This window comes from Lactuca sativa, chromosome 2, assembly GCF_002870075.4.
Source record: "Lactuca sativa cultivar Salinas chromosome 2, Lsat_Salinas_v11, whole genome shotgun sequence".
Classification (NCBI taxonomy): domain Eukaryota; kingdom Viridiplantae; phylum Streptophyta; class Magnoliopsida; order Asterales; family Asteraceae; genus Lactuca; species Lactuca sativa.
Genome location: NC_056624.2, coordinates 26,346,730 through 26,418,818, shown reverse-complemented (window position 1 = coordinate 26,418,818; position 72,089 = coordinate 26,346,730). Strand labels below are relative to the sequence as shown.

The 72,089-nt window shown below is 35.9% G+C and overlaps 1 protein-coding gene across 1 annotated transcript; it reads right to left on the bottom strand.

Moving 5' to 3' along the window:
• Positions 1–21,298: 21,298 nt before the first annotated feature.
• LOC111888739 (uncharacterized) lies at positions 21,299–36,803 on the bottom strand. Its single transcript, XM_042899023.2, has 7 exons — positions 36,669–36,803; positions 32,015–34,739; positions 31,315–31,854; positions 29,916–30,572; positions 27,759–28,457; positions 21,674–22,480; positions 21,299–21,574 (listed from the first exon to the last, which is right to left on the bottom strand). The coding sequence occupies exons 2-7, from the start codon at positions 34,709–34,711 to the stop codon at positions 21,560–21,562; spliced, it is 5,415 nt and encodes a 1,804-aa protein (XP_042754957.1). The 5' UTR covers positions 34,712–34,739; positions 36,669–36,803; the 3' UTR covers positions 21,299–21,559.
• Positions 36,804–72,089: the final 35,286 nt, after the last annotated feature.

Below are 72,089 nucleotides of genomic sequence, written 5' to 3'. Positions count from 1 at the left end.
TGAAAAACTCCCAGTCTAAATTCTCTCATTCTGATTCCTCTCATTCTCAATCCTTTTCTAAACCCAATTCTATTCCTGCACGAAATTCAAAATCATCAACGAACTTGAAAGGAAAATCGAAGATTTCCTCAGTCAAGGATGACCGAAAGCAGTCTAATGCCCAAACACCAAAATTCGAAACCAAAATGACTGTTGTTAACCCTAACAAGATCAAAGTGTTAACTATTAAGAGGAAAGATGAAACAACATTAATAAAAAGAACATATCTTGTTGATGTTTCTCTTACTATTACTGTTCCTGTGAAAGGCTCACGTGGACCCAAGAAACTTTGGGTTCCTAAATCTGCTTAATTTTTGCAGGTTATTAGTGACGAGCAGTTCGATGGAGAATGGTACATTGACAGTGGCTACTCACGTCACATGACAGGAAGGAAGGAAGAGCTAAGGGAGTTTCAATCTCTTCAAAATGGTGGTAATGTCAAGTTTGGTAACAACTCCTATGGAACGATAAAGGGTTATGGATGATAACCAATGGAGACTTCACAATAATAAAGGTGGCATACGTTAAAGGGCTACAGCATAATCTCATCAGTGTGTCTTAACTGGTAGGAGGTACAGGTCTCAAAGTTTCATTTGACGATGAAGGTTCAGCAATCATAGAGAAGAAATCAAAAAGGGTTATTCTCAAATCAGACCGCAAAGGCGAAATGTTTCCTCTAAATCTCAAACCAATCAAAGGAAATCCAACTATATGTCTTTTGTCCAAATCTCATTCTGACGAAAGCTGGTTGTGGCACCAAAGGCTCTCACATCTCAACTTCAAAGATATCAACAAGCTTGTTACTGGAGGTCATGTCGGGGCCTTCCATTGCTCAAGTTTGATCGAGAACACTTGTGCGCTGCATGTGAAATGGGGAAACAAAGTCGTCAAAGTCACCCATCCATTATAAACACAAAAGTTGTTGAACCACTTGAGTTGCTTCACATTGACTTGTGTGGTCCATCATCAATCGAAAGCATTGGCGGTAGCAAGTATATTCTTGTTATTGTTGATGATTTCTCACGTTTTACATGGGTGTTCTTTCTGAAGCACAAATCTGAGGCTACTCTTAAGCTAAAGATGTTTATCAAGCAGGTTGAAGTGCAACTGAGAAAAGTCGTTCGCAACATTAGGAGCGACAATGGACTGGAGTTCAAGAACAAAGAATTTGAAGGCTTTTTGGCAGAAAAAGGAACCAGTCACAACTTCTTAGCCCCCTACACGCATCAACAGAACGGAATTGTCGAAAGGCGAAACCGATCCTTGTGTGAGGCGGCCCGAACAATGCTAAGTTTCGCTTCTCTTCCTTTATATTTCTGGGCTGATGCTATTGCTGCAGCATGTTTTACGCAGAACAGGTCTTATCTCAACAAGCGTTTCTCTCTTACTCCTTATGAGATCATCAATAACAGGAAGCTGAACGTAAAATTCTTCCATGTGTTCGGCTCATGATGTTTCATCTTCAACTCCAAAGAACATCGTAACAAGTTTTACGTTAAAGCTGATGAAGGAATTTTTCTGGGATACTCTCTTACTTCAAAAGCATACCGGTTTTTAAATAAGTGTTCTAGAAAGATTGAAGAAACATATTATGTGACTTTCGATGACAGCTACGTCAAGAAGCTAAAGACTACTGAAGAAGCAATTGGAGAGATTTTCTCTCAAACAGGTCAAGTCACGGCCACGATTGCTAATTTGTTCGATCAGTTTTTGGAATTATTCGATGAACCTAAGAAAGCTACTCTCTCTGAAGCCAATGCAGCAGACAACAAATTCGATCATCTGAAGCAAATTGTCGAAGACGCAACCAAACGAATAGGTGAAGGAGAACAAGTTCCAAACAAACCTCCTCAGCAAGGCGTTTCAGTTGAGGGGGAGAATCCACTTTCTTCAAATCAACCGAACTCACAATTTAAGGGGGAGAATTCTATTCCTGTAGCACCTGAACGCTCTGCTACACCCGAAAGTCCTGTAGCACCCGAAATCTCAACTGCACCCGAAAGCTCAATTACACCCGAAAGTCCTGTAGCACCAGAAAGTCTAGCTACACCTGAGAGTTCGGCTACACCTGAAAGCTCATCAGTCGAGGGGGAGAATTCCAATATGTTCTACGATGACGATAGTCAATCTAAATTGGAAGAAATGGTCAACGCCAAATTGGATCCATCTTATGATCCAAATTATCCTCCTCTTATTAAATGGACCAGAGATCATCCTGTATCTCATATAGTGGGTAATGTCTCTGAAAAGGTCCTGACTCGATCCCAACTGAAGGCAAAGCAATCATCTCTATTCTCCAAAGTAGAGTTCTGCATGTATAATTCTTTCGTATCAAAAGTTGAACCGAAGACAGTAAATACTGCTCTTGATCATTCTAACTGGGTTCAAGCTATGCAAGATGAACTCAACGAGTTCGAAAGAAACAAGGTATGGCGCCTTATTCCAACTCCTAAAGATGCCTCAGTCGTTGGTCTCAAATGGGTATTCAGAAACAAAATGGACAAGGAAGGTAATGTGATTCGAAACAAAGCTCGTCTCGTGGTGAAAGGATACTGTCAGGAAGAAGGAATTGATTACGAGGAAACTTTTGCTCCGGTAGCGAGGCTGGAATCTGTTCGAATATTTCTTGCCTACGCTGCACACAAGAACTTCGAGGTCTACCAAATGGATGTAAAATGCGCCTTTCTGAATGGAGAACTTGAAGAAACGGTTTACGTGCAGCAACCTCCGGGTTTTGTGAATGAAAAGCACCCTAATCACTGCTATATTCTGGACAAGGCAGTTTACGGTCTGAAACAAGCGCCTAGGGCATGGTATGAAACGCTAACTAAGTTCTTAAAGATGTCAAAATTCAAACAAGGTTTGGTTGACCCAACCTTCTTTCGTAAGAAGGAAGGTAACCACCTTATGATTGTTCAAATCTATGTCGATGATATCATCTTTGGCTCAACGAATCCTAGCTTAATAGCTGAATTCAGAAAGCTGATGGAGACTAAATTTGAAATGAGCTCAATGGGTCTGATTAACTTTTTCCTTGGTTTAAATATTAGACAGGGACCCGAAGGCATCTTTATCAACCAGGAAGCATACACCAAGACTCTTCTTACTAAATTCGGCATGATGGGAGACTCAAAGGTGAAAGTTCCAATGGCGTTCGGCACCAAGCTCACACCATCCTTGGAAAAACCGGTAGTCGATATAACGTTATACCGTCAGATGATTGGTTCTTTGATGTATCTCACAGCCAGCAGGCCCAATATAATGTTTTCTGTATGTTATTGTGCTAGGTTTTAGGCGAATCCTCGTGAACCACATATGCTAGCAGTGAAAAACATACTCCGGTATCTGAAACGAACCACCTCTCTCGGTCTATGGTATCCATCAAACTCAGGTTTCTTCGTTCAAGCCTACTCAGATGCAGACCTTGGAGGATGTGGTTTAGACAGGAAAAGCACCACTGGAGGCTGCCAATTCCTAGACGGGAAGTTGGTTAGCTGGCAATCAAAGAAACAGACATGTGTTTCTCTGTCTACAGCCGAAGCAGAGTACATTGCAGCTGCCTCCTGTACCTCTTAAGTGATTTGGATCCAAAGCCAGCTCCGTGATTATGGACTCAATATGAAAAAGATCCCATTATATTGCGATTCAGAAAGTGCAATTAGGATCTGTCATAACCCAGTGCAACATTCCAAGACCAAGCATATCGCACTGAGGTATCACTTTATAAAGGATCATGTGGAAGATGGAAACTTCGAATTCACTTTGTTCAAACCACTGATCAACTGGCTAACATCTTCACCAAAGCTCTTCCTGAAGCGAGTTTCAATAAAATTCTACAAGGGCTAGGAATGATGAAATCGGAGTCAGTACCAAAAACTACTTCTAAAAATTAAAAGTCGAAAGCGAAATGAACCGAACGTTCGGGTTCGGTTCACGTGTGTGCCAAAATGAACCGAACGCTCGGGTTCGGTCCTATTCTCTTATCTCCGCTTATCACTCAAAGGTAGTTTCTTTGGTTGTAAACCTTTTGTATCTTTTTCAAATTTCATCTCTCTTATTTTAAAAGTTCCTTTCTTTTTCAAATTTAATTTTTTTTGCAACCGAAATAGACCGAACGCTCGGGTTCGGTTCCAAATTTTTATTGTGTCTTATTTTTTATTTTTTTTCTCTTTCTTTTAATCAAAAATTCCAAAATCTTTTTCTTATTTTTTTAAAAATCAAAAACTCCAAAAACATTTTTTATTATTATTTGTTCGATAATTTTTGTGTGGCTATTTATGGAAAAATTCTTTCATTAGTTAAGTGTCCCTAGAAGCATGCTGTTGTATGTGTCCAAAGTCTCACCTGATTCTGAATAATAGCCTTACTGACTTGGTATATACAAACCTTGTCTTCCCAATTAGGCTTTCATATTTATTCTAATCATGAGCTACCTAACTCTCTTCTCACATGATATAAGAGTTTTCTGCTTGGTCCTTATTTTAACAGCAGAGGTACTTTGGTTTCTTTACACCATCTACACTACTTTTCTCCATCTCATTCGCTTAATAAACGTAACCCTTGAGACTCTCAGAAATTACCACTGAGGTTTGTGGTTACACAATTTATGTGTTCATGATCTTAGCTTCGTGCCACTACGTGCTAAGTGTAACCCACAATTCAATACCTACTATGCATTGACGGTGAACAATCAACTTTGTTCTAGCTTTCACTAACGAATTGGCAAACTTATCCATGGGGATGTAACGTGAAATCTCTAATTTCTTTTTGTGTGATTCCTATGAAATTGTTAAATCCCATAACATTTCTTCCCTTGGAATCCAGTTTTTGTTTTTTTAGATTTCACATAAAGTATTTTACACTGCCACTTAAATTCTATTCCCACCTGCTTGTTCAACAGACTACATTGGTCTCACAAGCACTTCAGTCGATTTCTGTCTTATGTCAAGATCAGAGATTTTGAACTGAAGCGAAAGCCACCCAAATTAGCCTAATTAAAAGATGCCTTTCAACACTTCTCAATAAGTGTCTGATCGTAATTCAACGGGAAACCAAACAAACACTTTAAGGTCTCTCTTGACTTTGAAGGAAGAGATTCGTGCCCGGGATCCACTGTTTCGTGTCTTTACTGACATCACAAATTCCCAAATATGTGTTGCTTTATTTCTTTTTCTTTTACACACTAAGCACGAAAATCTTTTTGATTTTCCAAAATTCCGGTTTCGTTACTTACAAGCTATTTTTTTTGCGATGGAATTTGAAGTTATAAAAGAGTTGTGGCACATACTGGTACACGTGGTCATTTTGCTTTAAGATGTCGTTTACTCTTAAGGGATTAGATGCTGACTCAGCCGGGAGTTCAATCGCTTTGATTTTCAAACGGCGCTTAAAGGACAAGCGTGCGAAGTGGAACCGTTTTTTTAAAACGGCGCCTGATGGGAGGGCGTGTGAATCGGGACAGTTCTTCTCTCTCCTGCGTAATCATCGGGGCTACCAACTATCACGCATCAATCACCTCCGAAAAACCCTTCGTATTTCCCTTGAATATTTGGGGACATATTTTTCTCTCTCTTCTCACCACGGTATAAAATGTGACCTCGACCATTATTTACCTCTTTACTGCACCCAAAATTCAAAAGCAAGAAAAGCTTAGAGTATTCTACTGTTCATCATCTCTCCCAACTTCTTCACTTCAATGGCGGACTCATCATCTATTCATGCCAGTTCCCACATCCTGCCGATTCGTCCTCAACAGAGTCTGATCATCGATCTCACTCCACATGTTTACGATGCCTTCATGTTCCCGATCATCGAATGCCTCAAATATTCGCCGCTTGCTCCTGCTCTCACCAAAGTTGAAGCTGTTCCAATGGAATGTTTATCCCAAATCTTCGCCACTGCTCATTATGATAAGTCTGTCGATAGAATCTTCTTCGACATTCTTGATCACAAGGCATCCATCTCCAAGCAGCGATTCTGTTCGCTTTTAGGGTTTGAACCCGATTCTTCTAGGGTTAACCCTGACTCCATTCCAGTGGGTCAATTGTTTTCCATGTTTTACAACATGGGATACACTGAGTTGCTGACGACGGTCACCAAGTTCAAGAAATCATGCTTGCCTCCTCAGTGGAACAGGTTCTTCACCGTGTTATTCAAGGGGTTATCGAAACGCAGTGTCGGTTCTGACAGAGCGAGTCGTCTCTTCCTAACGATTCTTTATGGGGTATATCACGGTATCAACCTTGACTATGGGCCGGTGTTATGGCAGCAACTGATCCAGAGCCTTGCATCCACATCTCGACACTCAGAGATCTCCTATGCTCGATTCTGGACATTGATCACCAAATGGGTGATGGACAAGTATCTCGCTCCCATCGTTGCTGGTTCTCCACTCTCTTCGATAGGTACTTTTCATACTACAAAGATTATTATTTCTGATGCATCAAAGTTCCAGTTTGTTGGCTCAATCCCTGAGTCGATGTTTGGAGACGTCCCAAGTGACAGCCGTATCATCCGAACCTACAAGGAGTTTCGTCGCTCTGGCCCTAGAAAGCTCACTCCTGATATGATCAAATCCATCCACGATGCTGATAGGCCCGCTCCGAGGGGAAAGAAAAATGAAAAGGGGAAAGAAAAGAAGGTTGCCAAGGGAGCAAAAGGCCCTTCTCCGAAGAAACGCAAACCCACCAAGGCTGCTCAATCCCTTCCTCTGAAGAAGAGGAAAACCCAACCCAGGCGAAAGCTGATACTCGCTTCCTCCTCAAGCGAATCTGAGGAAGAAAGTTCTGACTCTGAAGAGTCCCTCCGTGGTAACACTCCACCACGATCGCCTACCCCAGAGGTACATGTTTCTAGTTCACTGTCTCCTCTCCACCAATATCCATTTCTATTTCCATTCCCCCCATAACCTCCACCACTCAAATACTACCCACTTCTATCCCAGTACCCCCTCCCATTTTTACAGAAGCTACCACAACAACCGCAGAAGTAAGAACCAACGTATCTGACACGGGGGCTCCTACTGACGCACCCGAACCCACTCCCACTACCGAACATACCTCAGCTACCGAACCTACTTCCACTACCGAGCCTCCACCCTCACCTCCACCCTCATCTCCTACTCAGTCCGCAGAGGATGAAGAACCATTTCTTGGTGGGGAAAATATGACATTTGATTCGGTCTACTACAGTCCGTATCAGGTGCAAAGTGACGATGACGATGATGCTCCCGTCACCAAAAAGCATCTCAAGGAGCTTCACGAGAAGATTGATTCTCTCATTGCTTCCTCCTCTTCTTCATCCCAATCTACCATCTCCGATGTTGCTATTTAGAGGATAGTTGATGCTTTTACTCAGGCGCATGACGACTCCATTAGCTCAGCCACTACCGCTATTGATGCCTCCACCAAGGCATGTGCTGCTGCGACCGAAAAAGTCGAAAAACTATTTACTGATGCTTCTTCTCTTTTGCAGTCTTTACAGGAAACTGCCGATGCCAATAAAACGAAGCTTGACCCCATTGTCAACAAGCTGGCTACCTCAGTTGCCTCAGAACTGCAGTCCATTGCCACTCTTTGTCAAACTCTCACCGACGACAACTCATCGTTTAATGCAACAATTGAGGAGCGCCTCACTAAGCTCCATGAAGATCTAGCTGCCGAAAACTCTCTCATGGACGCTCTTGCTCGAAAGACCACTGCTCTCAAGGTCAAGAATCTTCAACTCTCCAATTCTCAAAAGGAGATTGAGTCTCTTCGATCTGAAAGAGAAGTGATTTCATCATGTGTTTCAGATGTCCATGCAGCCCTTTCCAATATCCTTGAAGCACATGATCCAATATTAAATTACTCAGTGAGGCGTGATCTCGCAGAAAAGCTTGCTCCTGCCCTTTCTCTCCTAAGCAAAATTGAAGGGCTCCTTGATTTTGTGTCCATTCCAAAACTAGGGGGAGAGGATGTATCTCAACCGCCTCCCACTTCTACAGCAACAAAAACAACCGAACCTCCTTCAACAGGTCAAGCCTCAGGTTCGGGTGTTAAAGACAAAGAGAAGCAAATTGCTGAAGATAGTGACGACGATAAAGAGACGATTGCTGATCTCTTAAAGAAGCAAGGTCGAGATAAGGATGCTGATATGAGCGCTCGAGTTGCCAGAGAGGCTGAGGCAGCTGAAAGAAAACTGAAAGAGGCTCACGACCTTCTTGAGAGTAGGAAAACCCTTTTTTCTCCTTGGACTCTTGAGAAGATTTTAAAGGAAGCGATTGAAACCCCAAGCATCTTGTGGCTCGAACCGGTGATTTCACTAGATCGCATCAACTCTGTCGATTCTCAGTTCGACATGCCACTGACCCGAAAGGCCTTCATCTTCCATGCCTTTGACAACGTTGCAGATATCCCTCATCCTCATCCAAAGGTTGACAGGGATCTGGTCGAGTTCTATCTAAGGGCTGCCCAACCACGGTATCAAACTTGGAGCACTCAGAAGATTGTCAACGTTCGGGTCCTCAAGCCGTTTCGAGAAGGGAACTTCACGAATGTTCGGTTCAAGGTGCTGAGGGGTTCTGCCAAGACCGAACATGCTATTTCGCTTGCAGATCTTCCCAATTTGAATCCACATGATTGGATTATTTTTCCCAACATCCTTCTCACAAATGAAGCGGAGTATGGTCCGATAATTGATCACTTCAAGAGGATGCTTGTTTGCTACATCATGGAAGTTGCCAAGATGGATCAGGAGATCGCTAGCATATTCAAGAAAAATCCCACTATTTCTCCTGTTGGCTCAGCAAGTGACCTGAACATGATGCAGATGGGTAAGATTGACCCGAAGAGAAATTTTGTCATGTTTACCAGAAACGAAGGCCAAAAATGCCTATTCGCTTTGGCAGACAAACATCTCTACACCACTGCATGCCTGGAACATGTTTTAGGAATCATTCATCGTTGCAAGCAAAACACAGCAGACGACAAGAAGTACTTCGATGACATGATTCAGTGTTACATTCGCTTCAGACAAACAATCCTCACTCTCATCCCTCGTCTGTTTGAAACCACTAAGAAGGTTCCTGCAGCTGGACCCGACAAGAGGAAGTGATAGTCTCGCTCCAAATGACGTAAATGGGGAGATTGTTAGGTCTAGAAGGTGTTGCGTCTTGGGCTCGCTAGTTAGTCCAGTTTAGTCTCTGGTATGGGCCTGTCCATCCGTGCGTTGTTTTGTAGGGTTTAATATTTATAGATGCTTGCATGCATCCTAGAACGTAAGATTTGATAGAGAATTTAATAGCGTTCATCGTTCTTATCTTTTGTAACCCTAAAATCCTCTACAGCGGAAGTTCTTCATCGAGCTCTGCTGAGGATTGAATCAACTGAATCATTCGACACATTCATATTCATTCTTGTGCTTTATCTTATTGTTTTTCGTTTTCTCGATTTGCCTGTTATAAGATCTAATCGATCAAAGAGTTTTATAAACTCATCAAACATTTTAATCCTTTTGTATATGCTGAGCAAAGGGGTATTCCCTTAATTATTTTCAGTACAGATAGAACAATTTGTAAACTATAAGACGTATAGTTTATGGAATAATTCACACTATTTTCTAGTTTAAAGGATACATCACATGAATAATTAGTTAAGTATAATTACTTTCCACTACGAGTACACTATTCTTGTAACGCCCCGATTCTCAGGTATTATTTTAAATAACTATTTCTTGGTTTTGGCCCTACTCAACAAGTTGGTTGCCCTACTCGTCGAGTAGCAGCGGGCGGGATCGCGAATTAAGTGATCTACTCGGCGAGTCCTTTGTGGGACTCGATAAGTAGGAGCTGGAAGGAGAAGCCCTAATTTCTGGGGTTTGCACCCCTATTTAAAGAAGCTGAAGCCTCTTTCAGTCCCTTTGCAGCCCCCTTTACATCTCTAACTCGTATGTGTGTGTGCCCATTTTGTGTTGAAACTTTGAGAGAAGATTTTGGTGTGCGAGTTTGGGGAAGCAAGTGATTGAGGCAAGAAGCTAGGAGAAATTCGAATCTACTTCTGTGGACATCTCTTGGGAAGGTATTAAGCTATTACCCTCGTTTATTTCAGTCTAGACCCACCTTTTGAGTGAGCTTTAGGGTTTTTATAAGGATATCAAGTTGGTATGACAAGCTATGGGCTAGATCTGAAGTTGTAACTTTCAGATCTGGACCCTCTTTGGATTATAGAAGCATAAAGTTCTAGCTTTTGTCGAGATTAAGGTTCCCTTGGTCCATGAAGACCCAATAAGAGCTTGGTTTTGGCATTAAGAGCTTTTAAAGAAATGCATGTACGTAAATTTTGCAACTTTACGTGATAAGTATGCTCTAGGAACCTGGATCTGTAAATTTGAGCCGCTGCATGGCTCAAAATAGGCCTGTATGGAAAAAGGACTGGATGAACTCGAAGAGTTAGATGAGCAACTCGGTGAGTCATATGAAGATGGCCATGAACTCGACGAGTTGGATGAACAACTCGGCGAGTCCGATGAAGATTACCATAAACTCGACGAGTTGAAGAACAACTCGGCGATTCGGATGAGTTTTAACCAAGAACATGTTCGCGTGTGTATATGTCGAGCTGCAAGGAGGGAACTCGACGGATGGCCTTAAGGTTTGATCCGGATTCGAAGGAACTCGACGAGTCACATCGATGACTTGGCGAGTTGGATTGCGCTTTAAGGGACTCGGCGAGTAGCTGGGTGTACTCGGCGAGTCGAGGTCAACATGGACTGGTTGACCTTGACTGAGGACTTTAACCTTGATCAAGGGTTGACTATTGGGTTATGGAGTACCTTATAAGGTTAAGGACTTATGAGTATGTAGACCTATGATTATAGGTGGTGGAGCCTGTCTCGAGTGATCCAAGAGTTGGAGTTTACCTTCCGAATCGACATCTACGAGGTGAGTTATCCTCACTATATCAATAGGGTCTACAGCACCAAGGACGACCCTTTAGTTCTTATAGTTATGGTATGCTACATGTGATTATGATCTGCTTGATTGGAATCAGGATAGATAGTTTGATATGTTTTTATGATCCATAGGGATTGGTATGTTAGTGACCTGCTAGGTCGGTGTTCTAGAGAAACTGCATGATTGATGATCAGTAAGATTGATATGCTTGATGTTTGTATATGTCGTATATGATAGTTATGCACTTGGGTTAAGGCGGTCCTGCTCCGTGCTGAAGGCCAACATACCCTATGAGCAGTCCGTGGAGACTGTAGGCCCACGTGGCGGACCAGACATGCCAAAGGCTCGGGATGGATCTAGATAGACTGTAGGCCCAGTAGGGCGGACCAGTCAGGCCGATGGCCCAGTGTGCATGTTGATTGATTGATTGATTGTTATTGATATGGTTTCTGTCAGTATGGTATTGGTATTTTGGGGGTAGCTCACTAAGCCCTCGGGCTTACAGTTTTCAGTTTATTGTTTCAGGTACTTCAGGAGATCATGGGAAGGCGAAGGCGTGACCGTACCGCTCCTCATCCTTATGTTATGATTTTTGGGTCACTCTGATGGAAATTTGATTTGGAAACATTTTGTAAACAATGCTATTTGGTTTCTATTTATGATTGAAAAAGTTTAAATTTGGCGTAAATTTATGGATGTTACAATTCATATACAAGAACAAGAAAACATATACACACTATACGTAAACATGTTAATACTTAAATGTGACCCTCAAATTCATGGTACCTACTAGAGTACATAATAAAAGTCCTAAATTATAACCAGAGTCTCCTAGAGGGAGAGCATGAATTTGTGTATAGATATACAGTACTGACAATCCCGCACCTAAACTGTTAGCTACAGTTAGACTGGCAAGTCTGGGGTGACAAATGTCATAACATTCCGACGCCTGAAGAATGTCATGCAGGCCACTAGTCATTTTAGTAGGGTAATAATATCACTCACAATAAGCATTAACTAAACATTTTGGTTTACCAAACAATCATCACTTCAATGGTTTTATTTTAAGTAATAAGACTACATATCATTAATTTCCGGTACATACACACTAAAGGTTTCATACAAGTACAGTTCACTATTTCCTAGCAAAGAAAGAATACATTTATGGAAAACATACACATATACTATTTCGCAGTACAATAACATACAAACATTTTGGTCTTAAGGCCTAAGACTACATTTCATTTACTAAAGAAAATATTGTATTTCCTGGAGAAACACACGAGCATTTTCATGGAGCAAAAGACAGATTTCTAATACTAAAGGCTTATAAACTCACTAACTTAAATATTGATATTCTCTTTTCAAAATAACTTGTATTCTTAGGGAACCAGTAGACAAGTACACTCACTTAGGTTTTTGAGAAGACAGAGCATATTCTAGACTCGTCTTTTATTTTTTCTATACATTTGGGGTCATACAAACAATACAAAGAACACAAATATATTTACTATATTTTCAACACCATGGTTGTTGTTGCTTGTTTTACTATTATTCATTGTTATGATACTGTATATGACATCCTCCACCCCTGAATGTTTCCGCCGTCTCGGTTTGGTGGTGTGACAAGTGTTCAAGTTTGAGGATTTTGCTCATGTCGCTAAAGATACAAAAGATAAGTTAGCAATCTTTCTTACTTTGTCTGAGGCTGTTAGATCTTTTTGATTTGAACCGTCTAGTCTTTAGGCAAATTCTTCTGCTACTGCCCCCATGTAAACAGGTAAGGATCCTTAGTTCATCTGTTTCTTCGCTAATGTGAAGGATCCTAAAATCATAGAGCTTTTTCTTTATGTTTAGGATCCAAGGTCATATGCTCTAGTGCCCGCTTTACATTCTCCGATCTTGACACGACCATGTCTAGTGCCCAGCTGGTAGTGAAGAAGGAGAATAGATCATATTCTCTCCCTCTCAATAGAAAGTCCATTGATTTGATGGTGAAGACACTGGGATTGCGGAAGAGAAAAACTACTAAGGTCACGGATTTAAGCTTGGAAAATCTCAGAGCTGAGAGCGCACTCCTGAAGTTGGTTTCTTTTTCTCAGGTTGTACGTGCTAGTGTAACTTTTCTTTTCATATTTTACCTTTTACTTTTTCTAATGCTATTCTTATTTCAGGTCTCCGGTCATGCCTTTGCTGACCTGAAGATCCGAGCTGAAAAGGCTGAATTAGCCTTGATGGAGTAGGAAAATATCTGGGGGGGCTACTAATGAGGATCTCTTGAGGAGGGTGGAGTTGCTGAGGAAGGAGAAAGCTAAGAAAAAGGAAGAGCATATAGCTGAGATGATGTGAGTGCTTATATGAAGGCTAATGCTGTCGTGGTTGTCTAGGAGGCTAAGCTTAAGCTGGCTGTAGATGTGAACAATGCAAGATCCAGGAAAGTAGACGGATGGCGTGAAGCCTTGTCTAAGTTGATTGGCAAACTTGTCGATGTTGTCCAGGGTCCTGCAGGGAAGAAGGGAGAAGAGGGAGAGACAGAGATATCCCCAACTGGGGATGATCAAACCAAAGCATAGGTTTGATGTTTCAAAAAATAATTTTAAGTATTTTGGGTTGTAGAAAATGTTTTACTTTTTTTGGGGGGTTGGTGGGCAACCCATTTTTTATTTGATGCACTTGGTTGTTGATGTTTATATCTCTTTGCTTGCATGGTTGATATGATTGTAGCAGATGTATTTCTAAGGATCTTTTGATGGTTAGGATCCTTAATAATTTGCAATAGTTAATTTTCTGCTAAGGATCCTTATGCAATCAGGATTCTAAAGATTTCAGGTTTTACAAGAACTCTTACGATCCGAATAACCTGAAATAGTTAGTTATCAATTTCGAACCTTAAAATAGTTAAGATCTTTAGGAGAATAAACCCTTCATCATTACTTACGAAAAATAAATTTAATGATAGATAGAACCTGGTGATCTTTAGGTTTCACAATCTTTTAATTTAGGAGATGTCTATAGTTGTGATCCCATCTGATATTTAGAGTTTGTGTAGAGAAGGATCCTTGTTAAGAGATCTTTGAAGATCCTTACTTTGCTTTCTAATTGGGAAAGGTACTATTTAGAAAATGATTGAGGAAGATCCCTACTAGTGAAGATCCCACTTTTGACAACAATTGGGGAAATCCTAATATAAATAATAAGTGGGGAAAATTCCATAATAACTAAGGAAAATCCCAACTTAGGATAACAAGATAATGTTATAAACCTTAGGATTTTACTAGGGAGGATCTCAACTTACGATAACATGATAATGTTATAAACCTTAAAAATTTACTAGGGAGGATCCCAACTCAAACTAACATGATAATGTTATAAACCTTAGGATTTTACAAGGGAGGATCTCAACTTAGGATAATATGATAATGTTATAAACTTTAGAATTTTACCGGGGAGGATTTCAACTTAGGATAACATGATAATATTATAAACCTTATATTTCAACTTTAGGATCTTAACATATGTTGAGAATAAAAGGGTTGTCAAGCCACTAAAGTGTGAAATGATCCCCTTATTCATATCCCATAATTAGATATCGTGCGTCCAAGCGAGGTGTATAAACCTTAACTCTTGTGAAAGAGGTTATTAAATATTTAAAACCTTAGAGGGTATTAAGTACCCTTAATCATATGAGAGATGATCAATCTCTATTCATGGTTATTAGGACCCTTAGATTCTTGTACGTTACAAACATTAGTTTGGGGTGGGCCTTACCTTTGTTAACACCTCTCTGATGCTTAAGTCAATAATGGTCTTTGAAAATTTAAATGAAAGAATTAGATAAAAGTAACGAGCAGAGAGTATATACCTTGAGTTTGTTGGAAATTGGTTGTTTGATCATGGTCATTGGGATTATCTGGTTTGTTGAAGAGATCTTCTACCGCTACCATCAATATATGGGTTATAGGGATCCTGATTTATGGCGGGATCCTGAGGGAAGATCCTAGGTTGGCTAATGTGTCTGCCTCCGTGTTTTCTTCTCTGGATACTTGACTTAGGCTAAAAGCTTCGAATTCGGAGGCTAATTTTTTTGAGGATTTAGAGGTGTAGTGTTAGTCTTTCGACTTTTATTACATAGGATCCATTAAAATGATTAGTTAATAATAAGGTATCAGTACATACCTGAAGATCCTTGGCCAACTGTAGTCCCATGATCAATGCTTTGTATTCAGCCTTGTTGTTGGTTGCATCAAATTTGTTAGAAGATTGTCTGGGGTAGGATGTCCCACTGTGGCGATTTTAGTATGATCCTAGGGCCAATTCCATTTGTTTGGAAGCCCCGTCTCTGAAGATTGTACATATTCCCATGCTTTCTTCTTTTCGAAGTTCCTTGCTTTCCAATTATACTTCTGGTTGTAGAACATCACTGAATTTAGCCACAAATTCTGCTAGTTCTTGTGATTTTATTGCTGATCTCGGTTCATATTTGATGTCATATGTGTGTAGCTTCACGGACCACTTTGCCATCCTACCTAATATCTCTAGTTTTCGCATAACATTCTTGATGGGATAATTAGTTCTAAATGCATAGTATGTGTTTCAAAATAGTGTCTTAGTTTTATGGAAGAAGTTATTAATGCAAGTATTAGTTTTTAGATGGGAGTACCTAGTCTCAAGATCCAATAGACCTTTACTTATATAGTATATGGGATGTTGGTCCCCATTAAGATCCTTGGCTAAAACTACATTTACAACGTTAGAGGATATTAAAAGGTATAGAAGGAGTGGTTCCCCATCTAGTGGTTTCACCAACAAGGGTGCTGAACTTAAATTTTTTAGGGCTGCTACTCTTTGGTCCATTCAAACCTTTTGTCTTCATCAAGATGTCATAGAAAGGTTTACCCCTCTCTAAGGATCTTGAGATAAATTGTTTAGGGCTGCTACTCTTTTTATTAGTCTCTGAATATCCTTTTTCAAGGATCCGGATCTTAAATTGATGATGGACTTTATTTGGTCCCGACTTGCTTGAATTCCTCTTTTAGTCACCATGTATCCAAGGAACTTTCGTGATCTCATTACAAAATGGCATTTGGAAGGATTCAGCTTCATGTTGTATTCGTCTAGTATGTTGAAGGCTTATTCAAGATCCTTGAGTTCATCTTTAACTTTCTTTGACTTGACCAACATGTCATCAATGTAGACTTCCATGGTGTCCCCTAATCTGTCCTTGAATATCTGGTTAACTAGCCTTTGGTATGTTGCACCTGCATTTCTAAAACCAAAGGGCATAGCAGTATAGAAAGATATACCTGTTGCAGTTATGAATGCAGTATCCTCTTGGTCAGATGGTTCCGTTTGAATTTCTTGGAACACTGTTGATACATACATGAATTTTAATAGTTTATGTCTAACCGTAGCATCTATCATGGAATCTACGTGTGGCAAAGGGGAAGGGTCCTTAAGGCAAGCCTTATTTAGATATGTATAGTCCACACATACTCTTCAAGTTGCACCTGCATTATTAATACATATTAGGTGGGATTGGAGACTGGCGCACAAAAAATGTTCTTGAGAAGTGATAAATGCGGCAAAATCAAATCTCAGTGTCCAAGAGCAGAAGATGAGGAGACGATAGTAATCAGATTTCATGCAGTGTGATTTCTTGGATATCTCAATTTCATGGCAACGGTTATTAAAAGCCATTTATTCTTCATTGGTTTCAATTGTAAATCAAAATCCTTAAAAAGTTCAAAATGATATCAGTATACGAAGAGCCGAGGTAATCTATTGGTATCGTTGCATTTCGCCCTAATATTTATATTTAGGATTGATTAATTTATTGATAATTATGGTTTCTGGGAGTAAACGTTTGATATGACACAATTGTTGCAGAAAATGCTAACGGGGTTGTTATATGGCACCTACAAGAAATATGGATGCTCCTTTATGAGGCATGTTTCATGTTTCTATTTTATTCTTTTCCTTTTACTTCTTCTATTTCTATATTGATCTATAAGTTTTGTTTTCTTTTTACATCTACTGTTCTATAGTGGCGCAAACAATTTTGGGTTGAAATTGATATTAAATTTAAGTGTTTGTCTTTGTATCGTCTTACTTTTTGGTAAAAACGGCTAGACCTGTGTGGTTTTTATTGTATGATTTAAGCATGAAATGATGCACTCGAACTGTTTGATATAGTTACTAACAAGGATCGTGTGGTGAGAGTTGATGATTCGTATATGATTTCTAGTTGATGATTTTGTGGTGACATTGGGATAATCTAGTTTCTCTAAGGGTCTACTAGATCTAGAAATTTTAGTCGGGTATCTGTCAATGTTGCACAGTAATGTACAAGTTCAAGATTATCTGTCTGACTTTCATTACTATTCCATGACACAATTTTATAGGTTAGCTAATTCATAATATTATTAGTCGTTTATATTGCATGGTGTGGGTTCTTTAAAACAATGTTTCTTATCAACCTATGTTCTCATTTCCAGGTTAAAATTTAATGTCGGTAACCAAGAACAAAACTTAGTTGCTTATTTGTGATATTTTCATGTTTCATTTCACATTGGGAGTTTTTAATACATATAGAAGGGTTGAAGAACAAAAAGCACAAGCCTGGGACGAAAGTTATGATGATGCATTAAGCGGATCAAATGGGTCAACTGCCTTGTGCTAAAATTAGCAAGTGAACATATCCAATGAATATTCATTGGTCGTTTGATAGATTAGGAAGAAAATAATTGAATTCTCTCACATAACCCAGAAAATGTGGAAATTTATAAAACGTTGAATTTGAATAAATTGAATTCCATCCGTTTGGCATCCAAATACACCATAGAATGGAATCTCAAATTCCAATCCCAATAGATTCTACCAGAATCAAGGATTAACTATTGTCTTAGGAGATTTTTGTTTGTATTAATATTCATTTTATTTAACTGTGAAATTCATTGCACTTTGGTTTTATATGTTGTTTTTATATATCAGTGGTTTGGTCTATGGTATGATAAAAACATAGGGGCATTATATTCCTATCTCGCCCTAGGTATCGAAAACCTATGGACCGGCCCTAGTCTTGTAGGTCTCCTTGGATTCTTGTTGGTCACCTATGATCTTTATTGTCCCCCGTGGGGTAGCCATGTTCAAACATAGATGATATGTTGATGGGACCACCTTCATGTTGTGGATACATGGCCTTCCTAATATAACATTATAGGAGATAATGTATCAGTTACATAAAATCGTTTCATAGAGTTTACCCTCTCTATGTAGATATGCAACTTTATTTCGCCAACTGTATGTTTTGTTTCACCACTGAATCCTATTAGCACTGCAGGTCTTTTGACTATTTCGGACTCTCGGATGTTAATTCTCTTCAAGGGATCTAGGAGTATAATGTTGAATGAGGATCCTCCTTCGACAAGGATCCTTCTAACAAAATGGTTGGCGATGTAAAAAGAGATCACGAATCTGTCGTTGTGAGGATCCTGGACATCCGCTCTATCTGTTTCGTCGTAGGTGATCTCCTTCCCATTTTTCATTGATGTATTCTTCTGGTGTCTTTCTTCTTTCATTGTTTTTGATACTTTGGCCTGACTTTTTTCAGTAGAATAAGAGGTACCACAAATTTCAGAACATTAATATGAAAAATAGTTTTCAGTTAGCTTTTTAAGACGCGCCTCTTGATATCCAGAGAGTAGAGGTGGCAATCGTGTCGTGTCGTGTCGAAACATTAAACGGGTTGAAAGTGCACGACCCTAACCCGACCCATTTAATTAACGTGTCGTGTCGTGTCAACCCGTTTATTTTCGTGTCGAGTTCGTGTCGGGTTTCGGGTTAGGGCTATACCTTGAAATATGTCGTGTCATGTGAGGTTAAAAGATTGAGCATGTTGAAAAAGTAGGAGTTGGGTAGGTGGAAAGGAAAAACTAATAGTTTTGAGGCAGAATAGATGAAGTCATAGCAAGTTCAAATGATAAAATTAAAAGAGTGGGAGTTGGGGAGGCGGATGACAAGGTCATGAGGATGTGAGAGTGGTGAAAGAGACTGGGTAGTTTGGGAGAGAATGAAAAAACTGAAATGAAGTCTTGATCTAGACGGCTAAGTCATTTCAACATTACAAAACAATTCAATTCAAAGGTTTTATTTTGCTTATGGTTTTGGTTTTGTATCTTTCTAGATTATTTAAATAATTAAAAAAACATGTATATAAATAAAACGGGTCATTTTCGAGTTATATTCGAGTTGAAATTCTCAACCCTAACCTTACCCATTTAACTTTTGTGTTATATCGTGTCAACCCGTTTATTTAAACAGGTTGAAATATCTTACCCAAACCCGTTTATTTCGTGTTGGGTTTCGTGTCATGTCAGTTTTTGCCACCTCTACCAGAGAGGGCTGGGTTCGACTCCCCTCCAATTCTTTTGATGCATTTTTAATAAGTTTTAACCCAAAAATATAAACAAAGGAAAATATAGTGTTTAAAATATTGTTTTTCTTCTTCGGCAACAAATAAATATTGTGGCCCACATTTCAAAATCTATATTCCATTATGCTAATCATTTTTCTTTTTCTTATTTTTATTATTAACATAGATATTATTTAAGTCCACAACTTATTTTCCATTCCCACTAAGATATTTGATATTATTCCTTTTTTTGGTTAATAAAGTTCACTGTAGTTAAGTAAAACAACACTTTTATAGTTTGAAAATCAGTATTGAATCCTAAATTATGTTAAGTGTCAATGAAAATATTGTAAAAACATATTAGTTATTTTAAATTTTTAATATATTTAATCAACCAAATTATATATAAAATGGTATCTTTTGAGTATTCCTCTTTGCAATTTTTTAGGTTTTTATATGAATAAAAAGCTAACTGAATTGAAAGATTGATCTTTTTAGAAAGCCAAAAAAACAAAATCGATTATTGTCCGACTTTCGGTTTTGGTTCGTCATTGGTTTTTTGCACGTCTTTACAATTGAATTAGTTTTGTTATTTAGCTAACAACCCTAAAAACCAGTATATTTCTGGAACTATAATTTTTTAATTAACAATAAAAGGCCTCTTTTATGGTTTCGCCTCGGGCCAAAATACATTAGGGCTGGACGTCATTGAAAAGATTGTCCCATCGTATATTAGAAGGATAATATATTTCAAGTAGAAGCAAACATATTATGTATTTTTTTAGTGAAATTTTGTTCTTGGGGTATGTTAAATGAAAAACTAAAATTTTATGTTTTATATTTTGATAATTTATAAGTTTTAAGACCTATTTTTATTAAATAGCACGGGGCCTCCGAATCTTGAGGCCAACCGTGCTCTTGGTTGTGTAAACACCAAAGAGTCATTCCTCAATCTAGTGTTGCGGCTGAATACCGAGGGGTAATGAATAAAGTAGCCAGTATTAGCTGGATTTGTAATCTCCTTTGAGAGATAGTTGTGTTTTGTGACATCACGGAGGTTTACATGTCTACGCATCCAATCCAACACCAACACACAAAATTTTGTTTGAGTCACGTGCTATCCAGGCAAGTTCATGTTATGTACGTCCATTAATCCTTCTCCACGCATGCAGACTTATTTATTAAGAGACTCCCATAATCTATTTTCATGACTTTCGTACCAGTTTTGACATCAGAAAGATTCCTCCCATTCAAACTGTGAGGGGATGCTAGTGCAAACATGTGTATTTGTATTTGTTAGCATTGTATGTAGCCCACATGTATTTGTTAAATTGTAGGCTAATATGCTTGATTTGTATATATGTAACTTTACCCTCTTTTGAATGCTATGGAAAATATTTCAGCCAACTAAAATAACGTTTAACAAGACCAAGTAAATAAATAAATAACTGATTAATTTGAATTTGAAAGCAAATAGGTTTGAATCCGAGGAAAGCCAAAATTGAATGGCCTCAAAATGAAGCATAAACTATGCAAAAAGATAAAATTCAGTAAGTACTCTCAAGTCTCAACAACCAAACACTCAAGCTTTTAAATGTTTTGGGTGGAAATAAAGTCCAAGCAGAAAGAACAGAGGCAAATTAAACAGAGACATCAAAGTTCTCGTAGCTCATTTCATTGTAGAGAGAAATATAAAACTGAAAAATAATAAAAGTAAACCACTAGTACAGTAATACTATGTGGTCAACATGGACGACTTAGCTCAAATAAATTCACCAAAAACGATAATATACAATGTGATGCGTTTTAATTAATGGACCATAAATACATTCAACATACAAGAGATGAAAAGGACGGAATTCTTCAAGAATTTTTTAGAAGAATACGAGACAGACATTAATAAACTCAGCTTACAAGAGGAGCTCAAATCAATATTATGAGATTACTTGAAACTAGGAAGTAGTTCAATAAACCAAAGTGGAAGAGTAATAAAGCAAGTACGACAACAAGTCAAAATTAATCAGATGAGGTAGAGAAACTTGTACATAATTATGGACCAATGAAACAAGTGTAGCAGAAGCATGGGTAAGGCATGGACCCTGGTACAATATTGTAATCTTACCTAAGCTTTATAGCCAACTTCAAAATGATCCAACTGCACGTTTAAATATGTTCATTCTCTAGAACTGCCATCCCTGTAGACGATTACAATAGGTAATTTAGAGAGTAATGTAAACTTTTTTGTTCAGGAAAACATTAGCCTGTTGATAATAACCAAAGGGCACATCACATACCTCTTCTTGTTTGGTCCTTATAAAAGAGTTTGGGTCTTCCGTTGCATGACACAATCCAAAAGTTGCATTTATTAACTTTAGCTCCGGAGTAGTTGATTGTCCACAAGTGAAAACCGTAACTTTTGGACAATCTTTAATTTCCAAAGTATCTAATGATGGCCACAGAAAATCTTCCTTCCCCAAGCAAAATCCCTTGACATTAGGAAGATTGTGAAGCGTTATGGATTTTAGACAAGGGAACACAACCTTGGCAAGTCTAGCTTCAGAACCTTCAACTTGCTTGACAATCACATCCATTTTCTCGCAATCACTTATGTGTAGCTCTTGGAGCTGTAATAAACTACCTACCATACAACACGTGAAAACGTGTCCAAGAAGTGGACATGCTGTAACAGACACCGTTGTAAGGTTTGGAAAGCTCAACACAATCCACCGATTGGTTTTCCAAATATGACTCAAGTTGAAGAGATTCTCGAGAATCACATTTTTTAGCTTCTCAAATACCACAACAGATTGTGTTTCCAGATTCTCATCAGCATTTTTCCTTTCTACTACTTCAAATACCTCCTCTACTAAGGTGATCATCTCATTGACACCAACCATATGAAGCTTTTCAAGATTCTTCAGATTAAGCAACTCGTTGCATGTAAAACTTATGCGGCTTCTCAAAAATTTGTCATCAGACTGTGCATCTACTTCAACTAAATTCGAAAAAGACCAAGGGAACTGAACTAGGTTTGTCGTATTTGGAAAACACCAAGAGTACAGAAGTGGCTTTATCATATTTGGAGTAGAGCTCAAAGTATGCTATGAGAAAACAAACATCGAGCATCACAAACATTACAATAATAAAGGACACATACATTTAGTATACAAACATAATAAAAATTTGGAAGTTGTATTATTCTTCACTAAACGAAAATGTATTCGAATTGCCAGCCTCGTTTATGGCACTACTTACGTCAAATTTTTTTGTCTAGACAAGCAATGTGAAGAATAGGGTTAATAAAAAATTAAAATTTATATATTGCATTTGTTTAAACAATATAGATTGTCATGGATGAATTTCTAGTCTTTTTACATAAAATAAACTATATATAAGGATTATAGAATTCACTTTGGGGTGATTGTGTATTGCATAATGTATTTATAGTACATGGATAGGATGACATACTAGAATAAAGGGATAGAACATTATCTATGACTATTCATGATATTGTAAAATTTAATTCCAAACACCCCCTCAACCGAAGAGGTGGTAGAGCAACACACATATTGGCACGAAATTGTTTGAATAGAGGACGCCAAAGACACTTCATGAAGATGTCCGCTAGTTGCAAGGACGAACTTAACGTGTGTACAAGAAACCAGAAGAAACTAATTTCCGAAGAAAGTGGTAATCTATGTCTATATCTTTAACTCTGTTGTGAGAGACCGAGTTTTGACTCAGAAAGAGACCACTTTAGTTGTCACAAAGTAGAGTAAGACGATCCAGAGGTAATACATGAAGTTCTCTTAGTAACTGAGCAACCCAAATGATTTTCATAACGGTTTTGGCCATGCCTCGATATTCTAACTCACAGCTGGACTTAAAATCAGTAGGATACTTCTTGGCACTCCATGAAACAAGGTTTCCACATAAAAAGATAGAGTAGTCGTAGGTGGAATGACAAGTTTGATTACACCATGCCTGATCTGCATGTGAGTATCTAATCAATAAGGATAAACGCGGATGAATGAAGTGAACACCGTAATATAAAGTGCCTTAGACATGTCATATGATCCTTTTGACGACTTCATAATGTTCAATGGTAGTACGTGAAGAAACTGGCTAACTTGATTGACATCATAGGATAAGTCAGGAAGAGTGATGGTTGTATATTGTAAAAGCATCCACTGTCAATCTAGATTAAGTAGGATTCAAACAAAAAGAGCCTTGAGTGACAAGACAATCATCCATGGATATAGGAATAGATGTTGGTTTGGAGTCAAGCAATTGGATATCAGTAAGTATGTCTTGAGCATAATTGGCTTGCATGAGAAAAAAGCCATCGTCGTGTTCCATATATGAAACTTCAAGACTTCAAAAATAGTTCAACCAACCAAGATCATTAATGGACAATTTGAAATGGAGTTTGGAAATAAACTTAAGAATAAGATGAGTCATTTTCTGTAAGAACTATGGAATTGATAGAGACCGATAAATATAGAACTTGTGATTGTAGTTTGAACATAAAAGGAGAAGTGTCGTTTGAAAACACAAGACTATGTTGGGAAAGTTTAATTGCTGACTAATTATGTAAGTAGTGGAAGAAACGATATACAAAGCCGTGAAAAAACAACATATATAGTTTGGTAGTGCATGCTCGTAAGGTGTCTTGTGATCTAGAAGTTGGGAGGACAGACGATTGATGGCATAAGTGGTGGTGTTGAATGGGATCAACCCAGAGAGAAGTCAGGGAACATGTGTTAAAAAGCATGGCTAGTTCCCGTTTCGGTAAAATAAGCGATGACGTGTCCTAATTTCCACGTGTCCTAATTTCCATTAGAAGAGTATGAACCCGTTTATTGAGAAATTGAGTGCCACCATCACTATGGAAGATTTTTATCTTGCAAGTGAACTGAGTTTGAACAAAAGTCAAAAAAGCTCCAAGTATATTGAAGAATTTCTATTTGTTCTCTAAAAAATAAAACCACATAAACCGTAAGAAGTCATCCACAAAAATACAATAGTATAAATAGGCATCTTGAGAAGGGACTCATGTTGGTCCCCACAAATCATAGTCATGAAGTAACTCAAGCCCATGTAAAAACCGTTTAACATTAAATTCAAAGGGAAAACATTTACTTTTAGAAAGATGACAATAAGAAAAAATGCTAGGTTTTGGTAAAAACGAAAACAACGATACATACTTAAAACATAAATAGTATCAAAAGCAACGCTGTCTCATCTAGCATAAAATAACTCATAAGAGGCATGAGGATTTGATAACTATAAAGAAGTAATAAAACCTTGATGCCTCATCTATTCCTTGCTGGAATAACTTTCGTTTTGCGGTTCTAAATTGCAAAAAAAAAAAAAAAAAAAAAAAAAGAATAAAACATAAATCAGAGAATCCTTTTTGTGAGTTTACTAATCTAAAGAATGTTCTTGGTAATGTCAGGAACTACAAGAATATTCGATAATTTAAGATCTCGAAAAAAGTTACCAATATATGATATGTTTGGAACATTACCGTTGCCAAAAAAAAGCTTCCTCGTGACCCGCATAAGAAGTAGAATGAATAGTTGACGCATGAGCCATAGTACCAAAGTCAAAGTCAATGTACCAGTCACGTAACATGAAACATGAGACTGGGCCTTGAATGCATGTACCAAATTGGCATTAGGGTGTGGACCTTTGCGTGCAAAAGAAGTTACATTTGCATAAGAGATGGCGTAGTGACCATTAGTATGGCAGAGTTGCCAACGGGGGACGACGCCGACACCCACAACAACCAAATGAGGAGCCACAACCACGACCACCGACAACAAAAGCACTTCATGAAGGTGGCGCATGGGACTGATGTCGATGGGTATTAATGGCAGTTGATGGTGGTGAGTCTTGAATGACAGCAAGAGACAAGTCATGTTCTTCAGCTTGGGTCACAAGATTAAGAAAGATAATATGTGGCTTGATTGCTTGATAAGTTGTAGAGAAAGTCTTGAATGAAGATCCAAAACCATATATAAACTAGCGAGTCTTGTCAACTTCTTTAATAGAGCAGCCAATTGACGAGAGCTGATCACATATAGCTCGGAACTAGGAAGTATATTATGAGACCATAGAATAACCCTTTCTGAGTTAGCCAAGGGTATCTTAGGGTATCTTGTATAGTTTTTATACGTTCTTGAGAACTATATGGTGATAGGAATATTCAAGATTACACTTTCCTCATAAGCTGTTGTAAGACCTAGGGTTTCCGCCACGGAACTTCAGTAAAAGAATACTAAATGATGAGAAAGACACGTTGATCAACGTGTATCATAATCAGGGTTTTTTGAAAGAATATGGTTTCAAAAATACATGTAATTTATGAGAGATAGATTCATGGTAATCATGTGAAGAATGGTGGTTAGAGTTAGTGAATAATCAGAGGAAGAGGAGGAGGAAGAAGAATTGTTGATTGTTACGACGGTTTTTAGGGATTGTTACGACGATATGATACCATATAAAGATTCACCTTAGGGTTATTGTAAACCTGTACTAAAGAAATGGTGAGGTTCAATACGGAACCATTATTAACAAGGAACCAAGGAAACAATGGTGAACGTCGAAAATCACAATGATCTACAGTTAAAGGAAGGGAATGGTTATATATTTGTACATTGGACGTACATGCACCGGATTATACCAAAAACTCACGCCCTTTTTCGTTTAAATTTTCTTAGGCCATGTTTCTTTATCAAAAGAAAAAACCCCAACTATACCAAAATTCATAATTTTTCATCATCTATCCATAGACATCCATATTAATATATAAAAAAACATTTTTTTTTAAAACCCATTTTGTTTTGTTGTTTTTTTTCTCAAGAATTAGGTTTATTTTTTATCCCCAAAAAACTAAATATACCAAAAATACAAATTTATTGTATTCGATTATTAGACATCAACATCGGTAAAAAAACACAACTTAATCGGTGTCAATCTTCACAGTTTGAATGTTCACAATATGAATCTGAACTATAAATATTTTAATTTTATCATTCACAATGTGAATGCGATTTATTATTTCAACTCTTTGACCATTCACAAATTAATTTAGTAAAAAATTATATATAAATCGAAATATATTTCCATGTAATATTATAATATTTTTGATTACATAAAAATTAATTTTGTAAAATCAACAAATGATTTTCTTCACATTTTAAATCTAAACTAAATTTAATCTAGTTTTCAGAATTTACATTGTGAACTTGACTTATTATTATTCACACTGTGAATCTGAGTGGAATATAATTCAGCTTTCAGCAGATTCAAATTCCATTGAATGTGACTCTGACATGAAATTTTGCAAAAGAAAATTGTTTTTTTAAGTTAATATAAATTTATGTTTAAAAAGTACCAAAAATATAAACTTTCATATATTTATTAATTTTTTTCGATAAAAAATAGACCTTAACTTTTCAAAATAAACAAAAAAAATGAATAATGAGAATAGATAACGGTGTTATTGTATTTTTGGATTTTTTTATTATTGCTAGTCATATATAGGAAAAGATATACAGATGATATACTTATACTTTTACTTTTATAATCATCTAACCAACAATCTTTTCGTCCTTTTTTAGTTAATTGACTCTACATGCTTGTTTACTTTGGAAAAAATGACAAGAGAAAAGAACAACTTGATTGAATAACTACTGACATCAGAATAGTTATTAACGAATTATGTTAGGTAATTTAATTAAATTCGGTGAAAAACAATATAAATGATTTAACTACATAATATAGTTACATACAAAAATCTCTTTGCTAATATATATTTGAGTGAATTCTGTAAAATAAGATAGTGTTTATCTTTCTATCTATTTCTGTTTTTTTCCTCAAAGGATTGAAGATGATGGTTCTAAGCTACTAATTAATGATTTATGACAGGTACAAATTTATTAACCTAATAAGATTTTGGACAATTAATCATACCTATAGCATGCACCATGCTAGCTTTATAGAAACTTTTACCATGCATAGACTTCTTCATTTTATAAATTTATATACTATCATAAACTTCTTGATTTTATAATTTATGTTAACTGAGGAAACCTTTTAAAAGATTACAATTATAATATATATGTATATATATATATTTAACCCATATTTTTATACTAAATCACAGACAAAAAACATTTTCACTTTTTTGTTAATGAAATATATAAAATAAAAAATATCATCAATATAAAAAAAGGAGTTATGTATTTGTTTTATGTTTGTGTTGTGTTTCCTTCTAGAATACACATGAACAGCTAATTTTGTAAGAAAATAATATGTTTAGCATTATAAAATATTACTTGATTAGACGATACAAGTAAAGTAACAACATACCTTGTCTGTTGCATTTGACAAATGAAAGTTGAGGCCACATGCGAGACTATGCTTCCCTACACCTGTATGAATGTGAGTGAGCTTTGGAGCGACTGAGTGACCAGAGGTGAGGATCATCAATTGTGGGCAACCATACATCTTAACCTTTTCCAATGATGGCCATCTAAACTCATTCATCCCCAAAAAGAAACCATTGACATTTGGTAAATTTGCAAGTGTAAGAGACTTCAGACGAGGGAATGAAATAACTTTAGATGCTTTTGTGTGCTCTCCATCTTCCTTTACAATCACTCGCATTGTTCTGCATTCTTCTACCGTGAATTCTTTGAGTTGCTTGAGGCCTTCAAGTGCGTAACTTGTGAATATATGTTCCAAAAGTTTACAGCCATAGATTTTCAATACCGTTAGGTTGGGCAATTGAAGCAAAGTCATATTTGCCGACCTTGGAAGGGTCATTGTAGTAGTACATGTATCATCATCACCAACGTTGGTACTATGAACACCATCTTTGTTGACCCCTTCACTTTCAAATACCTCCATCATTGACTCACATCTTGATATAATCAACTCTTCCAGCTTATGCAGTTGTCCTGATACACAATATGGAAACCCCATGGGTAGGGCACCACAGTTACGTATATATATCTTTTTGGAGTATTGGCATAAGAACCAAGAAGTAACACCACCAACTTCAGAACACTACAAAACATGAAAAATCAAAGGAGTTGGTTAAATTTAGACAGCTTGGTTGTTTGCAACACACATACAAACATATTATATCTAAGATATTTAACAAAACTAATGCTTCATAGGAATCTCCTAACGGACATGAGTACTCCTTGTTGGCGTACTTTAGGAAATAGCCCACGTGAGCATTTTTGGAAACGTACCTTTTAATTAAAATTTGAGTTAAATAAGGATATTTGAGTTAAATATGGATGCTATCGCTTTTAGCATAACAAAGCCATTTTATTAGTTATTTTAATTCAAGTTTTCCAGCAACAAAAACTCTTGTTCAGCATGTAATCAAAAGCACTCCCGTTTTCCTTTTATTCCCCTGTTTCCACTGTTCTATTCTTCCTTCATGTTCAGTTTCTCCTTAAGCAAGAAGGTATCATCAGGTTGATACCTTACACTTGGTATCAGAAACCAAAAGAGATCAGAAAAACTATCGATCACAACCCCACCCAAGATTTCAAAGAACGGAATCGAGCCTCGAGGCGTTTTCTCTTCGCCTCATAAGGCGGAAGCCCAGGTGGATTTAAAAAAGTAATATAAAAATTATATATCTTATAAAAAATAATATACTAAACATCTAACATAGAAGTTTTTAACTAAAAAATAAAATACTAAACATCACATACTTACAACATATTTATCTTGTTTATTTTATTCCATTTAGTCCACGTCTATAGGAGGTGAGAGCAAATTGTTTAAAAATTAGGGTTGGTTATGATATAATATATAGAGCAATTGTAATTGGATAAAGACTACGCAACTTTTTGTTCTGTTTCTCTCTATATTTCTCTTTCTGTATTGTCTTTCTCTCAATATCAAGGCATTAATGATGAACTGATTAAGATTGCAAGTTCTCACAAATCTTTTAGTCTTTTAGTTCTTAAAAGACCTCTCTCTCTCTCTCTCTCTCTCTATATATATATATATATATATATATATATATATATATATATATATATATATATATATATATATATATATATATATAGGGAAAAGTGAATATATCCTTAAGGGTATATAAGCTTAGGTACCCAAATACACTATAATACGTCGTTTTGTTTAATATATTCATTATAATGTTCTTAAACTTCAACCCCAAACTTGATATACTTTTAAGATTCTTGAAATTTCACTATTATCTTTCTCTAACATCGCATATTTATGCCGAACACTTACTAGGTTATATATATTATAGTTAAAAATGAAAATTAAATAAGAGGAAAATAAATGTAAAATTTATAAAAATCTTGGAATTAAATCAAGTTAGAAGTTGAATTAGAAGAACATTAAACAATTACAATGTGTATATGTGATACAAAACAACGTAATATGGTGAGTTTGGGTACCTAAGATTATATACCCTTAAGGGTGTATATATATATATATATATGGGATCCACTTAATTAAAAGAAAGCTTACATTGAACCGATCATTGATGGAAGTGGTTGTGATTGTAGTACCAGAGGTGATTCCAAAGCTCCTGCTCCTCCCCCTCACATTACCTCCATTGATGCTCTTTAGGGATGGCAGAAAATGAAGTTCGAGTCTTTCAAGATGAGGGAAGGAAGTACTCGTGTGAGATGATATAGATGTATCCATTTCATCAATTTCATCATATCTATTTGAAACAACTTCTTCAATACCATCACAATATTTTAGGATGATCTCCTTTAAGCTGGGAAGAAGTTTACCCATGAGAGGTGAAAATAGGTACTTTATGTTATTGCAATTAGACATGTATATGGTTGTGAGGTTGTGGAATGAGGATTCTGTTTGGTTTTGAGGAATTACAAGTTTGTTCCGATTGCACTTCCACACATGACTCAACTTCTCCATATTTCTTAACCATAAAAGCTTGAGGGAGGGAAGTAGTACAGGTTGTTGATTATGCCAAGTTGTTGTCAAATCTCTGCTAGTACTGGAACTCTCTATCTCAAACACCACTTCAACCTCCTTACAATCCAATATGTCAAGCTTTTCAAGCTGATTAAGAGTAGGTTTGGGATGAACTGAGAATTCAATGTCAGCTTTACTACCATACACGTCTGAAATCTCTACCTTGGGTATAACATTAATCTGCAAATATCTCACCAATATATATAATTCGGAATTTCAAATGACTAAATGTAATTTAACTAATTATTCATAACGCATGCACGCATATATACCCTTAGAGGTAAGATTATATGCACATTTGTTAAAAAAATTCCCAAAAAATGTATTTTTCATACAATGTGCATATGTGCATATATATTTGTGTAGCGTAGATATGCCTCTATGATGTGCACATATGCACATTGCAAAAAATCATTGTTTATTTTTCATTTTTGAACAAACTTTCTTATAATCATATGTCTAAAGCATTCGTGATGTTTGTTTTTAAAACATTATCAGGAAAAAAAGTTCTCAGGGTTTCGGGAAACCCTATGTTATTTTTCATTTTCAGCCTACTTCTGTACAGTTAAAAGTGTAGTGGTACATGTAATTTGTCCAAATTTTTAACTGTGGATCTTTTCTTTTTTATCCAAATTTTGATGTGTAAACATTTAGAAATAATGTCAAAACACATTTCTTAACACAACTTAATAATCTTTTCCACTTTTTAGCATAAATATATATACCTCCAAAAAATTGGTTGAATTAAGAATTGATTGATTTGTTGTGGTGTGATGTGTATAGATGTATATGTATGTATCTACACACACCCTCACATATGTACCTACAAATACATATACATATGTGTCGGGTGTGTATACAGAGACACATATACAGTGCTCTAACATTAAATAGAAATTGAAAGCTCAATGACATCACATACCTCTTGGCTTTTTTCTACGAATTCAATGTTTCTGCTTCTTTCTTCCCAACGTCTCCTACCATCCACACTTATATTCATAAGTGTTCTCAAATGAGAACTGGTGATGGTAGGCGTGAATACGTTTACAAAGTTTTCACACTCTTCTATTTTAATCATCCTTACAGATTGAAAGCTACGAATGAGGATATCAGAGCTACTTTCACCTTTCCTCCTCCACAACTCTTTGAGCTTCCCCAAATTTTGTACATGGATGTGTCTCAAGTTGCTATTATATTCTTCAATTTCACCGACACAACTCGTGTCGATGTTAAATAACACTTCAATGTTTCCACATTCAGAAACAAAAAGCTCTTTCAGATAACGCAGAAACGACAACGGATTTCTTGGGAACAGATTAACGATCTTATCGCATCTGTTCACTTCAATCTCTCTCAACATGCAGGCATTAACTTCGTCACTAGTATCAAATTGATAAGGCCATATCTCTTTCAGGTTATTCATACCATAGATTTTCAATATCTTCAACTTAGGAATCAACACCTGCACACCAATTAACACTTGTTGATCATCAATGCCGCACCATCAACATATATAATATAATGTGCAATTAAATTAAAAGTATTTCCTTGGGAATGCCCTAAATAATATATAGAATTTCATTACATACTAGGTCTATTTTTATTCTAACATAGAGACATACCTCTTTGTTCAGGAATGGTTGATTTGCAGAAACGTTACTAAACATAGAAGATGTTGCAGATGTATTATCAGGGTAAATGCTAGTGAAATTAGGAAGGCCATCAAGCCTCAACTCCTCCAACTGTGGCAGCTCAATTATATTAACAGTGTTGCAAAGACCTACCAACTCTGGTAGCTCATCCAAAAATAGAATCTTTAGCTTCTGAAACTTAATTACCCCATCTCCACCATTCTCACTATTTACCAGTGCTTCCATAACAGGGCACTGTGAAACGGTGAGGCGCTCAAGCTTCATCAAACCATTTGCCATGGGGACTGTGAAGAGGTATCTCAAGTTTTCACAATTAAAAACATCTAGGATTGTTAAATTATTAAATGACTGTGAATGACAATGAACAGATTCCACTAAAATTTCTTCAATATCATTCATACCTTCCACCTCCAAATAAAGCATCTCAGTTTTCTCAAACAACTCATACACTCTAGACTCCAATAGCTCATCTTTATTGGTGAGCAACATCAACGTGTTTCTAGACGTGTGCATGTTTAAGCCTGTATCATCCTGTATATTACGTCCCACAGAAATCTTGAAATTTTTGAGTTTCACAAAAAACATATTCTCGGGCATACTATTGGTGTCAAAGAACTCAACTTCCAATGCAGAAAGGTGCTTTGAGCATTCTGCTAGTTCCTCACGATTTCCATCTGTGAATCTAATAGCATTTTCATTGTCCACGCTCATATAAAGCTCTTCAAGGTTGACCAAGTTTTTCAAGACACCATCATCAATACGAAGATTGACACAACCCGTCAAATCCAATAGCTTTAACTTCTTCAAATATCCTATTGTGTATGGTAACTTTCTGACACCAGAATCAGCAAAACTGAGCACTTCCAAATTCAAGAGCTCTCCGATAACAGAGCAATCAAACATCAACATGCATTGATCAAGAAGGAGTGTCCGTAGCTTGGTGGAGCATTGAAGTGATCTGGGAAACAACGGATACTGCATTTTTTCATATGCTACAACTTCAAGATTTTCCATTCTTTCATAAAAATCTTCAGAAAAACTAAGCGATTCTTCTCCATCCGTAAGTCTCAAAAGAGATACGTTTGGGTACCGGAAGTCTCTAGGGAATTCAGACATACCCGTGCAAGTAATAGATATACTTTTGCAGGACTCACTCATTCCGACTGCACTACACTTAAAAGTATCATCATGGTTAATCATCCATGGAAGGTCACCTTTAGAAACTTTACCTAGCACAAAAGCAAGCACAAGATCATGCATTTTAACATCCCCAATGTAATCGCCATCTATCAACAAATTTGCATTTGTGAGATTGTTCACACATGTCATTGTCCTGTCTCTAGCATCTGCCAAAGTAGAAACTTCTTCTAACAATTGCAGGCCCCATGCATATCTTGTTAGATCCTCGATTTGAATGTTAAAATCATCTGGAAACAAGCCACACAGCAAAAATATCGATTTTTCCTCCTCTTCTTTTATATGGTTATAGCTTATCTCAACAATCTCTTGCACATTCTTATCAATATTGTTTTTCTTTAAACGTTGAAAGGTATTTCTCCATACAAACGCTTCTTGAGATTTAAGGGTTGTTGCAATGAGTTTGATGGCAAGGGGCAAAAACCCACATCTTCTCACGATATCACTTCCTATTTGATTGAGCTCCCTATCATATTGTTTTGAAACGCCTGCGATCTGCCAAAAGAAATTCTGTGCTTCCAACTCCTCCATGACATCCACTCTAACTAGTGTCAAATCCGACTCAGCTTCTATTGCAATTTTATTGCAAATATATTCAGATCGTGATGTCAGCAGCAACTTGAAGCCATTGGGCAAAGGAGTTAGTCCCATATCTTTGAGTTCAATTGGCTCCCATATATCATCTAATATCACTAAAACCTTTCTTTTACCTTCTGGAAGATTCCCAAATGACATACGAAGATGATCTGCTCTTGCTGTTTTACTTGTTTCGGTAAGAGATTGGCCCATATATTCTGCTACAGCTTGCTGAACAGAAAACATGTTAATCTTTTGCCCAATAACCACCTTCACAATATAATCAAACATTTTCTTATCTTCTGTAGTCCTTTTCAGTTGTTCCATCATTGTGGTTTTCCCCACGCCACCCATTCCACATATGGCTATCATTTGGATTTTATGATCTTGTTGAAGGAACCCAAGCGCATCATTGAAGATCTTCTCTCTGGATTTGAAGTGATTATGGGCATCACCATCCAACCGTGCAGAAGTGGATGCGTTTTTAGAGTTTACTTTCCCAAGAGGTTTTTGAGTATTCCTCCAAATTATCTTACTATTTTCATCAATCAGACATGCCATCTCCTCTGTAATCTTGAATGCTTTCTTTCCTTCTTGGTACCGCATTTTCATGCTAAAACATCCATTGCCAGTACTTGAAATGCGTTGAGCATCTTCTTTAATCTTTTCGACCTCTTCCAACCAACCCGGTACACGATCAGGTATCTCTAGATTATTTATATTGTTTTCGTCCATTTGCTTTTTGACATCACGGCTTGCACCATCGAGTTGCCTCAGTATAGTATTCATGCCCCTGACATGTTTTGTGGAGGAAAAGAGATATCCCAGTTGTTGCTTGGCTGGAACAATTAGAGATTCAACAATAGGACCAATGATTGCAGATACAACCTCCATCTTCTAATATTCTAGCTTTTAGAGAGACCTGCAAAGCTTGTAACAAATCAACAAAAGGGATGAAATTGTTAGAAGTTGTTAATTAGTATATATTTATCCTTTCGTATTTTCATTATTAATTTGGAGAGCTATTAAAAATACACATAACATGTCTCCGTTTTCCCCCACCTCTTGTTCTTTACTCAAACCAAGATTCATCTAATATTTAGATAATCGAAATGATTGAAAATGTGATTTGAGAAACTCTTGACCAACGTAACAAAGAAAATGTGATTTCACATACTTCTATGGGGATTTAATATGCTTGTGAGTCTGTAAATTTGACATCTCATGTCACATTGCTTTTTAGTTCAACAATTTTTAAGAAAAATATGAACTTCGAAAACGTGTTTAGTTTAACAATTTTTCTAAAATTTTAACTGAAAATGAAAATTTCTCGTTTCCCAAAATTATAAAGAACTTAGAAACATTTAAAAAGCTAATAATTATTGTTTTCCACATTTTTCCAATTCAAAATTTTTCTAAAATATATACATACACCCACACCCACCCTCATGCCACCCCCCCCCCCCCCTCCCACTCCATCCGAAACCCAATACCCCCACTCCACCTTACCCTACCACCATCGCATCCCCACAAACACACACACCCACTTCCGCGATAATCGACCCACCACCGCCACCATGACCACCACACACCACCGCCACCCCCCACCACCACCCCATCCTCACCCACGCTACAATTATCACGGTTGTCTAATAATGAAAACCAATAGAAATATAAACATCTAAACACATTTTCTAATATTCCAAAATGCAAAATGAAAAATTGATAAGTTTTTAACTAAACGCATTTTCTAAATTTTCTAATGAAAACTGTTTTTCCGTAACTAAGCGTAACTTAAGCGGTTCATCTCTATGCCCTCTGTCTAATCTAAACACTTATCCATTTGAAATTCTCATTGGGTTTTTCTTTACTTCATTCAGGGTCTATTCTAATCCCCAAAATCCAAGTCACATTACAACATAACGTCTACTCAGATATAGTAATTTGTGTACCCCTATATTATCTGGTGATAAGACATTCATCCAGTGCATAACGTATATTATGTGTGGTATTCTACAAGCATTTGATAACCCCTGATTCCAGAAAAACAGAATGGGGGATAGTGGATAGACATTTGCCTTTAATATTTTCATCATCCTCTTTGTGTGGGTAATTATGTGAGTGAAAAATATACAACAACCCTCATATCCTCAAAAGGCAGAGACACGTAGTGTGCGTTTGGTTGTGGAAATTTTTCTAGTTTTCTAGGAAAATTTTCCAAGAAAAGGAAATTTTAAAAACGCGTTTGGTCGTTCAGTGTTCCAAAGTTTTCTAAGAAAATGAAAATATTCAGTTTTTCAAATTGTATGTAAATTAAAAAAGTGATTTTTATAGTTTTCTAAAGTTTTTCAAATTTTTAAGACGGAAAATGAAAACTCCACCAATTCCAACCAAAAGCGTTTTCATTGAAAAGTGAAAATTAAAACTCAACCCTATTTTCTGAAAACATTTTAATAGAAAATGAAAACAGTTTTACACAACTCCTAGTTGCTCTATATGTTCTTCCTAGCTGCCTAGCCCATAAACCCATATTTCCATAATACTTTCAAAGCAATCGGAAATATTATTTAGATTGTAAATTCATAGGAGATCTTAAAGATATTGGAAATATTTGTGTTTATATGATAGGATATTGTATAGTTGAAACAGAGTGCTACAGTCGTACTTAGGGGATTTTCAATTTTTAGGGATAGAGCTGATCTCATGTTGGAAGTATCAAATGACGGAAAATTAAGAGGCGTCGTCGATTTATTTCAACATTCGACTTGATTTTTTCTAAAGAACATACACGAACTAGTAAGGCTCAATAGATCTAACACCGAAAATAAGTTACATTCTCACAGAAACTAACCTGGCTTTGGTCTATGCACTGTATCTCTGCTTGCTGCTGCTGCTGCTTTGCTGAACAGATTATTCGAGCTGTGATGAAGTCGAGCAACACTGTGCAGCTATATTATTATATAACGTGGGTTTTTGCTGTTTTCTAAATCATATAACGTGGGTGTTGCTGTTTTCTAAGCCATATAAGATTTGTTTATAGTCAATAAAAAGTTGTTAGGTGTACGGCTGAATATTTCATGGGTTTTTTAATATTACCAGTAAATTACATATGTTGTACAGTGGTTTGATGGTTATTGCAACTTTTATCTAAGTTTATTTAGTAAATTACAGTACTACTGCTTGATAAAATTCATTGTTTTGGTCTAAAAAAAATTTCTTTGCATCGATGTGGTCTTAACAAGTTGCTCAATCTTCTATTCATATAAAAAAACTACTTTGCCTTTTTTTTATATCTATTTTTTTCTTTTTCTTTTATAATCTTTAATAATATTAAAATTAAAAAACGACTCTCACCCCACCCATCAGTTTCATCAATGTCCAGATTTCATTCCGCCACCACCTTATTTTTAACCACCAACACTCGGATCACCCTCCAATTACCAATAACAACTACTAAACTACCTATCTCCTCCATGTTTCTCTCTCTCTCTCTCTCTCTCTCTCTCTCTCTCTCTCTCTCTCTATATATATATATATATATATATATATATATATATATATATATAGGGTTATGTTCAAATAAGAACACTATTTAATGTGAGAACATTATTTTATGTTACTATTCTACTATGAATTTAATATGTATAATATTGTAGTAATTATAATATGAATATATTCAATTTTATATTGCTATTCTACTATAAAATATATATATATATATATATATATATATATATATATATATATATATATATATATATATATATATATATATATATATATATATATATATATATATATATATATAGTAATTTAGTAAATTCTAATGTGAATGTTAAATATATGATTGTTCATATATTCGGTGATGAATAATATCATAAAGTTGTACATACAAAATTTTAATGTGAATATTAATGTGTGATTGTCCGTATATTTGTTGATGAATAATGTCATATCGTTGAATATACAAAATTCATAGTAGAATAGTAACATAAAGTAGTGTTCTCACGTTCTTACATTAAATAGTGTTCTCATTTGAACTTAACCCTATATATATATATATATATATATATATATATATATATATATATATATATATATATATATAGAGAGAGAGAGAGAGAGAGAGAGTTAGGTTCAAATGTTTCTAGCAACTATTGTGTGCCTAAATTCACCAATGAGAATTCAAGAAACAATAAATAATTAAACAAATTATTAAAGGATATTTTGGACCTTTTGTACTTTTAATTAAGGAAATCATTTAATTGAAATCTTGAAATTAAGGAAATAAAGTAAATATATTTTACCTAGTCATGTGTGTGGTCGAACACGTTCATCATCGGCATCAACACCATCAGCATCACCGCTGCCGACTTCTTCTCTTCGCCAGCCTCCATCTTTTAATTTCTTCAATTCTTAACAATTCCAAACACTCACTCACTAAATTCATGTATTCTACCATCAGCAAATTCCAACCAAATACTCAGAAACCTCCAAAATCCTCAAACCCTTTTCACTCCAAAAAACCACTGCGATCAAGACACGTCAACAGGTCTGAAACCCAAATCGGTTTCATTAAATCCGATCAAGAATCGTCAATAGGTCTGAAACCCAAATCGGCAATACCAGGTCTTCTATCGTCGATTAATTTCGAACATATTTTGATTTCTCAACGATCCAGTTTCTTGCAATAAAATTGATTTGGTAAGTTTCTTTCGACATCTATGATCGACAAAATCAAATTGATTTTATCAGTCGTCAAGACTTTATCTCGATTTTAATTCAAGATCAAGATTGTGTTCATCATCTTATTAATTCGATTTTTTTCAATGTTCTATTTTTGTTTTTTCAATTGAAGAAATATTCTGATACAACTTGCACTTCACGGTTATGAGTTGGAGTTTGTTTCGAAAAAGTCAAAAATTGGTGTTCCTATTTGTCGATTTTGAAGAACAGATAGGTATAAGATGTCGATTTGTTGTCGAAGTTTGATGTGAATTGAAAATCGATTGAAGAAGGTATCATTAATCGTAGACAAATGAAAAGTCAATGAAGTTTGATGTGAATAAGACAATGTATTTTTCATAGCCTATTCTTCTCTGATACATTTTCCTCTTATTGTGATTCTCTGTGAAGTTAGAATATACACCATTGTTTTTATTCTAACCCTGCATCCATTTTTATCATAATGTGGTTTCTTGTGCCATGTTTATTCTTCAGATACTAAGTTTTTTATTTGTAGGAGATTCAGTGATGACATGGTTCATGCTGACAAGAGTTTGTATCCTTTCAAGATCACTGAAGAACTCAATGCTTTGTTCATTGGGTATATTCTTGATAATACAAATTCTTTAAGAATATTCAAAACCATTCTACAAGAATAGTTTATTTTGTAAGAATATTATAGTTGTATTCTGATAGAATTGTAGTTAATTAGTTATATGTCTAATGTTTAGTTGTTACAACTGTATCACTACAAAATATTTGGCAATGAATTTGTGATAGAAACGGCTTGAAGAATGACTTGAAGACCTGATGGGAAAGGCTCCTTGTATCAAATAATTCTCATGCAATACAATTCTGATAGAATGTCAATCACACAAAATGTCAATCTCATAGAATGCTAGCATATTTTGAAGTGACTTAGAGGTCAAACATACACAAGACATCTAGAAACGAAACAAGAAAGTGAATGAGGATTCTTTCAAGAATGTCGATATTTTTTTTGCAAGAGATTTCAAGAATGAATGAAGTTTGTGTTCATAGTTGTATTCTTTAAGAATGAATGTAATTACTCATTCTAAACTGTTAAACATCTCGATTTTTCCTTTTTTAAATTTCTCTCAATTGACTAAAAATGCCCTTATGCTGAAATTTGTGTGATTATATGGTACATGTTACCCTATTGTACTATCATACACCCTCAGATCATGACATTTGATTATATTCCATCTGATGGTCTAGATCTGTGAATTTTGGCACACAATAGTTACTAGAAACAAAATAACCTAACTATATATATATATATATATATATATATATATATATATATATATATCCAAATGGTATCGGTGCCAAGAAAAGTTTTTGGGGTGGTTATGTATGATATATTTATTTCAAATTTATTTAATTTTGGTTTGATATTATCTAAGAAATTTATAAGTTTTAATATATATGATTTAGAAATAGGACCAATGATTGGTTGGATTAACGTAAAACGTGCGGATGAGAACGTAAGTCATGGTGCCAGACCATAATCATTGTCGGGACGATTGCCCTCTGTTCATCATTATTAAAACAAATAAGTTTTAAAGCAAAATTAATTAAATATGAGTAATTTTTCAAGCATATTATCCAAAAAATATATTTCTGGTAAAAATATTAACAATGAACAAGATTCTGATGATAGTCAAATAAATTCTATTGAAGAAACCTTTAATAACATAGAACAAAGTTTGAATAATTAAACAATACCTAAAACTAATGTTAATACCATGTATAGAATATGAACTATTGATTATTGTCAAGGTTACTCTATTAAAATGACAGAACAAACTTTGTCTATTGGTCAAAACCAACAAAATTTACATTTGTTATCATCACGATCTATTCTAGAGCATAGAACAAAATATATTTTTTTTCATGTCGTTTTAGTCCAAATTGCTATCAAACATCTCTTTAGACTCGGTAAGATGCTCCGGTTCTCCTTATTTTAAGAGATAAGAGACATAAAGATTTCAAAATTCTATTTTAGCTATGGTTGAAACAAATATTGCTAACAGACCCATTTATTTCAATTGTTATCCAAATTTTTCTGTAGGCTTATTTGATAAAAATATTTTAGACACTTTAGTGTTAACTGTAGAAACAAAAAATTAAGAATTCAAAGATGATACAAAACCTTTCGCAATAATTTATCGCGTTTGTTACAAAACCATGACCACTACACTTGAACCTAAAACTCATTTATCAAGTCCAAAAAATGAAAACCGTTATTTTTAAACCAAACACTAACCATGGCAAAGTCCACACAGCAAAAAGATTAAAATAGTCTTATATAACTCAATCATGTAATTGGATATTACAAAATGTTATCGATCCAAAACCTTTAGTTTTTTTAAAACAAATCTCAAATATTATTGAACATAGTGATGGTTCAGTAGATATAATTTTTTCTTCGATAAATATATCATCATCCAGATTTTCAACTTCTTTTACCCCAGAAACAGGCTCTTCAAAATCTTCATTTTCAAAGTCAAGATCTTAATTTAAAACTAAAAATTGTTGACTATACTAATTATATTCCCAAACCTTTCTATCAAGATGATCAAAATAGTAAAAACAGTCTTCCTAGTCCTACTAAATCAGATTTTATTGATGAACTTCAAAATTTTAAACAACAAATATGAGTTCTGAAGTACAAATTAATTGTTAAAAAGATAGTAGGCTTTGGACGAATATGTTAAAAAGACATTGGAAAATAAATTCTAATATATGCAAAACCATTCAACATTTAGAAGAAACTAGAACTCATGAAAATTATAATTTATACAAAATACCTCGATATACTAATAAGTATAATAAACAAATAGAAAAAATTTCTCGACTAATGGTAGGAATCAAAATAATACAAGAAATCACGAAGTCATAATTTAGAGTCAATAAAACATATTTCCTTAATCTTAACAAGAACAACATGTTAAAATAAATTTCTCAAGATTGTAGTATCAAGTTGATTTTGATTACTTAAAAGATATTGAATATTATAAAGAATACAATAATAAAAAACAAGTTTGGCATGAAGAAAATTATTCATACTATTTAAGATTTCTCCATTTAGGTCTTTAGGAAGATTATGTTTTATCAAATAAAATCCATTCTCTTTTTTTTCAATGGTTTGAATTAATTTATGACCCTAAACATAAAATAAATTACCCATTTAAAAATGATTCTATCACTCCTATTTTACAGAGAAAATATAAAGATATTACTTATAATAAAGAAATTGTTGTTAATTTTCCATCAAAAAGAGAAATTATTACTGATGATATTTTTATTGCAACTCCTTTATTTCAAGCCCCAAAACAATTAACTACTGAAAAAGGTCTTTAAAAATTTATTTACCAAAATAATTATTCAAAAAAAAACTTTATCTAGTATTACTGAGCATTTAATTAAAATTAAAGAAAAAATTTTCAAAGATAAAAATGTTAATAAGCAAGATATAGCAAGCACTAGTAATATAAGTTTAATTCCTTGTGAAGTCGATGACAATTTTAATCTAGGAAATACGGATTTAATTAACGAATTAGAAAAAAAGACTTTCAAAACTTCATATCTTAAACACTAACAATATTAATACTCTTACAAAGGATGAATCTGAAAATAGTGATATTAATAGTGAAACAAATTTTGAAACTCTTACCCAACAATTTATTAATAACAATGATGATATTAATCAACTCACTAATGGTTTTTCAAATCTTAATAAAATTCATCAATCAAAACGAAACACTTTCGGAAAGAATTCAAAGCCAACAATAAGAAATTATTGGAATAGACACTCTCTTCCTGATGTTCAACTTGAAGAACGAACTTTTCAGTTTGATCGCTCTCAATACGATGGTAATTTTGTTTATGAATTGAATATTGACGGTCATTCTAAACATCAAATTATTGTACAAGAAATAACTAAGACAACTAATGCTTATAAAGCTCATAATAATACTCAACTTCAAATTGTTAATATTATTACTTCTGGTTTTACTAGCCGTCTTAAAGGCTAGTGGGATTTCTATATTTCACAAGAAGAAAAAGATTATATTTTATCTGCTAAGAAAACCATTATAAAACAAGAAAATAATCAACAAATACAAACATTTGAAGATGATAGGGTTAACACTTTAATTTTTGCTATGATCAAAAACTTTGTAGGAGATCCTACTACTTTTCAAGAAAAAACTTAAGAAATTCTAATGAAATTACATTGCAAAAAACTTACTGATTTTAGATGGTATAACGATAATTATCCTGTTAAAGTTTTTTCGACACCTGATTGTAAAGCGTCTTATTGGAAGGAACGTTTTATTGTTGGTCTTCCAAAACTCTTTGCAGAAAGAGTTACACAAAAATTAAGAGAAAATTTTAATAATACCATTCTTTATCGAAATTTAACTTACGGAGATTTAATAAACTACATTAATAAAGAGGGATTAGCAGTTTGTGCTGATCTTAGGTTTAAAGAAAAACTCAAAAAAAGATAAAATTAACAATAAAAATGAATTAGGAAATTTTTCCCAACAATATGGTTATCAGCCCTTAAACGGTCGGTATAGTTCAAAATCTAAAGTATATAAGAAAAGATCTTCAAAATATTTCAAGAAAAGGAAATATAAAATTCCAGAAATTAGAGAAAAGGCAAAGATTACGCTTCAAAATCTAAAAAACCTTATAAACTAGTTTATAAAAAATCTAAAAGAAAAATCAAAAGATATTATTATTTGTCATAAGTATGGGCGTAATGGTCATACAGCTAATGGTTGGTATGCTGAAACAAAAATAAATGAGTTAAATGTTTCTTAAGATTGAAAGAACAAATAAGAAAAATTATTTTAAATACTGGTTCAGATTCCGATGAAAGTATATTTCTGATTTTCAAACAATTGATTTAAATATTCTCGAACATATTACTTCGAGTTCAGAAGATTCTGATACATGCAGATGTATTAATAATTGTCATTGTAATAATTTAATCAATGTTATTACTAGTAGTTCTATTTTCGTTGCTTCATAAGATGATAAAGATCTTTTAAACTCTCAAGATTTTATAAAACATAAAAATACTAAAGAATTATTAATAAAGCAGATTCTTAATAAAACTAATAACATAACTTCAAGAAGGATTAAAAATAGTAAAACAAGAAATAAAAGAAATAAAAAATAAACTTTTAAATTTAGAAAAAGAAAAACCTTCTACTTTTAAAAACATAAATATAGAAATTAATAACGAAGAAGAAAATAAAATTGAAAAGGTAACTATTGGTAAAATTATAAATAATCAAGTTTTTCAAAAATGAAACATCCAAATTACTTTAGTCAAAAATAATTTTAAAATCAATCTAACTGCTTTACTTGATAGTGGTGCTAACATCAATTGTGTTCAAGAAGGAATTTTTCTTACACAATTCTATCAAAAAACTGCATCTAGACTTACCAATGTCGGAGGTACAAAATTAATTTTAAATTATAAAGTTTCTGATGTTCATATTTGTAATGATATTACTGTTATAAAACTCACCTAATTTTACTAAAAGATCTCTCTTCTACTTTAATTTTAGGAACACCTTTTATTACAAAACTATATCCATTTATGGTTCATGATGATAATATAAGAACCAGTGTTTTTGAAAAAGAAATTATTTTTAAATTCTTTATATTCAACTATTAATGTCCTTAATTATAAAACACAACAAGCCATATATCTTATTAACGAAATAAATGATATTTAAATAATTAATCAATTAAATAATAATAATAATATGAAAAAATAAAATAACAGCGTTAAAACTGAAATTTGAAAAAAAAAATGTTTGTTCTAATATTCCTAATGCCTTTTGTAATAGAAAACAACATATTGTAAAATTATCATATAATTTTTTTGTAATGAAAAGGATATTTCTTCAAAATCCAGAGTCATTCATATGAATAATGAACTAGAAATTAATTGTAAAATCTAAATTCAAGATTTATTAGATAAAAAACTCATAAGACCTTCTAAATCACCTGGTCATGTTCAACATTTTATGTTATGAATGCCGCAAAATTAAAAAGAGGATCACTAAGATTAGTTATTAATTATAAACCTTTAAACAAAGTTTTAAAATGGATTCTTTATCCTATTCCTAATAAACGAAATTTGCTAAAACGGCTTTATGATTCAAAAATATTTTCAAATTTTGATATGAAATCTGGATTTTGGCAAATACAACTTCATGAGAACGATAAGTACAAAACAAGTTTTAGTGTTCCCTTCGGACATTTTGAATGGAATGTAATGTCTTTTGGATTAAAAAATGCCGCTTCTGAATTCCAAAATATTATGAATCATATCATAACTCCTATAAGTAGTTTTGTTATTGCTTATATGGATGATATCCAAATTTTTTCAAAATCCATTGATCAACATTTCAAACATTTAAATCATTTCATGCTTTAATTTATCAAAATAGTTTAATTGTATCTGCAGCAAAAATGCATTTATTTAAAGATGAAATTCGTTTTTTTAGGACATGATATTGTCAAAACACTATTAGACCTATTATAAGAATCTTGCAATTTTCTACTAAATTTCCAAATGAAATTAAAGATAAAAAACAACATCAAATATTTTTAGGATACCTAAATTATATCCATGATTTTTTCAAAGATTTAAGGATTATATGTAAACCGCTTTATAGTAGATTAAAAAATAATCCTGAACCATGGACTCAAAAGCATACATATATAATTAAATATATAAAAAAAAATTCCTACTTTTCCATGTTTAAATCTACTTCATCCCAATGTCAATATCATAGTTGAAACCGATGTTAGTGATATTGGATTCGGAGGAATTTTAAAACAAAATTTTGTTAACTCAAAAGAGGAACAATTGGTTCGATATTACTCTGGTGCATGCAATGATACACAAAAAATTATTCAATTGTCAAAAAAGAAATTTTAAGCATTGTTTTATGTATCAAAAAATTTGAAGATGATTTATTTATGAAAAGTTTTTTTATTAAGAATAGATTGTCAATATGCAAAAAAAATATATTGGAAAAAGATGTTAAAAATATTATTTCTAAACAAATTTTGCTCGATGGCAAGCCCTCTTAGGTAACTTTCATTTCGAAATAGAATTTATAAAAAGAGAAAACAATTCACTTCCTGACTTTATTTCTCGAGAAGTCTTACAGGGAAAATGCATTCGTCCTCCTCCTCCAAACATAATGACAACAAGTATGTCTCTCAAAATCTTGTTCCATTTCCAAGTCAAAATCGTTTTTCTCCTTTATCTCCGATTTGTAAGAATTCACAACTCTATTCTAATATCCTTCGGTCAAAACTTGTTACTCCAAATATTTCTTCTACCAACACAGTAACCCCTTTTGTGAAACCTACCACTCCCCAAGCTCAAAAATCTGTTACTCCTAACCCTTCTACTAAAACACCTTATGTTCTAAATCCAAATTTCATAAGAGTCCAAATTCTTGAAGATTTTCAAATCCATAAGTTACATCAATGTTTTCATATTCTCACAAATCATTTCTTTGGTCAAGGGAAAATCTTTTATGTTGATTCATATAAAACTCGAGAATGTTATCAAGCTATTTTGCAAGAATCTGGTTCAGTCAATTTTGTTCATCGTTCTAATTCAAAAGAAGGAAACATTGATTTTAGCAAAGCTCATATTATCAAATCATTTCTCTAGTTGGGCTCCAAATCTTCACACTGAAAAACCTCTTATAAGTTATCCTGCTTATGCCATATTTTCCTATTATGATTATCAAGATGCATGGACTAAGGCATTCTTTATTCGGGATTATTCACATTCATGTCTCACACTAGCACTTTTGGATATTGGCTCCCTTTCTTGGAAGACTACCCTTCGAGTGACATACAATTTGTTCTCAAAAGGTTGTTAAACAACTATCCAAAATGCTTGATGGGTTCTCCAATAAGACGACAAATCTCTATTCTAAGTTCTAGATTGTCGAGTGCCTCACGATGAGCGTAAGCCTCATAATTGTAGATTTCCATATATGCAAGCAAGGAGTGAATCCCACTTCATATCTCATAGAGTGTTTCATGAAATTTATCAGTTGGTACAAGACCAAAGGACTTCTAGTAACACTATTCATGGTGCATTCCATAGTGCGACTCATATAGTACAAAATCAAGGCATGGCTTGTTTCTCTATCCAACTAACACTCCTAGTGGAAGTGCTCTGGGTGGAGATAGCTCGTGAGACTCTTTCATAATTACTTGGATCATTGATAAAGTTTTGGACTAGGATGCTCACTATGAGCGTCTCATCCTAATTGCCCAGTTGATTCTAAGTTTCACTTTGTGATAGCTCTACACACTAGAAAGTTTCAAGACTCATGTTCAATCGAATTTGGTATTACCATTTATCGTGGTTAATCTGAAAGGTCTATTAGTGAAAACTAATTCCAACAAATATTCTCATCACCTAGTGATGAATTCATCATCAATCTTGATAAACAAGATTTCTATTTATCGTAAGACTCGAGTTCAAATGATATCCAAAATCTGATCCAACTGGATACTTGGTAATGTGCTTCTTATTTATGTATCCAAGACTATGATTCCATAAATACATGTCACCCAAACCTTTTGGATGTATTTGAATCAGTATGTATTACGGTCACTCTGAACGATCCATTAGGTAAACTAATTTCAACAGATATTTCCACAGTAATACACCTTATTCAAATATTCAATTCAACTTTGAATTATTGCTACTACTAGTTTCATAGATTTCATGATTTTCTTTTAACATGTTACAATATAGGAGTGTTTTGAAGTTTGAGTTTCTAAGATTGGCCATGTTAGTGTAACGTCCCAAAAATCCGTACCAAAAATTTTTCTTTAAATCATTACTAAAACCATATTTATAAAAACATATCATAAAGCATAACATAATTCAGAGTATTAATTCCAAAACATAATTTCATTATCAGAGTAAAACATCCCAGGCTGACTAATCAATGGTGTATGCAATGCGATCACCCCGAGCTCTTCCCTCCGCTACCGGAAGTACCTGAAACCAAAATTGAAAACCATAAGCATGAAGCTTAGTGAGTTCCCCTAACCTACCACATACCCTGCATAAACACATACTACACATACTGGGCCACGCCCGCTATTCCGGGTCTCGCCCGCTACCTCGGGCCTCGCCCACTACAATGGCCCCACCGCTCCAGACCCCACATGGCTTCGAGCCCTGCTCGAATACAAATCTATTTCACTTAGGCCTCGCCTGTCTCTGGGCCCAGCCCGCTAACCACATAATACAATTAGCATATAACACATATCTGACATACCCTACTGTATTCTTGTCCTTAGGCCTCGCCTGTCTTGGGCCTCGCCCCTATCCTATCACTGGTGAGTCGTGGAACCCCGTCCAAGCTCCTACGGTAAGTGAGATACGGGCCCACACCCACACTCACTCCATACCTATCTTGGGCCTCACCCATGCTCTGCTACTAATGAGATATGGAACAGTGTCCATACTCTGCTATTGGTGAGATACGGGACCTCGCCCACACTCACCTTCCTACCAGGCACATACATGCATCACACAGACAACAAGTATACTCTAACATGCAACCATTCCTTGGGCACTTGCCCGACATCGGACCTTGGTCTTGAATATCATACTAGCAAACAGTGCTTAGGGATAACCCTCGGGTCTTCCTACTTATAACTACATGGACCGGCATTGTGGTCGTAGACCCATTCACACAAAGGGATACTCACATGCACTGTGGAACTCTTGCTGATAACCCTCTGACTGCTGACCGACAATTCTCCGAACCGCTGCTCCGTTAGCTCCCCGAGCTACCAATATCAATATACATAAAACTTAGATCCAAACAGAACTATAGAAGCCTTCTAAGTCCACTCTTTCCAAAGTCAAATTCCTGGTCAAAGTCAACCTTCTTGACTGACTCTACTGGCCGAGTCACCCCAAGACTCGTCGAGTCCATGAATTCACAAACTCCCATAATACTGTTGGGTTTTGAGCATTCTAACACTCCTAAGTGTACATGCAACCCTAAATACCTTGGATCTATGTTTTCTCTATTATACATGCAAATAAGAACTTCCAAGGTATTATCCTAATCTAGCATACAAAACAATAACTATAGCAAGATAGAATACATACCTCTTTGATGTAGAATGTCTTCATGAAGCTTGAATGCCTAGTGCCCCAAGTGTGACACCTCAAATGGAATCACAATCATCAAAACACATGGAATGACTTGAGAGAAAACCCACACTTCATGAAATCGGCTAGCCCTTCTAGTACACCCACTAGTGCCGATTTTTTCTCAATAATAAGATGCTTATATAGTTACACAATTAGGGTAAACTCTTAATTGTCATGGCTTTCCATTTCCTTGGATCCATGGGTACAAATACACCATGGAGCATCCATGGACCATCCTATGGGTTTTAGCCCAACTTGATTATCCATGGAGCATTAGCCCACTATACAAGTATGGATGATTTACACAATCAACCCATATATTTAATTAGTCTTCTTTTGATCACTTAATTAATCCTAGATTAATTCTTGATCAATACTAATTAAATAATCTTATTATTCTTATTATTAATATACTAGAACTTATAATATATTAATAACCATAAGTGTCTTATTTCTCTCATTCAAGTGCATGATGGTATGCAACCCAAATGGACCATGCCGGGTCGGGTCAAGTCTTACCAAATATAGTTATGGACTTAGACATTAATCCAACAGTCTCCCACTTGGATAAGTCTAAAACTATTATTGCGTATGACTTCAGGAACCAACCGGCAATCGTAGCTCTCAAAAGCTTCTGTCGAACTCTGACCTTGTCGATGAACTCTGACCTTTGTCAATGACTTGTCCATTAGATAAGGGATCATATATTCCTCCATTCTAGATATCATATGGACTGAGACATGGATTATAATCATTCTCTCTGTCCATTTGTTGTTTCCCGATTTCCGATTTATGACGACTGACTAATTGAACAAATCAAATCAGTCCTGGCCCGGCCGAGCACTTCCATTTGTCATCATCAAATCATCGAGGGGCCCACAGATATCGCTTTTATCCCGAAGATAAAAGGAACGGATAAACTTCGACTCATATGGCTTGTTCTACTACTTGTTGAATCATACACAAAATCACGTTTTATAGCACAGAGTTACCAAATGCGGTTTCGTGCAATCAATGTACTATCAACTCATAGTAACAACTCATATCTCTAGGTTTGAAGAATATAAGATATTATCGTCTCATGATCACTCGTGATAAAATCCATGAAGTGATTCCAATGAGCGCGGGTTGAATCCAATACTCAGAACTTATGAGCACTCATGATTGTTGTAGCCTTGTCCAACACCTTAGACCTCTACAACCCATCATGACAGTCTTAATTCATATCTACTTCCAAAATATGACCGACTGTGGATGGTTTGAATAACTTAGTCATTCCGGAAGAATAACCCAGTTTATTCGGGAAGTCAAAACATGCAAAGTGAAACACAATAATAATTGAATCCAATATGGTATCAACTCTTTGAACATAAATAAACACCTTTTATTTATCACCATATGATTACACATTATTCATTGTATACTGTTTCAGCTATCAACTTTAATCTTGAATTTAAAACAATAGTTGTCCCATGCTCCAAGCATGTACACTATGTTTCTAAACACTAGTCATGCCACACACTAAGTATGCATACTATGTTTGTCTATGATCTTTACTTTGTGAACTAGATCCATTGAACATAACTTCAATGATTCTCTTTTCACACTCCCAAATCCTTACTGCAAATGCAAGAATTCCAAATTCATGCCATTTACTGGAATCTGTCAGATTCTAAACTTATATGCATTGATCCTCTTGTAATGATTATGCACAAAGTCATAAAGACTTGACAACAAACATTACAGATCATTCCAAAGGAGATCAACTCCTTGGAACCATCCTTCTTGCATTAAGTTTCCTTAATCTTACACAGAGTGAAAATTCTAACTTTGAAACATTTCCAGATTCCATTTTGACTATCACTTCTGAACAAGAGTTGCCTCCTTACAGATTATGTCAATATGGTCCTTCCAGAATTATCACTATACTTCCAACTGTCCTTGAGCAACCAATCTTTGGTAAACCTTAGATTGTCCTCGACAATTGTTTAATCCTTTTAGTCATATCCAGTTCTAAACCTTTTCCCTTCTTAATGCCCCAGGCATTTGGAAAATTTTAGAACGGATGATTATAGCACATGTAATCGATCCTATATCCGAAGCATATGGGACACGATTCATGATGTCTTACATAAAGACTAAACCAGTCTTTTGCTATAATATTTCCATTTCAATTTGCCAAGTTCTCATAATTCAGATTATGAAAAGGGATGCCGTAATCATAATCGAATTTTAGAACGCAAATAATGGACCCATATACAGAATTTCCTTATGTTGAGCCATTCCAACATGAAATTCATATATATCCTTGACTAAATGATTAAAACCTCAGATCTAAACCTTATAGATTTGATATGAAGTATAATTTCCTCTCCCTTAATTATAGCAAAACAACTTTTTCCCAATTGAAATTTTTTGTTTTCTATAATTAACATTGCTAACTTGCAATAGTTATCATAATTATCATGCTCCCACTAACATGATGATTATTAGCATAACACTTATGCTCCCACTAGCTTTGACATGTACTCAGAAATCAGCTGACTTTCTTACCAAAGTTCAGATTTCTGATACTAGATTGTTTTGATAAGTCTTTATCAAAATCATACACCTTCCCTTAGATAGCACACTTGTGTATCTAAACAATTATGAAGAGGGATGCCGTAATCATAATGTTTAGACCTTTTTGCCACTTCTCACAAGTCCAAATTAGTGTGCCGGTTAACCACACGCGCTCCACTAACGACTTTGAGAATGCAAATATCACAATTGCTATCTAGCTAAAATCTACTTAGTGAAAGTGTTTCCTCACCATCATTTTCATGAATCAGAGAGAAACCTTATGACACTTAGATTTAATGGCGTATGTGTCCTTATCCATGTGAATTGTCAAAACCATAGTCACAAGACAAGGATAATGACAAATCCAAACTCATATGGATTGAACTCAATCTTAACTTCTTGCCACCTGGCAGCTCAAGGGCCTGCCATTGCTTCCAAGTTGTTGTGCAACAAATTAAGAACTCTAAGAACTCATATGCAAAGCCAACTTTAACTGGAATGGCCACAGATATGTCAACACGATAGGTTATAAACCTCAAGTCGTGTGCTAGCGAAGAACTTCAGGTTTTATTCTTGATTATTTCTTGAGACTTTCAAGACCTTTAAGACTCCCACTGTCCTCTTGACCTATAAGACTCCCTTGTCAAACATCCAAGAGATAGTGCGGATTCTATTCAAGAAAAACACTTTACCCAATTGGCCTAAGTTGGTCTTTGTTTTATCCAAAACATCACAACTTACCAATTTCAAATGTACAAGAGTAGAAAAATTTTACTCTTACATTTGACAAGTGTTTTAAACCTTCTTTAAGACATGTCACTCTAATGACAATCTTGGAGTATGACTCTAAGACTTGTATTGGAACGAAGTATGACTCATCTTCTTGATTTAACCACTTCAACAATTCAAGATCCCTCTTCTTAGTCATAAGAATGCACTAAGATTTCCTTAGAGAACTAATTGTGCTATGGTTTCTTAATCATTAAGATGATCACAAAAACTGATACTAAAGTACTCTCCCATCTTTTCAGATTTGAGAAACTTTTATCCTTCTGCCTAATTTGATTCTTCTTATCGATCTTTTGTGGTGGACTTAATCAGTGCACAAGAATGTGTACTCGATCCCTTAGTCCTTTACTTGACTCACACATCCATGTGGCCGAGTAATTAGTCTTAATTTTCCAAAACTTGAAAGTTCTCATTCATCATGCTATACAACTTGCATGATTTCCAAGTTCCGGTCCACTTGAAACTTGGGTGATGAGAATCTTTCCTTATTTGGTAAATTTAGACATTACCACAAATGAAAGAATCAATTTCATATTTCCACTCTTGCTATTAATGGAATCATATAAGCAACAATTTTTCCTCAAATGCCATTGTAAGGATAATTTAAAATAAATAAAATCAAAAAAATTTTCTTTTATTTTAAAACTTTGCGGAAAAACTTATCCTTACAATCCATATGAAAACTTGTTGTTATCTATTCCTAAGCAATATCTCATAACTCCTAAGAAGTAGCTCAAGAATCCGATCTTCAACTATGCGATAGAAATCCATCTACGCGATCAGATTCAGCATATTCTTTCTTTAAGTTTCTTCACTTTTTCTTTGATTCTTAAAACATCACCATGTGACCCAGTCACATCATGTATCAAGAATCTCAGAATAGAAACTTAACAAAGTTAGATAGTGGAATTTACCTGAAGTAGAGTCAAACTTATTGACTTTAACATCCTTAGGTAAATTTGGCAGCTTCGCAACCAATGCCCTTTCTTTGGCAATACAAACATATGGACCCTTTGATAATGGTACACAGGACTATCACAGACTTAGCTTTTCTCTTTACCATTTGGTCAACCGAGTTGACTATAGCCGATCCCTTTACCATTGGGAAGAGAATGCTTTACTGGATATCCAATGTCATCATTGTCAATGTCCATAAAGTTTTAGGAAGTTGATTTTAGCAAATAGATAAGATCATTAAGGGTCTTGTCATAGTCTGTTTCATAGGTGTCCCAAAGGAACTCACTATGTGACTTAGAAAGTGATTGAACCACCAACTTTCTCAAGACTTTGACACCCAACTCTCCCGGCTTGTCAATATGTGACTACATCTCCAAGATGTGTCCACACCTAGACCTTGCCTTGCCAATAGGGCTTGAGTGACCTTAAACTTTTTTCAAGAACTTGTGGGTTGGGGAGAATAATTGGAGGAGGAGAAATAAGTATGATATCCATGGGACATCATCTTCATTAGGAAACCTTGTTTCACTAGATTTGGGAAGATCATAGGTGTCTATTACAGACATCTTTTGGGAGATATTCAAGATAGTTGATTTAAAGTCCTTAATATGACACCCAATATGAAATATTAAGGCTAGGACCCAACAAACTATTTTATAACTTAGAAGAGGTATGCCGTAATCCAAGCTATAAAATATTTGAAGGTAGGTGAATGACGATTCACCAATTTCCACCAAGATAAATGAAATGTATTATTAGGTTAAAATTGGTTTTGAAACTCCTAGATCTTTGAGATTCATTGAACTGTTCAATGGCATGTTTCAATCTCGAGTGTGCCCTTCAGGTTTTGTGACTGGGATGCCGAGGATCACAAAACAAGGTGTGAAGTAACCATGCAAATCACTTGGTACCCTTAATAAATTACCCCTCAATCGATGTGCCGGTTAACCACACACGCTCCATCGATACTATGATAAATATTAAGTCACCCTTTACCTACCTTGTTAAGTCCAAGTTAGTGTGCCGGTTAACCACACACACTCCACTAACGACTTAGACAAAGTGTAAAGTGTAATTTCATGGATTAGCACCTTATTCACATTTTTCCTAAGTAACTAAGATTGGGTATTATTAAGAGTTTAGTTACTTAGTATTATCATTAATACTTTTAATGAAGGGAGAATTCTAGTCCTGTCAAACCCGTTCGGCTAACGACCCTCCACCAGTCAAGCAAGCGGTGGGTGAGAGTGGACACCCATTAAGTTGCCATTTTATAGGCAACAACCTTATACCCACCTTATAGACCGGCTTCGTGAATGAGGCGTACTAGCGGTTAGACTGACTTTACTCTTATACATATATATATTATTAACTTATAATATTATAAAGTATAAGGGTTGAATTTTAACTTTTAAAATTCTAAGGGCTAACTTGGAATTAAAGTATTCATACTTGAAAACTTTTCAAATTCCAAAACTTGAGGGCAAGTTTTGAAACTATTCAAAACTAATTAATTCCATAACTTATGTGTTTAAAGTAGTTTTAATCCAAAAACTCTTCAAGTTCCATAACTTGAGGACAAGTTATGGAAGACTTTAAACTAATAAAAGAACTAACTTTTTCTTTATTTTATAACTTATGGATTTAATTATGGTTACATATTTTTCTTTAATGAAGTGACTCTTGAACTTCCATAACTTGAGGACAAGTTATGGAGTCATAAAAAAAAACATTCAATGACACAAGACTCTTCATTTTGTAACCATTGCCAACTATTATGAGTTTTATGAGTCTTTAATGTGACTCTTCATGTAACTTGAGGACAAGTTACACAAACACATTTTATACTCAACTCTTAGATTAAAATGGATTGAAAACAACTATTTCACTCAACATTTCTATTAATCTAAGCAACTCATAAGAACAAGATAATTCAAATCAAACTTTTTCATGTAATTAGTCTAAACCTTAAACTAATACAAAACATGAATCTATTGACAATTATCTTTGAAAATGGATTAGCATGAACATTACCACATCAAAAACAAGTTTATAAGATCAAAAACAACTTAGGGTAATGTTCCTAGTCCATTTCTAGCCAAAAAACTCGAAAATATGCTGTCTGGGGGTCCAACTCGTCGAGTGCATGAACAAACTCGGCGAGTTGGATCGAATTCATCATTTTTAAGGCATGGACTCGTCGAGTCTCCTGATGGACTCGCCGAGTCTGATGGCCAGACAGCACCAGATTCGTTTTTTCAGCTTCTATTGCAGGTATAACAAGAAAACAAGCCTAGGCTCTGATACCACTGTTGGGTTTTGAGCATTCTAACACTCCTAAGTGTACATGAAACCCTAAATACCTTGGATCTATGTTTTCTCTATTATACATGCAAATAAGAACTTCCAAGGTATTATCCTAATCTAGCATACAAAACAATAACTATAGCAAGATAGAATACATACCTCTTTGATGTAGAATGTCTTCATGAAGCTTGAATGCCTAGTGCCCCAAGTGTGACACCTCAAATGGAATCACAATCATCAAAACACATGGAATGACTTGAGAGAAAACCCACACTTCATGAAATCGGCTAGCCCTTCTAGTACACCCACTAGTGCCGATTTTTCCTCAATAATAAGATGCTTATATAGTTACACAATTAGGGTAAACTCTTAATTGTCATGGCTTTCCATTTCCTTGGATCCATGGGTACAAATACACCATGGAGCATCCATGGACCATCCTATGGGTTTTAGCCCAACTTGATTATCCATGGAGCATTAGCCCACTATACAAGTATGGATGATTTACACAATCAACCCATATATTTAATTAGTCTTCTTTTGATCACTTAATTAATCCTAGATTAATTCTTGATCAATACTAATTAAATAATCTTATTATTCTTATTATTAATATACTAGAACTTATAATATATTAATAACCATAAGTGTCTTATTTCTCTCATTCAAGTGCATGATGGTATGTAACCCAAATGGACCATGCCGGGTCGGGTCAAGTCTTACCAAATATAGTTATGGACTTAGACATTAATCCAACAAATACGACTCAACTCGTCGAATCACCCCAAGACTCGTCGAGTTCAACGATCTCTGAGTCCTATCCTGCCCAACTCACTGAGTCACCACTCAACTCACCGATCTAAGTCTTAACTTGGAAAAGTTGAGGTTTTGCGATCCAATCCGTCGAGTCCAAGAACAAACTCACCGAGTTCACGACATTCTTCAACAGACTCGTCGAGTTCCTGCCTATCTTCATACAACTCGCCGAGTCAACCCATGTGACTCGCCGAGTAACTTCAGTTCTTAATCCATATAGTGGCTTTTCGGGCCATGCTAGGGCTCTAACTCATAGATCCATTCTTCCAAAGTATATTCCTCACATAAAGTTGAAAACTTTACGTGAAACTAAGGGGTTATAGGCTTAAAACACTCTTGAGCTAAGGTTTGTGACAAAGGGGCTTCACCAACAACTTATTCGCATAAACTTTATGGCTTTCTGGATCCTTAATTGCCTAGATCTGAGGTAGCAACCTCAGATCTACTCCAAACTCGAAATAAACCTCCTCCATATTCAAAATGCCCAAATCTCAATCATAAGATAGATCTTAATGCAATAAGATTAGCTTATTACCTCAACGGATCTGAAAAGTCACACCAACTCTGTATCCAAGGCTTCCTCTTGCACCACTATGAACCTCCTTCTCTTCCAAGCTTCAAATCACTTCACCAAGGCTAGATCTTGCTCAAAATGGATATGGTGGCCTAGGGTTCGGTATTCTGGGTGAGAGAGATTGTATATGAACCCTAGGGAAGAGAATGAGATGTTTAAATAGGGCACGAAGTCCCGAACATAGGGTTTCCCAATCCAGACCGGACTCGCCGAGTCCACTCTCCAACTCGTCGAGTCGGTCACTTACTCTTCGACCCGAATCCCGCTCGGACTCGTCGAGTTCCACCCTGGACTCGATGAGTTGACCCCTTTGAGTTAGGGTTTTCCTTTCCTTTCTTGGTCTTTCTGATTATGGGTGTTACAACTCTCCCCCACTTAAACTAAACTTCGTCTTCGAAGTTTCTCTACGGCCAATCGCCCTGCAATCTGCTACCAACACTCTGCTTGAGAAAACCGAACACCCGCTGACTATCTCTGCTGGCCTTTCGCCCGGTCATTCTGACTATCGTTAATCCTTGCGGATAATATTCTTGGGTTTACCCTAACCCTGACCATCCTGGAAACACAACTTACTCAACTGACAATCCTTCTGGTACTCCCCGAGTACTTATGATGGATACCTTAGGGTTTCACCCCCTTTTCCTTGTGCGTTTTCTGACCTCCCCAAGGCAACATTCCATAACCAACTACCTCCCTTATCACTATGAAGTACTTATCCTTCACCAAATCCATCACTCTTGCTACTTCCAGTGCGGTCATTCCTGCCAGTACCCACTGGATACTTCTTACAATTACTTGCACTGACTGAAAATTTCTGTTGCCCCTTATCTGCCTTCCGGATAAACCGAGACCACCCTGGTCCCTACTAATCAGTCAATATCTAGATTACCGGACTCCTACCAGTCGCTATTCCCATCATAATCTCTCAGTCGCTCCCAACGACTTCCGAAGAAACTTCGGCCACCTAATACTGCTCCATCTACCCTGCCACTCTGGCGCTACAAGTCCTGGGATCCTAGATCCCCTAAGTTGACCCGAAGGTCCTTACCAGGTCCCACCTGTGCTACTAAAACTCACGGGCCTCGCCCACGAGTCTCACCCGACTATACTACCGAGCAACCCTGCTCTCAGGTCTCACCTATACTGCTACTCACCTACGGGTCTCGCCCACGGGTCTCACCCAACTAAATCCTGGAGCGGCCTCTCCCAAGGCCTCACCTTTCAAGGGCTATGCAGGCTAGTTCCATGCTATTCTCATCAACTATCCATTCCTGATCCTTACCTTGATCACTAGGAGGTAAGGGCCTCGCCCAAACTCCGCTAACTAAGCTGCTAGGGAATGCTACGGCTTACCCGTAGTCTTACAAAACCTTCCATGCTAACTGACCGCTAGTGAATGCTACGAATACCCCGTAGTCTTACAACACCTTCCACCACTAGCTCGCTGCTGGAAAAATGTTGCGGTTCTCCTGCCGCTTTACCATGCTAAATGCTCTCAAAATCGTCATTCCGACTCACTCGAGTCCTACAGGCGAATCCCAAACCAGATACTAACCATCTCGATTACATGAACTAACTGTTGGGAAGTTTCTCCAACTCCCAATGCTAAACTCCTCAATCCATCACTCACTGTGCTACTTCCTTTCCTTCTCAGAGGTCGTGTACTCATCCTGGATCTGCGTGCTCTTACCCCTGCACTCTCGTAGGGTTCTCCCCTACTTTGATCCTGCCTACCTCACTGCTCAATGCTTAAGAAGAATTCCCAATCTTCTCTGCTATACCGCAATCAACCTGCTGAAGAACCCAAGCTTGCCACAGCTAGGGATCTAACCAATCCATTACTCGATAGCACTTTTCTGAATCCGGCGGGTCACTACTGAGTTTCACACAAGCATGCTATAGTTACTGCATCCTAAGTAACCTGCTTCCATAAGGCACCACCCCTAACTACCACTTTATTACCCAAGGTATGTAGATGGCATATAACTAAATCACAAGCAAGCCGCCCAATTCTAAAATACTTATACCAAAAATGATGCAGAACCATAACAATATAACCATGAATAAAGAAAATAGAAAACGGAAGACATATACCTACAACATCCAGAGCTGCTCGTATGTCCATGGTAGTCATCTGAAAAGCCCTGCCTCCTACCGCAGGCGCCTCTGCTCGGCCCTGACGGCCGTCTGTGATCCTCAGAGTTGCAGGGGTAAGTGTTATCACCCGTCCTGCCGAAAGCAAACTGGGGCACTGGGCCTTCTTGTGGCCCCGCTGACTGCAGTGGAAACATATCAAGTCTGATCCATGTGTGGTAGTAGCAGTACAATCCCTGCTAAGATGACCAGTCTGGCCGCACTTGAAGCAGCCCGCATCTCCACCACTACCACTCCCACACGCACCCTCGTGCGTCCTGCCGCACCTCCTGCATCGGCCGTGACTTTTGTAATCCCTCGATCTCGAATCTGACCCCTTGGGCCTTTTGCCCGATCCTGTGGCTACCTGAACCTCATCCGACTTCCTCTTCCGGATCTATTCCAAATCAATCTCCCTCTCTCTAGCCCGAGCGATCATATCCTCAAACATTTTGCAGCTGGACCTGCTCACAAACTGCCTAATGTCATCCCTTAACATCTCGTGGTATCGGGCCTTCTTCATCTCCTCATTTGCAACATACTGCGGAACAAGAAGGGCCCTCTCCCTAAACTTGGCGGTGATCTCCGCTACAGTCTCAATAGTTTGCGTCAAATCCTGAAACTCCCGTGCCAACTGCTACACCTCAATAATCGGTGAAAACTCAGCCCTGAACCTGGCCGAGAAATCGCTCCATGTCATCGCGTCCAACGCAACATCATCACCAATGGCATGACCAATCTCCTCCCACCAATCCCTCACTCTGTCCTTTAGAAGACAGGAGGCGAGTCTAACCTTGTCCCCCCGGGACACCGGCTCGTACGAAAAGCATTGGCAACATCGGCCAACCACCTACTGCTGGCAATGGGGTCACTAGCCCCGTGATAATCTGGTGCTCCGCAAGTTCTAAGCTCTCGGAATGTCATAGTACGCACTCCCATCAAATCCATTATCTCAGTACGAAAGGCTCTTAGCTTCTCATCCAATATCTCTAGTATACCCTCCTTAACTGTGCCAAAGATCACAAGAGTCTGATCTAGGATACTGCGCGTAACCTCAGCTGATATCAACTCCCTCATCCGCTTCTCGAGCTGCTCGGCCCTAAACCCGAGGTTGATCCCTCTCCGGCGCCTGATCCACCCACTAGTCTCTCTCGCAATGTCACCATGCTGAAAACATATCACAATAACTATCAGAATACTCATCACTACTAAGGGATTATACACACACACTACAAGTTTCCCGGTCTCATCTCGGCCTTTCTCGAATCAAGTACGGATCCTATGCTTTCAGTAGTATGGTCCCATATTACCTTCCACATCTATCCGTACTTTCCTCAAGAACTGCTTCGACTCCACCAGTTCCCTTTCTCTACTACTACAGCTCCCAGCACTATCTCATCCTAGGCTTACCCTAGGGAAACCTCTGACTCAACTCAAACCAGTCCTCAATTACTAAAGGCCTCCTTGTGATGCCAATTAGCCATCACCTAAATACCATCACATGTGACGAGGATCAGATAATCCTTCGAGTAAAAGACTCGTCCCTACAACAGTTGGACTCAGACCAGAGCTGTGCAATAGGGCCAAATCCAGCACTTTGAGATTATTCAACCCTGATCACATGTGACGTGACGTATTCACCTAATGGCTAACTCCTATCACTCAGAATCCCACAATAAACAAAGCAAGCAGCATTCAGACAAGGGAAAAATCTAACCATAACATACTCAACAATCATAATCTCATGTCAAGAATTTGCACTAGCATACAACATAAGCTCATAAACTTAGGCATAACCTAAACAGGCTATCCTACTATTGTCTAATCAGCACTATCATGCAACTCAAAGCACATATAACAGGCACATAAGGCATCCTCCCTAGATCCTTAATCCTAATCAAGCATGCTGTTCTACTAACTGATAATCATAATATAAACTTGTATGGGTATTTTGGGGTACTTACTTGAGCTCGGTTGCATGCACCACACCCTTTTCTCTTATCAAAATTCTTTTGTTTCTGAATTCTTTTTGCTTTACTAAAACTATTTCTTTCTCAAAACTCTTTTTACAAAACTTTCTTTTCCTTTGGAAAACCTTTATACCAATCCCTTAGTTTGAGTTCAGACACACCCAAGAGTATGTCTGAATGCCTCAAACCAAGGATCTGATACCAACTTGTAACGTCCCAAAAATCCATACCAAAAAGTTTTCTTTAAATCATTACTAAAACCATATTTATAAAAACATATCATAAAGCATAACATTGATTCAGAGTATTAATTCCAAAACATAATTTCATTATCAGAGTAAAACATCCCAGGCTGACTAATCAATGGTGTATGCCATGTGATCACCCCGAGCTCTTCCCTCTGCTACCGGAAGTACCTGAAACCAAAATTGAAAACCGTAAGCACGAAGTTTATTGAGTTCCCCCAACCTACCACATAACCTACATAAACACATATTGTACATACTGGGCCACGCCCGCTATTCCGGGACAAGCCCGCTACCTCGGGCCTCGCCCGCTACAACGGCCCCGTCTGGTTTCGAGCCCCGCTCGGATACATATCTGTTTCTCTTAGGCCCCACCTATCTCTGGGCCCCGCCCGCTAACCACATAATACAATTAGCATATAACACATATTTGAACATACCTTACTATATTCCTTTCCTTAGGCCTCGCCCCTATCCTGTCACTAGTGAGTCGTGGAACCCCATCCAAGCTCCTACGGTAAGTGAGATACAGGCCCACACCCACACTCACTCCATACCTATCTCGGGCCTCACCCCTGCTCTGCTACTAATGAGATATGGAACACCGTCCATACTCTGCTATTGGTGAGATATGGGACCTCGCCCACACTCACCTTCGTACCAGGCACATACATGCATCACATAGACAACAAGTATACTCTAACATGCAAACCATTCCTTGGGCACCCACCCGACACCCGAACTTGGTCCTGAATATCATAGTAGCAAACAGTGCTTAGGGCTAATCCCCGGGTCTTCCGACTTATAACTACATGGGCCGGTATTGTGGTCGTAGACCCATTCACACAAAGGGAAACTCACCTGCACTGCAGAACTCTTGATGATAACCCTCTGACTGCTGACTGACAATTCTCTGAACCGCTACTCCACTAGCTCCCCAAGCTACCAATATCAATATACAGAACACTTAGATCCAAACAGAACTATAGAAGCCGTCTAAGTCTACTCTTGCCAAAGTCAAATTCCTGGTCAAAGTCAACCTTCTTGACTGAATCTACTCGCCTAGTCACCCCAAGACTCGTCGAGTCCATGAATTCAGAAACTCCCATTATACGACTCGACTCGTCGAGTCACCCCAAGACTCGTCGAGTTCAACAATCTTTGAGTCCTATCCTGCCTAACTTACTGAGTCACCACTCAACTCACTGATCTAAGTCTTAACCTGGAAAGGTTGAGGTTTTGTGATTCAACTCGTCGAGTCCAAGAACAGACTCACCGAGTTCACGACATTCTTCAACAGACTCGCCGAGTTGTTCTTCCAACTCGTCGTGTTCCTGCCTATCTTCATACAACTCGCCGAGTCAACCCATGTGACTCGCCGAGTAACTTCCGTTCTTAATCCATACAGTGGCTTTTCGAGCCATGCAGGGGCTCCAACTCATAGATCCACTCTACCAAAGTATATTCCTCACGTAAAGTTGCAAACTTTATGTGAAACTAAGGGGTTATAAGCTTAAAACACTCTTGAGATAAGGTTTGTGACAAAGGGGCTTCACCAACAACTTATTGGCATAAACTTTATGGCTTTCTGGATCTTTAATTGCCTAGATCTGAGGTAGCAACCTTAAATCTACTCCAAACTCGAAATAAACCTCCTCCATACTCAAAATGCCCAAATCTCAATCATAAGATAGATCTTAATGCAATAAGGTCAGCTTATTACCTCAAAGGATCTGAAAAGTCACACCAACTCTATATACAAGGCTTCCTCTTGCACCACTATGAACCTCATTCTCTTCCAAGCTTCAAATCACTTCACCAAGGCTAAATCTTGCTCAAAATAGATATGGTGGCTAGGGTTCGGTATTATGGGTGAGAGAGACTGTATATGAACCCTAGGGAAGAGAATGAGATGTTTAAATAGGGCACCAAGTCCCGAACTTAGGGTTTCCCAATCCATACCGGACTCGCCGAGTCCACCCTCCGAATCGTCGAGTCGGTCACTTACTCTTCGACCCGAAAACCTTAACATGCCACACAACTCCTTCATGGACATTCCAGGTAGTTCATATCATAATCAGAGTGAACTGACTATATATACATATCAACTAGTTGACTAACTCTAGTTAACTCCTAACTCAAGGAAATTCTATTTTACATCAATATGTTAGTTTATAACATACACTTGATATATGTTCTTTCTAATAGTTTAGAGTGCAATCTTTGGAGTAACCTAGGAAGAGCTTTATCAAAGGAATGATCTTCCCTTTCGTTTATGAGAACTATTCCCCAACTACGAATTTGGAAAAGATTGATCATCATCATAGCTAATCCTTTCAAATGTTTTAGAAAAGTAGACTTTAGTGGACAAGGTTATATTCATCATTAAATATCAAGTTCCATTATAGTTTGTTTCAGTAATCATTAGAAAATAATCACCTTAAATAAAATTATTTTAGAAGACTAGGATCCATATTTGGCTCCATGATGTGTAAATGGATGCCATAAACATGCCATAAAGTTATTTAGGTAAGCAAATCCCTTCGAAAATTTCAATCACCAAGAAATTCCTAGATCTTTGAGATTCATTAACTATCAATGACATGTTAATCTCGGGTTATGTTCATTGCAACTTCAATGATGGATTTGTCGTGGATCACTGAACAGATGTTGAATAATCCACACAAAGTACTATGGTCCTCGACTCAAGTTACACTTGAGATTCATGAGTTCCACATCATTCTCTACTTATACTCTCAAATGGACATGCCTGTTAACCACCCGAGCTCCATCGACAAGTTATAAAGAGAATGTGCAACTGTTATGGATAACATAGGATTCACATTAAATAGATTTTGAATTAACCATGCAAAATCTCATGGTCCCCGGCTCAAGTTATTCGTCAGATTTGCGAGTTCCATATCATTCTCTACTTATACTCTAGATTAATGTGTCGGTTAACCACATGAGCTCCATCAATAGAATATAAAGAGAATGTGCAATTTTCTTGGATAACATGAGACTCACATGCTATTAATAAAACGATATTTTGTTTTATAGTTGTATTTAGAATACTTTTAGATTAAACATTATCACTATCAAACCCTTTCGATAACTCCATTCTCAAATTATAATAGGGTGGTGAGGGTGGTAAGCGCGAAGCATATTAAAAACCAACCTCATTAGGACTCAAAGAGACCTCTTTAAACCCCTACATGAGAATGGATAAGCCTAGTCATGGTAAGACTGATAATGTGAATATTTAAAACATATGAGGACACATGTTGTAACTTTCTTATACATATAGTAGATACAATTCTAATATATATATATATATATATATATATATATATATATATATATATATATTAGAATTGTATCTACTATATGTATAAGAAAGTTACAACATGCGTCCTCACATGTTTTAAATATTATATATATATATATATATATATATATATATATATATATATATATATATATATATACATATATATAAGGGGTAAATTTAAAAAACCTTTAAAGTTAGCTTTCTATTATTAATTCTAATTACTTGCGATGACTCAATGTAACAATTAATAAATCATGAGGGGTTAATATTCAAAATTTACAAATCTCTATTATAAAAAATATTAAATATTTAAATTCACTATTTAAATAATAAATAAATATTCAAATCCAAACAATCATATTTAAATAATATTTATTATTTTCCAGATTTAAAACATTTTAAATATTGTAATTACCCATATTTAAATGATCTTCAAATTTGAAATTGAAAAGAAAAAGGAAACCCTAATCTGGATGGCTCACAACGTGAGCATAAGGCTCTTATGTCGTGAACTGTGACAAAAGGTTTCTCAGTTTTAAATTTTCGAATTTTTCTTCTCTAATTAAATTTAAAACAAGAATTTACAGAAAATATGGATTAAGAATGAACGTAACTATGAACCTGGCTCTGATACAACTGTTGGGTTTTCTATGCATCCGATACACTCTAAACTTGGTAGTGAAAAAATCAAAACTACGATAAACCTAAGTGTACATGAAACCTATGAATCTATGGTTTCATGCTAATTACATTTAACCTAGAAAACAAAAATACAATGAGTAAAAATATATCTCTTATGTAGCCATTGATCTCCATGCTTGAGATCTCATCATCCACGAAGTTGCGTGGATGAAATGAACCAAACTAGAATGCCTCTAATGATATCACACCCAATGACACCAAGGAGTGGAATAAAAAATAACTAGGAGAAAGGTCAATTTAACAAACCCTAAGAGTGTTAGAAATCGTCCCTATGGGAGGAGGAAGAAGGATTGGCGAAACTTCAAGCCAAGGTGCAAGGAAGAATGAAATCCTTAAGGCCCAATTTATAGCTTTGGATCACTTCCTAGGTTTAGTACTCCTTCCCATGTGGGATAGGAGTCTAACCACGAAATTCACTCATTTTCCTATGTGGGATGGAGTGATTTTCATCCAACCCTAATTCCATAAGGGTTCTACAATAATCCTGATCAACCAACTATTAATTAATTGAATATTTAACCCTTTGATTAATTAAACTGTTAATTAATTCCAAAAAAAAATTCCAATTAGTTTCTAGTTAGTTATTAACCAAAATAATTAATCAACCAATTTCTCCTTTATTTATTCTACTCAATTTGGGTCTTGAGGGCAACCCAAAAGGACCCTGTTATTATAAGAAATATTACCAATAGTTAATGAAATTAGACACTCTTCCAACGCTTCATTCACTCGATCGACTCCTAAACTTTGTGTTTTTATAGCATCCCACATCTCTTTTCCAGTTTTTATATCACCGATTTGAAGGATTAAATGCTCCGAATTTTACTGAAACAATCATCCTTTCAAGATGTTGTTTTTCTTCACGTCATCTACTTTGGGCTCAATCACGTCCCATATGCCATTAATACCAAGTAGCACCTCCATGTGCATCCTCCAAATTGTGTAGTTCTTCGATGTCGAAGTCAGGCATTAGAACATTAACGAATTGTGTTCCTTAGCCAGTGGTTGGGATAATTCTCCTCCTGACATCACGATTTGATTTCTGATCCCTCCTTAGGTGCTGATTAAACAAAGGTTTTGTAACTTACCACATGAATCAAAAAATTAATTCATTGATGCATTTGCAATCCTTCTGATTTAATTTACCAAAAGCACTCGAGTAGGTATCAATTAATAACACAAACAATTATCATCTGAACGACTAGGGAACACTCTTTGTCATAGGTTTTCCTTCAGGTGCAAGTTTCGTGTACAAGTTACCCTTAAATAATGGGGGAAACTAACTTGTTCCACTGGTAAAACAAAAGAAATTAGAAGTGATCATTTTTTTGCGAGTTATGTCGTAGATGCTATCGCACACGCTCCTTCTTATGAACAAAATCTAGAAACAACAGTCTCTGATTGCAAGCCTGGAATTTCTGAATATGTTTTCTGTTACGAGTTCATTCTATTGCAAGAGAGCTCTCTTAAATCGTAAAGACACCACAATAAGAACACATAAATCGAATTTCTTTAATCTTCACTAAAATCGAATTGATGGATGTCTTACTTCAAACACAAGAAAAAACAGAAAGTAGTAAAGGCTGTCGCAGATTGCTTTGATTTTTGAACATGATAGCTTGATTTCTGAGCAGGTTTTCAAGTTTTTGAACAAGTTCTGATTCAGAAATCGCACAGGAGGAAGCACATACAGTCCCCAATTTCTCTTCCTATAAAGGTTCTCCTCTCGAGAATATTGAGCAGTTTTTTTGGTTGGTTTTCTCCACATGAGATTTATTTGATCAAAAATAGATTCTTGACTAATTGGTTCCTATAAAGTTTACACTAAAAAAACACAACATCCCTCTCTTCTTCTAATTTCAAGTCTTTGGTCTCAATCATAGGGTCTCACTTACTATTACAGGTTCTCTTCTATTGTCTTTTGTCTCCACACAGACAAAAAGACATATGCAGATGGCAGTTTTGTTTCAGCCTCATGCAAAAATAGGAATTTTGTCACACAGCTCTGAAATAAAAGTAGAAAAGTCGTTGTTTCTTCTTTCCAGTTCACCTTCTACACAGGAGAATTCTTTTGGTTTCTTGTTGTCACTGGTTTTCTTCTCTCACAGGCTTTGATACCAATTAAAAGCACAAGAAAAAAAGGAAAAGATATGCAACCTAATTTGGCAGGAAACTTTTATTACAGAAAATCACACAAAACTTCAATCTATGAAATCTGAATATAAGATCCTATCTCATTATATACTAAACAGAACATAATAGAATATAACTAGGATTCTGTTATAGAAACATCTACACTTTCCTAATATATGTTTCCTTATGACTCAAGGACTTTAGAACTTGGACAACACTCCAAGTAATTGTGATATGGACCAAACACGCATGGAAAGTCATATTGGACTAAGATATTCACAAACATTGAGAACTACTGGAACTAGAACATATCTCGTAACATATCCATTTGATCATTTGGGTTTGGGGAGTTCTACTTAAGTAATATGATAATACAATTGTTAACCTTTAAAAAAAGTTTTTTTTGATTGGGTGACTATTTTTAATAAAACCAGAAGATTCTTTTGAAAAAATATAACATTTAAATATTCCAATTGATTCTTGAATATTCCAATTGATTAACACTATCATCCTTGTTTTTATGTAGATATTAACTAGCTTCAATTGGAGTTCTATGTAGTTCAGTATCTCCCGTAGCAATTTTTCAAGAATCTTATCCACATAGTGTGTTTGACTTAAAGCCAAACCATTTTGGGTTCTTATGATCTTGACTCCAAGAATCATATCTATTGAACCCATTTCTTTCATGTCGAACTTGGATTTCAACATATCCTTCGTGGATCTTATCATCTTGTCATCACTACCAATTATATGCATATCATCAACATATAAACACAAGATGATATAACCATGAGTAGTATTTTTGACATAGATACACTTATCACACTCATTATTTCTAACACCACTTTCCATCATGACTTGATCAAACTTTTGATGCCAATGTTTTGGAGCTTGTTTTCATCCATATAGAGACTTAATAAGTTTACAAACCTTGTTCTCATGTCGCGAGGCGATGAATCCCTCAGGTTGCTCCTTATAAATTTCTTCTTCCAACTCCTCATTTAAAAAAACAGTTTTCACATCCATTTGATGAACTTGTAGGTTTCTAATAGATGAAATGGCAAGCACTAATCTAATGGATGTTATTCGCATTATTGCCGAATACGTATCAAAGTAATCTAGACCTTCATTTTGTCTATACCCTTTGATTACCAATCTTTCCTTGTATTTTATCAATACTACCATAGGCTATCATTTTTCTCTTAAAGATCCAACGGTAACCAAGTGGATTGCTGCCTAGAGGTAGATCCACTAGCTCCCACGTATGATTTTGTAAGATAGATTCTACCTCATTTTTTATGGCTTCACTAAGAAGAAGTAACTACCTCTTGGTAGGTTTTAGGTTCAATTTCCACCACATAGGTGTAAAAGTCATCACCAAATGATTTTTCAACTTTAGCCCTCATACTTCTTCTGGGTTCTATGTCTTCTTCCTCGGATTGAGCTTGTTCTTCCACTCGAATAACTTTGTTATTTGGTAAAAATGGGCTTTCAACCTCCTTGTTTAAAAAAGGAAATACATATTCAAAGAATGAAGTGTTCCATGATTCCATTATTGTATTCTTGTGTATCTCAAGATTCTTAGAATCATGCACAAGAAGTCGATAGGCACTGCTATTTTGTACTTATCCAACGAATACACAATCCACTGTTTTAGAACCTAACTTGTGTACCTTAGGTGGTGGTACACATACTTTTTCTAGTCACTCATAGACTCGTAAGTACTTATATGATGGCTTTCTTCCCATCCAAAGTTCATATGGTGCTTCATTCTTTTCTTTCCGAGGTATCTTATTTAAAAGATAGTTATTCAAAAAAAAATAGCTTCCCCCACAATAACTGGTTTACACTAGAACTAATTAATATGGCATTAACCATCTCTTTCAAGGTATGGTTCTTTCTTTAAGCAATCCCATTAGATTGAGGTGAATAGGGTGAACTGAATTCATGACAAATTTCATTTTGTGCACAAAATCCAGCATATAGAGAAACATATTTTCTACCCTTATCACTTCTAACTACATTGATTTTCTTGTTAAGTTGATTCTCAACTTCCTTTTTGTAAAAGAGAAACTTGTACGTTGCTTCATCTTTACTCTTAAGTAAATATAAGTAGCAATATTTCGTGCTATCATCGATGAATGTATTGAAGCATTTGTTCCCACCATAAGTAGGAATTGATTTTAAATCACACACATCAGTGTGAATTAAATCAAGAGGTTCAGTGTTTCTTTTGATTGTTTGGAAAGATAATCTAGTTTGTTTGGCTTCAACACATGTGAGACATTTGTCATTTGAGTCAATATCAAATTTTGTGTAGTCTAGTTTAACTAGATGTTTAAAAGAATTGTAATTTACATGTCCTAAACACCCATGCCAAACATTTGAACATTCATACATATAAGCAAAACTAGAACTTCCTTTATTCATTTCATTTATAACCATTAAATTCATTTTGAACATGCCATTCAAGGCATATCCTTTATCCACGAACATACCATTCTTAGACAAAACAAACTTGTCCAACTCAAACACAAGCTTAAATCCAAACTTATTCAACAAACCACACCGAACTAAATTGTTCCAAAGTTTTGGAACATACAAAACATCCCTGAGTTTTACATCTTTCCATAATGTCCTTTTGAGAACAACATCACCAACACCTTTGATATCTACGGTAGTTGCATTTCCCATGTAGAGCTTTTCACTATCTTCAACTTCCTTATTGGTGTTGAAACAACTCTTGTCATGAAACACATGAGAGTAGCCCCCCGTGTCAATCCACCACTTCTTTGAATTAGTATTCATAATATTCAACTTCGAGACCATAGCTGTGAGATCAGTTATCATGGCCACCAACTCCGTGTCATCATTCACCATGTTTGCTTGATGTTTCTCCTGTTTGGGTTGCGGGCACTCTGAAGCCTTGTGACCTATTTGGCAACAATTTTAGCACTTGAACTACTTCTTGAAATTTCCTGCCGTGGGGCCTAGGTTTTTACCCTTTCCTTTCCCTTTGTGAGTTCCTTTGCCTTTGTTCTTGGAAGTTTGACTAGCTTCTGCCACATGAACCTTAGAATATTCAACATCACCGCCTTTCTTCAAAGTCATTTGATTGTCTTCTTCAATGCAAAGAAGCACCACCAGTTCCTCCATAAACATCTATTTTCCCTTATGCTTAAGGTAGTTCTAGAAGTCTATCCAGTTGGGAGGCAGCTTTTCAACCATAGATGCATCTTGGAAAGACTCATTAAGGTCCATTCCTTCTGCATTATTATCATGTATAATGACCTAAAGCTCTTGGACTTGGCTTATAATAGATTTTGAGTCAACTATTTTGTATTCCAAGAACTTAGCAGCAACATGCTTCTTGGTACCAACATCTTCTGTCTTATATTTCCTTTCCAAGGACTCCCATAATTCCTTAGCAGTTGAAACTTTACAATAAACATTGTAAAGTGCATCAGCTAGCCCATTTAACACATAGTTGTGGCATAAAAAATTAGAATGTTTCCATGCATCCACTACATTCACAGAGTGAGCTCATCCTGTCCCTCAACAATTACAAGAGAATATTCTATTAGGAACTATGCCAAGTTCAAAGTGGTCAAGTAGAATAACATCTTCTGCCGCCACATCTTGAAGTTCAGACCAAAGAAATTTCAGGTTGTTCAACATGATTGGCCATGATGTTTGGCATAGGTGTGGTAGCAGTTGAGTTCATAATATGGGTACCAACAGCAAAAGGTTTCCAGACATTCTAAAAGAGTTGAAATCATAGTTAAATTGTTTATAGTAAAACTAGAGTCTGTTCGTACCAAAAAAAAAGACGAAATCGACACACACACGGTTCAAGAAATAAAGGAGAACAGAAAAAATCGAAAATAAAGACGAAAAAATTTGTTTAAGATTGTTAGTTCTTACCTCTGTTTCGAAATCAAATAATATGCAAGAAAAGCGTTAGTAATAAACATAGTGGTTGAGGCTCAAGTTTGACTCAATTATGTTAAACAGATTTGTTGTCTATTCCTAGGGTACAATAACCGAATATGGCTACTTGCCTGAAGGAGTGGCCATAAATAGTTGCAGAGAAAAGAAGGAAGAAAATGAGTATTTTTCATGTGTATCGAATGAAGCAGTGGTGGTCTGCTTTTATACTGGTTTTTGTAATAGCAAGAAATCAATTCATCATTAAGGAATTGATTGTGCCAATAAATGTCATTCAACGCATAATAAATCTGCAATAAATTAAGTAGTTACAAAAATTCAAAGCAAATATCAAAACTGTCAAGTTTAACAAAAATGAGGGTTGCACGAGCCCGCGTTTTTGGAGCTGCATCCATGTCCGCATGTCGCGCCCATGCATAAGTTCAATGAATTTTAAATTTGAAATCCAAGATTCACACCCGCCCTGTGTGCGGGTAGGAATTGGAGTAAAACCATATGTACAAGCTTGTAAGTCTAGCATACATTCAAGCTTATAAACTCACTTGGACTTTCTACCAATGTGAGATTCATTCCCATACCCAATCCACTTGCTAACTTATTCTCATATACCTTAGTATCGACATCTCATTCACATATATTTCATTTTGGAAATACGATATATCGTTTTGAAGCTCTCACGGAGTAGAACACAAACCCACTTAGAGTTAGTTATATATACAACATATGTATATGTTTATATATGTCCAAAGTTAGTAAAAATATAAATATTTATACCAAAATTTCCAACATATAATATACTTATGAAAA

Coding starts and splice junctions, on each gene's coding strand:
- LOC111888739 (XM_042899023.2), bottom strand. CDS start 34,711: ATGGAGGTTGTATCTGCAATCATTGGTCCTATTGTTGAATCTCTAATT. Junction 31,855..32,014: donor AACCATTCCTGAACAAAGAG/GTATGTCTCTAT, acceptor ATTGGTGTGCAG/GTGTTGATTCCTAAGTTGAA. Junction 28,458..29,915: donor CCATCAATGATCGGTTCAAT/GTAAGCTTTCTT, acceptor CATGTTTTGTAG/TGTTCTGAAGTTGGTGGTGT.